The 69772-nt window shown below is 38.3% G+C and overlaps 7 protein-coding genes across 7 annotated transcripts; 1 reads left to right on the top strand and 6 right to left on the bottom strand.

Annotated features, from left to right (window-relative positions):
• Nucleotides 1–6463: 6463 nt before the first annotated feature.
• On the bottom strand, nucleotides 6464–10199 carry LOC125382676 (proactivator polypeptide-like 1). The gene is made up of 10 exons (XM_048400828.1): nucleotides 10140–10199; nucleotides 9841–9932; nucleotides 9347–9409; nucleotides 9071–9127; nucleotides 8618–8695; nucleotides 8297–8371; nucleotides 8050–8115; nucleotides 7689–7745; nucleotides 7410–7464; nucleotides 6464–6547 (listed from the first exon to the last, which is right to left on the bottom strand). Exons 1-9 carry the CDS (start codon nucleotides 10183–10185, stop codon nucleotides 7417–7419), a joined length of 582 nt encoding a protein of 193 aa, XP_048256785.1. The 5' UTR covers nucleotides 10186–10199; the 3' UTR covers nucleotides 6464–6547; nucleotides 7410–7416.
• A 6358-nt stretch (nucleotides 10200–16557) lies between these two features.
• Nucleotides 16558–20254, bottom strand: LOC124131155 (proactivator polypeptide-like 1). The gene is made up of 10 exons (XM_046494259.2): nucleotides 20184–20254; nucleotides 19885–19976; nucleotides 19406–19468; nucleotides 19130–19186; nucleotides 18677–18754; nucleotides 18356–18430; nucleotides 18109–18174; nucleotides 17748–17804; nucleotides 17469–17523; nucleotides 16558–16636 (listed from the first exon to the last, which is right to left on the bottom strand). The coding sequence occupies exons 1-9, from the start codon at nucleotides 20227–20229 to the stop codon at nucleotides 17476–17478; spliced, it is 582 nt and encodes a 193-aa protein (XP_046350215.2). The 5' UTR covers nucleotides 20230–20254; the 3' UTR covers nucleotides 16558–16636; nucleotides 17469–17475.
• A 6516-nt stretch (nucleotides 20255–26770) lies between these two features.
• LOC124131165 (proactivator polypeptide-like 1) lies at nucleotides 26771–30513 on the bottom strand. Its single transcript, XM_046494269.2, has 10 exons — nucleotides 30446–30513; nucleotides 30147–30238; nucleotides 29653–29715; nucleotides 29377–29433; nucleotides 28924–29001; nucleotides 28603–28677; nucleotides 28356–28421; nucleotides 27995–28051; nucleotides 27717–27771; nucleotides 26771–26855 (listed from the first exon to the last, which is right to left on the bottom strand). Exons 1-9 carry the CDS (start codon nucleotides 30489–30491, stop codon nucleotides 27724–27726), a joined length of 582 nt encoding a protein of 193 aa, XP_046350225.2. The 5' UTR covers nucleotides 30492–30513; the 3' UTR covers nucleotides 26771–26855; nucleotides 27717–27723.
• Nucleotides 30514–33203: 2690 nt separating this feature from the next.
• On the bottom strand, nucleotides 33204–40558 carry LOC124131215. The gene is made up of 10 exons (XM_048401007.1): nucleotides 40488–40558; nucleotides 40189–40280; nucleotides 39710–39772; nucleotides 39434–39490; nucleotides 38981–39058; nucleotides 38660–38734; nucleotides 38413–38478; nucleotides 38052–38108; nucleotides 36889–36940; nucleotides 33204–33409 (listed from the first exon to the last, which is right to left on the bottom strand). The coding sequence occupies exons 1-10, from the start codon at nucleotides 40531–40533 to the stop codon at nucleotides 33204–33206; spliced, it is 792 nt and encodes a 263-aa protein (XP_048256964.1). The 5' UTR covers nucleotides 40534–40558.
• A 7226-nt stretch (nucleotides 40559–47784) lies between these two features.
• On the bottom strand, nucleotides 47785–50565 carry LOC125382677 (proactivator polypeptide-like 1). The gene is made up of 9 exons (XM_048400829.1): nucleotides 50514–50565; nucleotides 50215–50306; nucleotides 49721–49783; nucleotides 49445–49501; nucleotides 48992–49069; nucleotides 48671–48745; nucleotides 48424–48489; nucleotides 48063–48119; nucleotides 47785–47839 (listed from the first exon to the last, which is right to left on the bottom strand). Exons 1-9 carry the CDS (start codon nucleotides 50557–50559, stop codon nucleotides 47792–47794), a joined length of 582 nt encoding a protein of 193 aa, XP_048256786.1. The 5' UTR covers nucleotides 50560–50565; the 3' UTR covers nucleotides 47785–47791.
• A 6519-nt stretch (nucleotides 50566–57084) lies between these two features.
• Nucleotides 57085–60925, bottom strand: LOC124131182 (proactivator polypeptide-like 1). Its single transcript, XM_046494287.2, has 10 exons — nucleotides 60860–60925; nucleotides 60571–60662; nucleotides 60086–60148; nucleotides 59762–59818; nucleotides 59324–59401; nucleotides 59003–59077; nucleotides 58756–58821; nucleotides 58397–58453; nucleotides 58120–58174; nucleotides 57085–57169 (listed from the first exon to the last, which is right to left on the bottom strand). Exons 1-9 carry the CDS (start codon nucleotides 60903–60905, stop codon nucleotides 58127–58129), a joined length of 582 nt encoding a protein of 193 aa, XP_046350243.2. The 5' UTR covers nucleotides 60906–60925; the 3' UTR covers nucleotides 57085–57169; nucleotides 58120–58126.
• Nucleotides 60926–65839: 4914 nt separating this feature from the next.
• On the top strand, nucleotides 65840–69603 carry LOC124131200 (prosaposin-like). The gene is made up of 10 exons (XM_046494307.2): nucleotides 65840–65904; nucleotides 66096–66187; nucleotides 66635–66697; nucleotides 67048–67104; nucleotides 67417–67494; nucleotides 67720–67794; nucleotides 67974–68039; nucleotides 68577–68633; nucleotides 68826–68880; nucleotides 69520–69603. The coding sequence occupies exons 1-9, from the start codon at nucleotides 65859–65861 to the stop codon at nucleotides 68871–68873; spliced, it is 582 nt and encodes a 193-aa protein (XP_046350263.2). The 5' UTR covers nucleotides 65840–65858; the 3' UTR covers nucleotides 68874–68880; nucleotides 69520–69603.
• The last annotated feature ends 169 nt before the right edge of the window (nucleotides 69604–69772 follow it).

The raw sequence follows: 69772 nt of genomic DNA, 5'->3' as shown, positions 1-69772 counted from the left end.
GTTGACCATGGTGATACACCCTACAATCAACTGACATGATGAAAGAACTCAAGAGTCGTAACTAGTCAACAGCTGACTGAATTTGTTTTGCATCTACATGATTACTAAACTATGTCAATTAGCTGACATTGCCAATTCTACAAAAGTCAGTTGGGCGGTGAGGTAGCCTAGTTGATAAAGCATTCGCTCGTCACGCCGAAGACCCGGGTTCCATTCTTCACATTGATGAAGTCCATTTCTGGTGTCCCCCGCCGTGATATTGCTTGAATATTGCTAAAAGCGGCGTAAAACCAAATTCACCCACTCTCTCACTCACTCTCCAAAAGTCAGGTGATAAACAGAAACGTCTTTCCTAGCGTAAACACATTTCTTATTGTTGCTAAAATTGAAACAAACAAAAAATGATTCTTCGATGGTGATGTATTTCATAGATTTATACCTTAAGTTTTGCAGTTTTTCGGCGACTGTTTTCAGCTTGGTAACCTTTTGACAACGTTTGTCAAAATCCCTTGTCAAATGTATACTCTCTTTATCCGGCAGTTTATACAAATACAGTCAATACAAAGGTGGTCGTTCTTAATTTCTGTAAGATTATAAATTTCTGTAATATATGACATGGAGGGAGATATGGGTGCAGTCGCCTATTGTTCCGTAATTGGCAGTCAAGAGTTACGCCCCTTAGGGAAGCCAGCATCCGATGATCATGAGTACGAACGTTTTCATTTTGATAATTTTGTCTTCAGATTTGTATTTGAACCAAACAAAGAATATGTAGTAATTATACTCATGCGATATGCAAGATTTTATCAAACAGCATAATGTACGCACACTGCATGCAAAAGAGTGCTCTTATTTATTCAACCGATAACTCATTGTGTGGTGAACCTATTATTCTGGATGGGTAGATAACGAGAACCGAGTTGATTAGATTGTAAATGATATGTGAAACACGTCAAACTGATGTATGGAAGGCGTTTGAATTGTTCATTTATCAACTTTACTTTCCAGTTTCACACCTGATTAATTACCACATAAGTGAGTGTTTAGTTTCCATTGCCTTAACAATTCAGTTGCATGTAATCATTTGTGTTTTAATTAATTCGAAATAGACATGGCATTTTGTGTATTATGGTTTGATGTGTTTCATCTAGGTGGGTTCTGTATTTGTTGTTTCTGAATTGATTATGCCAGTACATTTTTAGTAGATTTTATTTTATTTTATTGATTAGGAAGCAATCGGCAACATTCGAACTATATCCTGGTGACATACACATAATAGTTTCGCCTGGGAACGGCGTCTTATACCTTCTTTGTATAATCAAAGTCTTACGCCGTCCAAGTGCAGTGACACGCAATTTATCGCCGCTACTGCAATCGACGGTTTATGGAACGTACAGTTCATGGTGTCCGGTGTGTTTACGACATGTTGATGGAGAGGCAGATGTGTTTACCTGTGAACCATCCCCTCAACATGGAGATACAGATGTATCAACCTCTTAACCATCCCTTAAAATGACAAGGATTGTTCTTAGATCCAAAATAACTCAGGACAAAAAGTATGAAGGCGATCAAATCATATACTTCCTGAGGAGTGTGTCATCATTAAAAAGACTAAAGTTATTGTTGATGAAACATCCTTGAAGACAAAACAAGAGGCCCTTATCAGATGTGATACAAATGCTGACAAATCTTTACAGGATGCACGACTGAAAGGAGATGACCAGATTTTATTACAGATTGGGAACTCGGACCCAGCATGTACAGAAGCGCGGTACCATGCGTCATGTTATAAAACAGTACTCTAAATGTGTATATAATCTGAATTCCTCGCATGAAAGCCTCCAAGAAACTTTGTGCAGAGGTAATTAAAAGTATTAAAAGAAAGGGAGAAGTACTTTTATATATACTTTTATTCCTCCATAGGAGAGTTACAAGGTATAATATTAAAGATAATTACATGAAAATTATTACATTGTCAGAGAATACCACCATATACCACTGTGGTAACGTATTTTGTTAGTAAATTCCGTCCATATAATGAAAGCGGTATAGTCCTCGAATTTCACTTCGTGAGTAAGAGCCACTGGTATCTGGATCAGTATCCAAAGGTGGCTTACAGGACAGCAAACATAACCTGATTTGTTGTGGAGTTCAACGCTGATGTCAACGGGACCTATACACACAATGTCACACTATAAGTTCTCTCTTATTGTTCTCTTACTCACACAGTGGCACCGTACGTGAGTCAGTAAGTCATGGTAGTTAATACCACACTGTGAACAGATACCATGTAATTTCCCCGGTCTCCACATCGCACAAATGTGGACAGCAAAACAGGCAGCTGCCTTTAGCTCAGGACACTCTCGAGCTATCCTCCTCGCCACGTGTGAATACTCTCAAAGTGCACAGTGTCAGTTTCTGATGAAAGTCTTTCCCGCCATGCTGGTACTTCAAAAGTATTCACGGCTTCTTTGACTGTCCTTTTCCATATCTTCCGCTCCAGGGATGTACTGGAACTAAGAAATGCTTCCAGGTGACAGTATAATGAATACTTATGGAGGATGCGACATATGTCTGGGACAAAGCCCATACTTATGGATGAACACTTATGTATATAGACATGGAGATACGAGTCATAAAAACCTTCTTAGAAAGCAGATGATTAGAACAATTACAGAGGTGGCCAAGAAAGAATAGTTTCCTGATGTTGATAAGTGATTCTATGGGGAGCCAGCCGGGAAGAGCATTAACTATGTCAGACCTAGTATGACGTGGAAGTCCCTGTGCCATTTTGAGAATGGACCTCTGTGCTCCTTCTATAGCCAGAATTTCTGCCTTGGAAATCATCGACCATAACACCCAAACATAGCCTTTGGGATACAAATTGCCGTAATAAGTTTTGAGCTTGTCATGGGGTTTAGAGCGCGTTCATGCAGTCCCGATTTGACGAGTGCCATGGCTGATGCTTTCATCTTTGAGCAGCTCTCCAGAGTTCTCTACCATGAGTTAAATTCAGTGTTCAATATAACCAACGTGCTTAAGCTCATTTGTCACTGGGATATCACGTCCATAGAGTACAACACTAGAAGTAGCTGCTTTTCTGTCACTATATCTGACTATCTGGCTCTTGGAAGGAGATAAAAAGAGAACCGCCAGTCTGAACCATATCTTTCACATATGGTCATCATCTTCTGCAGATTTGCTGATACTGGACTAACAATTGCTATATCGTCCGCTTGAGTGGGTGCCATTACATGGATATCCAAGATCACTGCACCAAGTTTGCTGGTGGACAGTTTCTCTCACAGTTCATCTATGTATAGCAGGTAGAGTTTTGCCGACAGGACGCTTCCTTGCCGAACACCTCTTGATAACGGAAACCAGTATGATCTTGTGTTATTAACAAGGACGCTGCTCTCGATGAACTTGTATCTATTGTCAAATATCCCCCACAGTGCATCTGGGATTCCAAGATGATACAGCTTGTATAAAAGTCCTTGGTGTCATACTGCGTCAAACGCTTTTGAACTGTCTAAGAAGGCTAAGTTGATGGCGTCCGATCGTTCTTTATGAAGTATTGATTCTTGTACAATTAAGGAGGTGTCACTGGAGGAAAGGCCTTTCTAGAAACCACGTTGTTGTATACATGGAAAGGATTCACTGTTGGTGAGCTGTTAGATTCTACTACTTACAATGACTTCAAATACCTTGTATATAACCGGCAATAGGGTTACCCCTCGATAGGAATCCGGTAACACGCGAGACATGTTGCCTCCTTTGAATATCGGTATGATAGTGCCTCTTTTCCATTAGACAGGAATGTATCCAGATGTAATGACGAGGTTAAAGAGTTCTGACAAGCACTTTGTAAGGTATTTTCCACCATATCGAAGATGTTCAAAAACATGTTGTCCATACCAGCAGCCTTGTTGCGTTTTGGGGTTTTGCAAATTGATGTTTTTTTCCCTGGACTTGTTAGAAGATCAACTGATGACTGGTCAGTGCCCTGTATGTCCAAACGTATCCTTTCCACGTGTGCCTCAATGTGCTTCCTAAACTCTTGATCAAAGTGAAGCTCATCTTGGTCGCTTGATACCTGTTTCATATGGTTTGGCATGATGGTACAGATTTCTTGGGCATTTCTTGTTTGCACACCTTCTGCTTCAAGGCATGCAATTGGTTCCCACGTCGAATTAAAGTCCAAAACATCTTCTGATCTAGGTCACAAAATGGACAGGACAAAATGTATGAAGGCGATCAAAACAAAAATTGATCCTTGAAGAGAAAACAAGAGACCCGTATTTGGTACTCGGACCCAGTATGTACAGAAATGCGGTACCATGCGTCATGTTATAAACAGTACACTAAATGTGTATATAATCTGAACACCTCGCATTAAAGCCTACAAGAAATTTTCGTACTGAGGTAATTGAGAAAAGTATTAAAAGAACGGCAGTTGGTGGAAATAAAAGGAAATAACAACCAGAAAAATACTTTCTCTTTCACAAGACATAATTCGTCTTTTCTCTGTGGTGGAAAGCTGATGCGAAAACACTTTGCTTTAGGTGTGGCCCTAAAGACACATTAAAGGGTCTACCAAATTACAGCAGCTACTCAACTCGTTAGGACACGGCGTTTCCTACTCGGTGACTCTTGATACGGCTTTGACGACAAAACAAAATTACAGCATGAAACCGATGTTCCCTATGGATTTCGCGGCAATGTGTTCACCACCCTGATGTGGAATAACATCTATTTGGGTGATAACGCATTATGACATCAACTTCAGGTAATGTCAATACTCCAAACAATTAATGTCAGTGATATTTTACGATATTTTATGATTAATATATAATTATATTCCAGATGAACATTCAAATAAAGTAAGTGAATTAAATATAAACAAAACAAATATACTGTAGTACTGCACATCACAGGGACGATGAGGTAGCCTAGTTGTAAAAGTGTTAGTTCGTCACGGCAAACACCCGGGTTTTATTCCCACCTGAGTACAATGCATGAAGCCCATGTTCCGGTGTCCCTGCCGTGATATTGTTGAAATATAGAAGTGGCGTAAAACCATACTCATTCCTTACTCACTCATATGTGGGAGGAACTACTAGGTCGGCAGAGACCGTGACTGTAAGTGAGATTCGGTAATGTCCAGCAACAAGACAACTGAGCAGTGCAAGCCAGATGACCATCAAGACACTACGAGTACATCATTATCAGTGCTTGACAAGATGAATACCAGACCAACTGTACTACAGCAGGAATGTGAAGAGACTGAAAGGAGATGTTCCAAGAGTGTCACCAGACCACTAGTTAGACTGAATCTCTTACCTTGTGAGACAAGAGCACTTTGTGCCCCGTGAAAGGTCATGCTCATTGCAGAGACTTTAAAATTAAAGTTTATTCAAATATTTCAAGTTGATTAGTTCTGAGTTAAAAGTTTGTAACGTTGGTGAAGCTTTAACCATTCAAATGAAGGATAGGTCTGGTATCCATCTGATAATAGTTCTAAGGAATGTAATGTTTCCTTCACTTATTGTCCAATGCTAGGCAACCATGCACTACCACATCATATCCCGTGCGACACTAGGTCACGATTACCCGTCACTTGTACCATGCAATGAAATGGTTGAACCTTACATGTCTCCTTATTGTCTTTGTCACTGTACATTTACATGCTCCCCGGTAAAGTGCCCGTGGGTGAAGCGGATATATATGACTGAGCCGTGGAGCAGTGAATATAATTTCAATTAATCAAAAGAGAGTATCAATATTCAAGAGCACCCATGTGTGACATAGCATTATAGCACCCGTCACGAGTGCTGATGAAACTGACGTACTGTTCAAAGAGGCGTTAACCTAAACGCACTCACTCTTTGCTGTACAAGCGATAGCTTCGTTCTGTTTATCTTCTTAGGAAATGTGTGGAAAATAGTAATCGTAATGGGTTCATTTGCCAATAACCGTTTTATTTCAATTTGTTTCAGGAATTAACTGGTGACAACTTATTATGTCCATTTGTCTTGATCCTGTATACATGTGTTTCCTCATTTAATCGTATAATGTCTGGTTCTGAGTATTTAGTTCACCGCATAATGGTCTATCCTCAAGGATGAGGATGCGAGTGGTTCAGTCGTCTGAGGCGCCGCTATTCGCCGTGCAGAGTTCCGTTCCTTGGACAAACCAAACCCAACTCCCTTCCTCTATCCTCAAAATAGAACGATAATAGAAAAACGTGTTAAAGTAGTTTCATTTGATCATCAGTTGACCAGCCTGGACCAATTTCTTTGCGTTCTTGACTGTCGAGAGTCTATGTTATGTATGGTGTGATAAATGGCGTTCCACTAGGATTCGATTGCTAAATAATGTTCACGTGCCTATTATATGACACAGGTTCAACAAATGATCTCCATATCTCACATAAACCGTCCAAGCAACAACAGTACTCTGGTCAAATGCAAAGTTTTATTGACAATGTTTTACACGTGACGTTGTTCGTGGGCGATGAAGGATCGAGAGGCAGCATTGTCAGCATCTGCAATATCAAAAATACACACTGAAGTTAACCGTGTCATGTGTAAGAAATGTTAGAATATTTCATATCATGACTAGTCATCAGGAAAGTGGACAGAGCATCCGTCCGGGGAGCAGAAGACCATTGGTCCAGAGTAAGTATTTCTCCCAATCCACCTATGCTGGTCGTTAGAGGCGACTTAATGGGTCGAGTGGTCAGACTCGGTAATTTGGCTGATTGCGTGTCTGGTTCAGACAGGCCTTCATATAGCTGGAATAGTGCTGATTGTGGCGTTGAAGTAAACGAAACAAACAGTCAATAGTTCCAACCGAAACTTGTTCCTCAGACAGCGGTGTAACTATTGCGTAGACAGAAGGAAAACCTCCGCGGTGTATTGGACAGGGCGTCTGCCCGAGGCGCCATTGTAATTACTGTGGAGTAATTTGTCCTGATTTGTAAACCCAGTTAATTTTTGTAATTCATTTGTTGATTGTATACAACATGCTGGTTGTTTGTTGGTTTCACACGAAGTTCTTTTACGTTCAGACTTCTGGATTAACATACTATTTCAATTTGGGAATCAACACGAAACAGTACATAATTTCAATTTGTAAAAGGAGAGTAGCAATGTTCAAAAGCACCCGTGTGTGCTTTAGCGCAACATCAACCATCAACAAGCACTGGCCGGCTCGGTGTCTGAGTATAATGTGTCAGAGTGGGGTTTCGATGTGAAACTGCGACATGGCATCTCAGTGAGCAAGCACTATAAAGTCCGGACAAGAACAAGCCGCCACATGGAGTGCAATAATCTTGAACGCGATGTTAAAACTCATCCCGCCTCACTTCACCTTACCTCGCCTATATCACGTTCAATACAACTCACCTTACAACTAGTTGGCACCACACATACCAAGTAGTTTGCATGACGTTTTAACATTCTGTAATAAACAAAAAGTTCCATTCTTTTACATATTTTTAATTAAATAAACAGTAGTCTTTTAACTCTTACTATCCAGGTCTGATACTTCATTCCGATCATACATATTGATAAGTGTCCTTAATGGATATGTCTTAAGAAATCGACATATATGGCTGTAAAGTGTAAGTTTATGTATATATCAAAACAATGAGTATCTCACTTATACATCCAACATTTACTTACCACCAAATCTAGTAGCTCGATTTCCATTTCGATTGCTGCATCTAGAAAGTCAGCACACTGAAACAGAGTACACAGAATGCTCAAACATAATTAGATGAACGTGAAATTGTATACATACACACATTATATAATGAAATAAGAATATATATCATGACTGATTATGAAATTAACTGTAACACAATATGAGGGGCGACCTACGGGATCAGATGGTCAGGCTAGCTGACTTGAATGGTGCACGTCATTGTATCCGATATTCATAGTGTCAAACACATGGATTGTCTAGGACTACAATAAGGAAAGAACTACTGAATTTATATCATAATCAGAAAACTGAACAATGATTGGATAACTATATACACACCTGTTCCTGACGGTCTTCGCTGAGCTTTTCACAGAACATGGTTTCGATCAGTTCCTTTACAGAGGCCTGTAAAAGAAACGTTTTTAACTACACGTTGTCATGATTTTATGATTGCATTACATCAACGTGTACGATTAGTTATTTTACTTAAAACAAGATGGTACATGTTTTATGTAGTTTGGGAAATAATGTAAATGTGCCAGACCAACATAGGAGTGATTAAACCTTCTCAATATTTGTCACTCACAACAGTGACCATTTGCCTTTCTTTGACGTCTTTTAGAAAGTTCTTGCAGTCCTTGCATCGCCGTCTCCCTTGAACCTACGAAACATGAAATGACAAATTGAATGCATCATTATGCCTACAGTTTTTAAACTTTCGATTGTAACCAATGTAACAATAATATTGCAGCACAATAAGTGTGACGAAAGACGAACCTACTTTCGAACCCAGTAAATTGTACAAATCATGAACACGTTAAGACATTCATTTGATTGTGTGTAAGTTTGATGAGTTATACTCACTAAACCTGTTGACTAGAGGACTGGTACTAGGTATTAATCTTGCCTTGTTTGTAGGTGTGTTCATGTTGGCGGTATCAAGCGACGGACAGTACTTGGTGGCTTTACAGATGGCTTCTGGGCTCTGTGAAGGTGAACACAATTACATGATATGTTGTAAAACAAAATCCTTTTGCTTACTCGCAGTGTACAATAATAATTATAGAGTTAAAGGGTAAAATCATAGTCCAATCCTCAGCATTTTGTGTAACTCAGTGAAAACATGGTAAAGGTTATTATTCTGATAAAGGAAATGTAAGCTGAAATGCTGATATAGAGTTTTCCATCTCCTTCCCCGGGTATCTAAATTCCATCTGATTGGTACATTCCTGAACTTTTTGCATCAGTCACCTTTTTCATGATGTCAGTATATGCAAGTGTAAGCTGACGCAATCTTGTGCTTCATGATAAGTCCATTGATTGGAGCAGGATTTCTGATGATGTAAAAATTAACAGTTACCTGACTGTTGACTTTGTCCTTCTTCTTCTGGCATATTTTCTGCACTTTTGTCTTACACTGCAAATACGCGTTTTTATAATATTAGCCTCAAGAATATTAGTTTATCTAATTCACAGCGTTAAGGATCAACACAGTTTGCTATGAATATAGATTATTGTACCTTTTTAATTATCTACCTTGTGATATATTCAGTACATTGCTCTTTGCAATGAAACATCTGATCTTGTTGTTTATGAAATGCGTTTGTTTACTATTGAGAACTATTATTTATCTCACCTCTTCCACCTTGCTGGGTTCCATTGAAGAACAGACGTTGTTCATTTTTGCTTCCTGTTCTTCCTGAAACACATGTTATATAAAAACTCAGTACAATAGATCTGGAGAAGAGACATGAGTGTATTTGTGACATGTTTACCTCCTTACGTTCTGGGGTAAACTTATCTTTAAATATATGTAGTAATAGATCTATGTGTAGTAGATAGAATACTGATAAATATATGAGAGTAGGGTTCAGTACAATATTCTACCAAAGACTGGACAGATCCCATTTATTTTGGGAAATTGGAAAATTCAGAAGTAGATTCCGAAACGAACACTTGGTTGACTGGTCCCATTACTTTAAGTATTATATTGAGGGTAGGGGTATAAACCATTAGTGTATAATCAAAAAGATAATGTTCTAAACATGTACGTATATGTTAGTGGGCACGTTTGGAAATAGCACGATTTTTACGAACCATCATGGGATACAGTCAGTATTATTTACGTACAATCGATTCGAGTTCCATCTCCTGGCGATCAGTAATGAAAGTGGTGCAATCAGCGCACTCATCATTTCCATCCTGTATCGGCAGGGCCATAGCTGAAAACATGTAAATATAAAACGTCAACGCGTCAACTTTAGTCAAAAAATAATTAATGTAAATATGTTTAGATTCGAACACATCAGAAAAAGAATTAATGCACATAATTGGATTTCCGTAAATATCATATTGCTGCGCCTTAGCCACGACCATCGTATCTACTGAGAAGTGGATAGTTAGAAGGCATGGCCATTTAAAACACTCACCTTGGCTTGCTACAACAGCGACTACAAATGCGAAAAAAGTCTTCATTGTCCTTGAAGCTGAGAAATTCAACTGTTGTGATGTGTTTAAATGAAAAGCTTTATATATGTTCCAATCCTTCATGGTTGGTGACTTAGTCAATCACAGCGCACAGTAGGATGGCTCTAATTAACAGCAAACTAATTCAATTAGACGATTCAGAGAGATGTCCTGTTCTTAACGAATATTCTCTGTTTGAAACCTACACATGTTGAGACAATAATTGTCGCGTTCCTAATAAAATAACCTGTTTTTGATATCTCTCTCGATTAGATCTCTTTGCCACCTACTGTTGACCATGGTGATACACCCTACAATCAACTGACATGATGAAAGAACTCAAGAGTCGTAACTAGTCAACAGCTGACTGAATTTGTTTTGCATCTACATGATTACTAAACTATGTCAATTAGCTGACATTGCCAATTCTACAAAAGTCAGTTGGGCGGTGAGGTAGCCTAGTTGATAAAGCATTCGCTCGTCACGCCGAAGACCCGGGTTCCATTCTTCACATTGATGAAGTCCATTTCTGGTGTCCCCCGCCGTGATATTGCTTGAATATTGCTAAAAGCGGCGTAAAACCAAATTCACCCACTCTCTCACTCACTCTCCAAAAGTCAGGTGATAAACAGAAACGTCTTTCCTATAACGCTTGCATGTATTCTTCTTGAGAATGTGTCAAGAGATGTAAACTTTCGGGCAAAAGAAAGCGTAAACACATTTCTTATTGTTGCTAAAATTGAAACAAGCAAAAAATGATTATTCGATGGTGATGTATTTCATAGATTTATACCTTAAGTTTTGCAGTGTTTCGGCGACTGTTTTCAGCTTGGTAACCTTTTGACAACGGTTGTCAAAATCCCTTGTAAAGTGTATACTTTCTTTATCCGGCAAGTTTATACAAATACAGTCAATACAAAGGTGGTCGTTCTTAGTATCTGTAAGATTATAAATTTCTGTAATATATGACATGGAGGGAGATATGGGTGCAGTCGCCTATTGTTCCGTAATTGGCAGTCAAGAGTTACGCCCCTTAGGGAAGCCAGCATCCGATGATCATGAGTACGAACGTTTTCATTTTGATAATTTTGTCTTCAGATTTGTATTTGAACCAAACAAAGAATATGTAGTAATTATACTCATGCGATATACAAGATTTTATCAAACAGCATAATGTACGCACACTGCATGCAAAAGAGTGCTCTTATTTATTCAACCGATAACTCATTGTGTGGTGAACCTATTATTCTGGATGGGTAGATAACGAGAACCGAGTTGATTAGATTGTAAATGATATGTGAAACACGTCAAACTGATGTATGGAAGGCGTTTGAATTGTTCATTTATCAACTTTACTTTCCAGTTTCACACCTGATTAATTACCACATTAGTGAGTGTTTAGTTTCCATTGCCTTAACAATTCAGTTGCATGTAATCATTTGTGTTTTAATTAATTCCAAATAGACATGGCATTTTGTGTATTATGGTTTGATGTGTTTCATCTAGGTGGGTTCTGTATTTGTTGTTTCTGAATTGTTTATGCCAGTACATTTTTAGTAGATTTTATTTTATTTTATTGATTAGGAAGCAATCGGCAACATTCGAACTATATCCTGGTGACATACACATTATAGTTTCGCCTGGGAACGGCGTCTTATACCTTCTTTGTATAATCAAAGTCTTACGCCGTCCAAGTGCAGTGACACGCAATTTATCGCCGCTACTGCAATCGACGGTTTATGGAACGTACAGTTCATGGTGTCCGGTGTGTTTACGACATGTTGATGGAGAGGCAGATGTGTTTACCTGTGAACCATCCCCTCAACATGGAGATACAGATGTATCAACCTCTTAACCATCCCTTAAAATGACAAGGATTGTTCTTAGATCCAAAATAACTCAGGACAAAAAGTATGAAGGCGATCAAATCATATACTTCCTGAGGAGTGTGTCATCATTAAAAAGACTAAAGTTATTGTTGATGAAACATCCTTGAAGACAAAACAAGAGACCCTTATCAGATGTGATACAAATGCTGACAAATCTTTACAGGATGCAAGACTGAAAGGAGATGACCAGATTTTATTACAGATTGGGAACTCGGACCCAGCATGTACAGAAGCGCGGTACCATGCGTCATGTTATAAAACAGTACTCTAAATGTGTATATAATCTGAATTCCTCGCATGAAAGCCTCCAAGAAACTTTGTGCAGAGGTTATTAAAAGTATTAAAAGAAAGGGAGAAGTACTTTTATATACACTTTTATTCCTCCATAGGAGAGTTACAAGGTATGATATTAAAGATAATTACATGAAAATTATTACATTGTCAGAGAATACCACCATATACCACTGTGGTAACGTATTTTGTTAGTAAATTCCGTCCATATAATGAAAGCGGTATAGTCCTCGAATTTCACTTCGTGAGTAAGAGCCACTGGTATCTGGATCAGTATCCAAAGGTGGCTTACAGGACAGCAAACATAACCTGATTTGTTGTGGAGTTCAACGCTGATGTCAACGGGTCCTATACACACAATGTCACACCATAAGTTCTCTCTTATTGTTCTCCTACTCACACAGTGGCACCGTACGTGAGTCAGTAAGTCATGGTAGTTAATACCACACTGTGAACAGATACCATGTAATTTCCCCGGTCTCCACATCGCACAAATGTGGACAGCAAAACAGGCAGCTGCCTTTAGCTCAGGACACTCTCGAGCTATCCTCCTCGCCACGTGTGAATACTCTCAAAGTGCACAGTGTCAGTTTCTGATGAAAGTCTTTCCCGCCATGCTGGTACTTCAAAAGTATTCACGGCTTCTTTGACTGTCCTTTTCCATATCTTCCGCTCCAGGGATGTACTGGAACTAAGAAATGCCTCCAGGTGACAGTATAATGAATACTTGTGGAGGATGCGACATATGTCTGGGACAAAGCCCATACTTGTGGATGAACACTTATGTATATACATGGAGATACGAGTACAACACTAGAAGCAGCTGCTTTTCTGTCACTATATCTGACTATCTGGCTCTTGGAAGGAGTTAAAAAGAGAACCGCCAGTCTGAACTATATCTTTCACATATGGTCATCATCTTCTGCAGATTTGCTGATACTGGACTAATAATTGCTATATCGTCCGCTTGAGTGGGTGCCATTACATGGATATCCAAGATCACTGCACCAAGTTTGCTGGTGGACAGTTTCTCTCACAGTTCATCTATGTATAGCAGGTAGAGTTTTGCCGACAGGACGCTTCCTTGCCGAACACCTCTTGATAACGGAAACCAGTATGATCTTGTGTTATTAACAAGGACGCTGCTCTCGATGAACTTGTATCTTTTGTCAAATATCCCCCACAGTGCATCTGGGATTCCAAGATGATACAGCTTGTATAAAAGTCTTTGGTGTAATACTGCGTCAAACGCTTTTGAACTGTCTAAGAAGGCTAAGTTGATGGCGTCCGATCGTTCTTTATGAAGTATTGATTCTTGTACAATTAAGGAGGTGTCACTGGAGAAAAGGCCTTTCTAGAAACCACGTTGTTGTATACATGGAAAGGATTCACTGTTGGTGAGCTGTTGGATTCTACTACTTACAATGACTTCAAATACCTTGTATATAACCGGCAATAGGGTTACCCCTCGATAGGAATCCGGTAACACGCGAGACATGTTGCCTCCTTTGAATATCGGTATGATAGTGCCTCTTTTCCATTGGGCAGGAATGTATCCAGATGTAATAACGAGGTTAAAGAGTTCTGACAAGCACTTTGTAAGGTATTTTCCACCATATCGAAGATGTTCAAAAACATGTTGTCCATACCAGCAGCCTTGTTTGCGTTTTGGGGTTTTGCAAATTGATGTTTTTTTCCCTGGACTTGTTAGAAGATCAACTGATGACTGGTCAGTGCCCTGTATGTCCAAACGTATCCTTTCCACGTGTCCCTCAATGTGCTTCCTAACCTCTTGATCAAAGTGAAGCTCATCTTGGTCGCTTGATACCTGTTTCATATGGTTTGGCATTATGGTACAGATTTCTTGGGCATTTCTTGTTTGCACACCTTCTGCTTCAAGGCATGCAATTAGTTCCCACGTCGATTTAAAGTCCAAAACATCTTCTGATCTAGGTCACAAAATGGACAGGACAAAATGTATGAAGGCGATCAAAACAAAAATGGATCCTTGAAGAGAAAACAAGAGACCCGTATTTGGTACTCGGACCCAGTATGTACAGAAATGCGGTACCATGCGTCATGTTATAAACAGTACTCTAAATGTGTATATAATCTGAACACCTCGCATTAAAGCCTACAAGAAATTTTCGTACTGAGATAATTGAGAAAAGTATTAAAAGAACGGCAGTTGGTGGAAATAAAAGGAAATAACAACCAGAAAAATACTTTCTCTTTCACAAGACATAATTCGTCTTTTCTCTGTGGTGGAAAGCTGATGCGAAAACACTTTGCTTTAGGTGTGGCCCTAAAGACACATTAAAGGGTCTACCAAATTACAGCAGCTACTCAACTCGTTAGGACACGGCGTTTCCTACTCGGTGACTCTTGATACGGCTTTGACGACAAAACAAAATTACAGCATGAAACCGATGTTCCCTATGGATTTCGCGGCAATGTGTTCACCACCCTGGTGTGGGATAACATCTATTTGGGTGATAACGCATTATGACATCAACTTCAGGTAATGTCAATTCTCCAAACATTTAATGTCAGTGATATTTTACGATATTTTATGATTAATATATAATTATATTCCAGATGAACATTCAAATAAAGTAAGTGAATTAAATATAAACAAAACAAATATACTGTAGTAATGCACATCACAGGGACGATGAGGTAGCCTAGTTGTAAAAGTGTTAGTTCGTCACGGCAAACACCCGGGTTTTATTCCCACCTGAGTACAATGCATGAAGCCCATGTTCCGGTGTCCCTTTCGTGATATTGTTGCAATATAGAAGTGGCGTAAAACCATACTCATTCCTCACTCACTCATATGTGGGAGGAAACTACTAGGACGGCAGATACCGTGACTGTAAGTGAGATTCAGTAATGTCCAGCAACAAGACAACTGAGCAGTGGAAGCCAGATGACCATCAAGACACTACGAGTACATCATTATCAGTGCCTGACGAGATGAATACCAGACCTACTGTACTACAGCAGGAATGTGAAGAGACTGAAAGGAGATGTTCCAAGAGAGTCACCAGACCACTAGTTAGACTGAATCTCTTACCTTGTGAGACAAGAGCACTTTGTGCCCCGTGAAAGGTCATGCTCATTGCAGAGACTTTAAAATTAAAGTTTATTCAAATATTTCAAGTTGATAAGTTCTGAGTTAAAAGTTTGTAACGTTGGTGAAGCTTTAACCATTCAAATGAAGGATAGGTCTGGTATCCATCTGATAATAGTTCTAAGGAATGTAATGTTTCCTTCACTTATTGTCCAATGCTAGGCAACCATGCACTACCACATCATATCCCGTGCGACACTAGGTCACGATTACCCGTCACTTGTACCATGCAATGAAATGGTTGAACCTTACATGTCTCCTTATTGTCTTTGTCACTGTACATTTACATGCTCCCCGGTAAAGTGCCCGTGGGTGAAGCGGATATATATGACTGAGCCGTGGAGCAGTGAATATAATTTCAATTAATCAAAAGAGAGTATTAATATTCAAGAGCACCCATGTGTGACATAGCATTATAGCACCCATCACGAGTGCTGATGAAACTGACGTACTGTTCAAAGAGGCGTTAACCTAAACTCACTCACTCTTTGCTGTACACGCGATAGCTTCGTTCTGTTTATCTTCTTAGGATATCTGTTGAAAATAGTAATCGTAATGGGTTCATTTGCCAATAACCGTTTTATTTCAATTTGTTTCAGGAATTAACTGGTGACAACTTATTATGTCCATTTGTCTTGATCCTGTATACATGTGTCTCCTCATTTAATCGTATAATGTCTGATTCTGAGTATTTAGTTCACCGCATAATGGTCTATCCTCAAGGATGAGGATGCGATTGGTTCAGTCGTCTGAGGCGCCGCTATTCGCCGTGCAGAGTTCCGTTCCTTGGACAAACCAAACCCAACTCCCTTCCTCTATCCTCAAAATAGAACGATAATAGAAAAACGTGTTAAAGTAGTTTCATTTGATCATCAGTTGACCAGCCTGGACCAATTTCTTTGCGTTCTTGACTGTCGAGAGTCTATGTTATGTATGGTGTGATAAATGGCGTTCCACTAGGATTCGATTGCTAAATAATTTTCACGTGCCTATTATATGACACAGGTTCAACAAATGATCTCCATATCTCACATAAACCGTCCAAGCAACAACAGTACTCTGGTCAAATGCAAAGTTTTATTGACAATGTTTTACACGTGACGTTGTTCGTGTGCGATGAAGGATCGAGAGGCAGCATTGTCAGCATCTGCAATACCAAAAATACACACTGAAGTTAACCGTGTCATGTGTAATAATGTAAGAATATTTCATATCAGAGTGGACAGAGCATCCGTCCGGGGAGCAGAAGACCATTGGTCCAGAGTAAGTATTTCTCCCAATCAACCTATGCTGGTCGTTAGAGGCGACTTAATGGGTCGAGTGGCCAGACTCGGTAATTTGGCTGATTGCGTGTCTGGTTCAGACAGGCCTTCATATAGCTGGAATAGTGCTGATTGTGGCGTTGAAGTAAACGAAACAAACAGTCAATAGTTCCAACCGAAACTTGTTCCTCAGACAGCGGTGTAACTATTGCGTAGACAGAAGGAAAACCTCCATGGTGTATTGCCCGAGGCGCCATTGTAATTAATGTGGAGTAATTTGTCCTGATTTGTAAACCCAGTTAATTTTTGTAATTCATTTGTTGATTGTATACAACATGCTGGTTGTTTGTTGGTTTCACACGAAGTTCTTTTACGTTCAGACTTCTGGATTAACATACTATTTCAATTTGGGAATCAACACGAAACAGTACATAATTTCAATTTGTAAAAGGAGAGTAGCAATGTTCAAAAGCACCCGTGTGTGCTTTAGCGCAACATCAACCATCAACAAGCAATGGCCGGCTCGGTGTCTGAGTATAATGTGTCAGAGTGGGGTTTCTATGTGAAACTGCGACATGGCATCTCAGTGAGCAAGCACTATAAAGTCCGGACGAGAACAAGCCGCCACATGGAGTGCAATAATCTTGAACGCGATGTTAAAACTCATCCCGCCTCACTTCACCTTACCTCGCCTATATCACGTTCAATACAACTCACCTTACAACTAGTTGGCACCACACATACCAAGTAGTTTGCATGACGTTTTAACATTCTGTAATAAACAAAAAGTTCCATTCTTTTACATATTTTTAATTAAATAAACAGTAGTCTTTTAACTCTTACTATCCAGGTTTTATACTTCATTCCGATCATACATATTGATAAGTGTCCTTAATGGATATGTCTTAAGAAATCGACATATATAGCTGTAAAGTGTAAGTTTATGTAAATATCAAAACAATGAGTATCTCACTTATACATCCAACATTTACTTACCACCAAATCTAGTAGCTCGATTTCGATTTCGATTGCTGCATCTAGAAAGTCAGCACACTGAAACAGAGTACACAGAATGCTCAAACATAATAAGATGAACGTGAAATTGTATACATACACACATTATATAATGAAATAAGAATATGTATCATGACTGATTATGAAATTACCTGTAACACAATATTAGGGGCGACCTACGGGATCAGATGGTCAGGCTAGCTGACTTGAATGGTGCACGTCATTGTATCCGATATTCATGGTGTCAAACACATAGATTGTCTAGGACTATAATAAGGAAAGAACTACTGAATTTATATCATAATCAGAAAACTGAACAATGATTGGATAACTATATACACACCTGTTCCTGACGGTCTTCGCTGAGCTTTTCACAGAACATGGTTTCGATCAGTTCCTTTACAGAGGCCTGTAAAAGAAACGTTTTTAACTACACGTTGTCATGATGTTATGATTGCATTACATCAACGTGTACGATTAGTTATTTTACTTAAAACAAGATGGTACATGTTTTATGTAGTTTGGGAAATAATGTAAATGTGCCAGACCAACATAGGAGTGATTAAACCTTCTCAATATTTGTCACTCACAACAGTGACCATTTGCCTTTCTTTGACGTCTTTTAGAAAGTTCTTGCAGTCCTTGCATCGCCGTCTCCCTTGAACCTACGAAACATGAAATGACAAATTGAATGCATCATTATGCCTACAGTTTTTAAACTTTAGATTGTAACCAATGTAACAATAATATTGCAGCACAATAAGTGTGACGAAAGACGAACCTACTTTCGAACCCAGTAAATTGTACAAATCATGAACACGTTAAGACATTCATTTGATTGTGTGTAAGTTTGATGAGTTATACTCACTAAACCTGTTGACTAGAGGACTGGTACTAGGTATTAATCTTGCCTTGTTTGTAGGTGTGTTCATGTTGGCGGTATCAAGCGACGAACAGTACTTGGTGGCTTTACAGATGGCTTCAGGGCTCTATGAAGGTGAACACAATTACATGATATGTTGTAAAACCAAATCCTTTTGCTTACTCGCAGTGTACAATAATAATTATAGAGTTAAAGGGTAAAATCATAGTCCAATTCTCAGCATTTTGTGTAACTCAGTGAAATCATGGTAAAGGTTATTATTCTGATAAAGGAAATGTAAGCTGAAATGCTGATATAGAGTTTTCCATCTCCTTCCCCGGGTATCTAAATTCCATCTGATTGGTACATTCCTGAACTTTTTGCATCAATCACCTTTTTCATGATGTCAGTATATGCAAGTGTAAGCTGACGCAATCTTGTGCTTCATGATAAGTCCATTGATTGGAGCAGGATTTCTGATGATGTAAAAATTAACAGTTACCTGACTGTTGACTTTGTCCTTCTTCTTCTGGCATATTTTCTGCACTTTTGTCTTACACTGCAAATACGCGTTTTTATAATATTAGCTTCAAGAATATTAGTTTATCTAATTCACAGCGTTAAGGATCAACACAGTTTGCTATGAATATAGATTATTGTACCTTTTTAATTATCTACCTTGTGATATATTCAGTACATTGCTCTTTGCAATGAAACATCTGATCTTGTTGTTTATGAAATGCGTTTGTTTACTATTGAGAACTATTATTTATCTCACCTCTTCCACCTTGCTGGGTTCCATTGAAGAACAGACGTTGTTCATTTTTGCTTCCTGTTCTTCCTGAAACACATGTTATATAAAAACTCAGTACAATAGATCTGGAGAAGAGACATGAGTGTATTTGTGACATGTTTACCTCCTTACGTTCTGGGGTAAACTTATCTTTAAATATATGTAGTAATAGATCCATTTGTAGTAGATAGAATACTGATAAATATATGAGAGTAGGGTTCAGTACAATATTCTACCAAAGACTGGACAGATCCCATTTATTTTGGGAAATTGGAAAATTCAGATGTAGATTCCGAAACGAACACTTGGTTGACTGGTCCCATTACTTTAAGTATTATGTTGAGGTTAGGGGTATAAACCATTAGTGTATAATCAAAAAGATAATGTTCTAAACATGTACGTATATGTTAGTGGGTACGATTTTTACGAACCATCATGGGTTATAGTCGGTATTACTTACGTACAATCGATTCGAGTTCCATCTCCTGGCGATCAGTAATGAAAGCGATGCAATCAGCGCACTCATCATTTCCATCCTGTATCGACAGGGCCATAGCTGAAAACATGTAAATATAAAGCGTCAACGCGTCAACTTTAGTCAAAAAATAATTAATGTAAATATGTTTAGATTCGAACACATCAGAAAAAGAATTAATGCATATAATTGGATTTCCGTAAATATCATATTGCTGCGCCTTAGCCACGACCATCGTATCTACTGAGAAGTGGATAGTAAGAAGGCATGGCCATTTAAAACACTCACCTTGACTTGCTACAACAGCGACTACAAATGCGAAAAAAGTCTTCATTGTCCTTGAAGCTGAGAAATTCAACTGTTGTGATGTGTTTAAATGTAAAGCTTTATATATGTTCCGATTCTTCATAGTTGGTGACTTAGTCAATCACAGCGCACAGTAGGATGGCTTTAATTAACAGCAAACTAATTCAACTAGACGATTCAGACAGATGTCCTGTTCTTAACGAATATTCTCTGTTTGAAACCTACACATGTTGAGACAATAATTGTCGCGTTCTTAATAAAATAACCTGTTTTTGATATCTCTCTCGATTAGATCTCTTTGCCACCTACTGTTGACCATGGTGATACACCCTACAATCAATTGACATGATGAAAGAACTCAAGAGTCGTAACTAGTCAACAGCTGACTGAATTTGTTTTGCATCTACATGATTACTAAACTATGTCAATTATCTGACATTGCCAATGCTACAAGAGTCAGTTGGGCGGTGAGGTAGCCTAGTTGATAAAGCGTTCGCTCGTCACGCCGAAGACCCGGGTTCCATTCTTCACATGGATGAAGTCCATTTCTGGTGTCCCCCGCCGTGATATTGCTTGAATATTGCTAAAAGCGGCGTAAAACCAAATTCACCCACTCTCTCACTCACTCTCCAAAAGTCAGGTGATAAACAGAAACGTCTTTCCTAAAACGCTTGCATGTATTCTTCTTGAGAATTTGTCAAGAGATCTAAACTTTCGGGCAAAAGAAAGTGTAAACACATTTCTTATTGTTGCTAAAATTGAAACAAACAAAAATGATTATTCGATTGTGATGTATTTCATAGATTTATACCTTAAGTTTTGCAGTGTTTCGGCGACTGTTTTCAGCTTGGTAACCTTTTGACAACGGTTGTCAAAATCCCTTGTCAAGTGTATACTTTCTTTATCCGGCAAGTTATACAAATACAGTCAATACAATGGTGGTCGTTCTTAGTATCTGTAAGATTATAAATTTCTGTAATATATGACATGGAGGGAGATATGGGTGCAGTCGCCTATTGTTCCGTAATTGGCAGTCAAGAGTTACGCCCCTTAGGGAAGCCAGCATCCGATGATCATGAGTACGAACGTTTTCATTTTGATAATTTTGTCTTCAGATTTGTATTTGAACCAAACAAAGAATATGTAGTAATTATACTCATGTTCATTTATCAACTTTACTTTCCAGTTTCACACCTGATTAATTACCACATAAGTGAGTGTTTAGTTTCCATTGCCTTAACAATTCAGTTGCATGTAATCATTTGTGTTTTAATTAATTCCAAATAGACATGGCATTTTGTGTATTATGGTTTGATGTGTTTCATCTAGGTGGGTTCTGTATTTGTTGTTTCTGAATTGTTTATGCCAGTACATTTTTAGTAGATTTTATTTTATTTTATTGATTAGGAAGCAATCGGCAACATTCGAACTATATCCTGGTGACATACACATTATAGTTTCGCCTGGGAACGGCGTCTTATACCTTCTTGTATAATCAAAGTCTTACGCCGTCCAAGTGCAGTGACACGCAATTTATCGCCGCTACTGCAATCGACGGTTTATGGAACGTACAGTTCATGGTGTCCGGTGTGTTTACGACATGTTGATGGAGAGGCAGATGTGTTTACCTGTGAACCTTCCCCTCAACATGGAGATACAGATGTATCAACCTCTTAACCATCCCTTAAAATGACAAGGATTGTTCTTAGATCCAAAATAACTCAGGACAAAAAGTATGAAGGCGATCAAATCATATACTTCCTGAGGAGTGTGTCATCATTAAAAAGACTAAAGTTATTGTTGATGAAACATCCTTGAAGACAAAACAAGAGACCCTTATCAGATGTGATACAAATGCTGACAAATCTTTACAGGATGCACGACTGAAAGGAGATGACCAGATTTTATTACAGATTGGGAACTCGGACCCAGCATGTACAGAAGCGCGGTACCATGCGTCATGTTATAAAACAGTACTCTAAATGTGTATATAATCTGAATTCCTCGCATGAAAGCCTCCAAGAAACTTTGTGCAGAGGTAATTAAAAGTATTAAAAGAAAGGGAGAAGTACACTTTTATTCCTCAATAGGAGAGTTACAAGGTATAATATTAAAGATAAGTACATGAAAATTATTACATTGTCAGAGTATACCACCATATACCACTGTGGTAACGTATTTTGTTAGTAAATTCCGTCCATATAATGAAAGCGGTATAGTCCTCGAATTTCACTTCGTGAGTAAGAGCCACTGGTATCTGGATCAGTATCCAAAGGTGGCTTACAGGACAGCAAACATAACCTGATTTGTTGTGGAGTTCAACGCTGATGTCAACGGGACCTATACACACAATGTCACACCATAAGTTCTCTCTTATTGTTCTCTTACTCACACAGTGGCACCGTACGTGAGTCAGTAAGTCATGGTAGTTAATACTACACTGTGAACAGATACCATGTAATTTCCCCGGTCTCCACATCGCACAAATGTGGACAGCAAAACAGGCAGCTGCCTTTAGCTCAGGACACTCTCGAGCTATCCTCCTCGCCACGTGTGAATACTCTCAAAGTGCACAGTGTCAGTTTCTGATGAAAGTCTTTCCCGCCATGCTGGTACTTCAAAAGTATTCACGGCTTCTTTGACTGTCCTTTTCCATATCTTCCGCTCCAGGGATGTACTGGAACTAAGAAATGCCTCCAGGTGACAGTATAATGAATACTTGTGGAGGATGCGACATATGTCTGGGACAAAGCCCATACTTGTGGATGAACACTTATGTATATACATGGAGATACGAGTCATAAAAACCTTCTTAGAAAGCAGATGATTAGAACAATTACAGAGGTGGCCAAGAAAGAATAGTTTCCTGATGTTGAAAAGTGATTCTATGGGGAGCCAGCCGGGAAGAGCATTAACTATGTCAGACCTAGTATGACGTGGAAGTCCCTGTGCCATTTTGAGAATGGACCTCTGTGCTCCTTCTATAGCCAGAATTTCTGCCTTGGAAATCATCGACCATAACACCCAAACATAGCCTTTGGGATACAAATTGCCGTAATAAGTTTTGAGCTTGTCATGGGGTTTAGAGCGCGTTCATGCAGTCCCGATTTGACGAGTGCCATGGCTGATGCTTTCATCTTTGAGCAGCTCTCCAGAGTTCTCTACCATGAGTTAAATTCAGTGTTCAATATAACCAACGTGCTTAAGCTCATTTGTCACTGGGATATCACGTCCATAGAGTACAACACTAGAAGCAGCTGCTTTTCTGTCACTATATCTGACTATCTGGCTCTTGGAAGGAGATAAAAAGAGAACCGCCAGTCTGAACTATATCTTTCACATATGGTCATCATCTTCTGCAGATTTGCTGATACTGGACTAACAATTGCTATATCGTCCGCTTGAGTGGGTGCCATTACATGGATATCCAAGATCACTGCACCAAGTTTGCTGGTGGACAGTTTCTCTCACAGTTCATCTATGTATAGCAGGTAGAGTTTTGCCGACAGGACGCTTCCTTGCCGAACACCTCTTGATAACGGAAACCAGTATGATCTTGTGTTATTAACAAGGACGCTGCTCTCGATGAACTTGTATCTATTGTCAAATATCCCCCACAGTGCATCTGGGATTCCAAGATGATACAGCTTGTATAAAAGTCCTTGGTGTCATACTGCGTCAAACGCTTTTGAACTGTCTAAGAAGGCTAAGTTGATGGCGTCCGATCGTTCTTTATGAAGTATTGATTCTTGTACAATTAAGGAGGTGTCACTGGAGGAAAGGCCTTTCTAGAAACCACGTTGTTGTATACATGGAAAGGATTCACTGTTGGTGAGCTGTTGGATTCTACTACTTACAATGACTTCAAATACCTTGTATATAACCGGCAATAGGGTTACCCCTCGATAGGAATCCGGTAACACGCGAGACATGTTGCCTCCTTTGAATATCGGTATGATAGTGCCTCTTTTCCATTGGGCAGGAATGTATCCAGATGTAATAACGAGGTTAAAGAGTTCTGACAAGCACTTTGTAAGGTATTTTCCACCATATCAAAGATGTTCAAAAACATGTTGTCCATACCAGCAGCCTTGTTTGCGTTTTGGGGTTTTGCAAATTTTTTTTTTTTTCCCTGGACTTGTTAGAAGATCAACTGATGACTGGTCAGTGCCCTGTATGTCCAAACGTATCCTTTCCACGTGTCCCTCAATGTGCTTCCTAACCTCTTGATCAAAGTGAAGCTCATCTTGGTCGCTTGATACCTGTTTCATATGGTTTGGCATGATGGTACAGATTTCTTGGGCATTTCTTGTTTGCACACCTTCTGCTTCAAGGCATGCAATTAGTTCCCACGTCGATTTAAAGTCCAAAACATCTTCTGATCTAGGTCACAAAATGGACAGGACAAAATGTATGAAGGCGATCAAAACAAAAATTGATCCTTGAAGAGAAAACAAGAGACCCGTATTTGGTACTCGGACCCAGTATGTACAGAAATGCGGTACCATGCGTCATGTTATAAACAGTACACTAAATGTGTATATAATCTGAACACCTCGCATTAAAGCCTTCAAGAAATTTTCGTATTTAGATAATTGAGAAAAGTATTAAAAGAACGGCAGTTGGTGGAAATAAAAGGAAATAACAACCAGAAAAATACTTTCTCTTTCACAAGACATAATTCGTCTTTTCTCTGTGGTGGAAAGCTGATGCGAAAACACTTTGCTTTAGGTGTGGCCCTAAAGACACATTAAAGGGTCTACCAAATTACAGCAGCTACTCAACTCGTTAGGACACGGCGTTTCCTACTCGGTGACTCTTGATACGGCTTTGACGACAAAACAAAATTACAGCATGAAACCGATGTTCCCTATGGATTTCGCGGCAATGTGTTCACCACCCTGGTGTGGGATAACATCTATTTGGGTGATAACGCATTATGACATCAACTTCAGGTAATGTCAATTCTCCAAACATTTAATGTCAGTGATATTTTACGATATTTTATGATTAATATATAATTATATTCCAGATGAACATTCAAATAAAGTAAGTGAATTAAATATAAACAAAACAAATATACTGTAGTACTGCACATCACAGGGACGATGAGGTAGCCTAGTTGTAAAAGTGTTAGTTCGTCACGGCAAACACCCGGGGTTTTTTCCCACCTGAGTACAATGCATGAAGCCCATGTTCCGATGTCCCTTTCGTGATATTGTTGCAATATAGAAGTGGCGTAAAACCATACTCATTCCTCACTCACTCATATGTGGGAGGAAACTACTAGGACGGCAGAAACCGTGACTGTAAGTGAGATTCAGTAATGTCCAGCAACAAGACAACTGAGCAGTGGAAGCCAGATGACCATCAAGACACTACGAGTACATCATTATCAGTGCCTGACGAGATGAATACCAGACCTACTGTACTACAGCAGGAATGTGAAGAGACTGAAAGGAGATGTTCCAAGAGAGTCACCAGACCACTAGTTAGACTGAATCTCTTACCTTGTGAGACAAGAGCACTTTGTGCCCCGTGAAAGGTCATGCTCATTGCAGAGACTTTAAAATTAAAGTTTATTCAAATATTTTAAGTTGATAAGTTCTGAGTTAAAAGTTTGTAACGTTGGTGAAGCTTTAACCATTCAAATGAAGGATAGGTCTGGTATCCATCTGATAAAAGTTCTAAGGAATGTAATGTTTCCTTCACTTATTGTCCAATGCTAGGCAACCATGCACTACCACATCATATCCCGTGCGACACTAGGTCACGATTACCCGTCACATGTACCATGCTCCCCGGTAAAGTGCCCGTGGGTGAAGCGGATATATATGACTGAGCCGTGGAGCAGTGAATATAATTTCAATTAATCAAAAGAGAGTATTAATATTCAAGAGCACCCATGTGTGACATAGCATTATAGCACCCGTCACGAGTGCTGATGAAACTGACGTACTGTTCAAAGAGGCGTTAACCTAAACTCACTCACTCTTTGCTGTACACGCGATAGCTTCGTTCTGTTTATTTTCTTAGGATATCTGTTGAAAATAGTAATCGTAATGGGTTCATTTGCCAATAACCGTTTTATTTCAATTTGTTTCAGGAATTAACTGGTGACAACTTATTATGTCCATTTGTCTTGATCCTGTATACATGTGTCTCCTCATTTAATCGTATAATGTCTGGTTCTGAGTATTTAGTTCACCGCATAATGGTCTATCCTCAAGGATGAGGATGCGATTGGTTCAGTCGTCTGAGGCGCCGCTATTCGCCGTGCAGAGTTCCGTTCCTTGGACAAACCAAACCCAACTCACTTCCTCTATCCTCAAAATAGAACGATAATAGAAAAACGTGTTAAAGTAGTTTCATTTGATCATCAGTTGACCAGCCTGGACCAATTTCTTTGCGTTCTTGACTGTCGAGAGTCTATGTTATGTATGGTGTGATAAATGGCGTTCCACTAGGATTCGATTGCTAAATAATTTTCACGTGCCTATTATATGACACAGGTTCAACAAATGATCTCCATATCTCAAATAAACCGTCCAAGCAACAACAGTACTCTGGTCAAATGCAAAGTTTTATTGACAATAAATTACACGTGACGTTGTTCGTGGGCGATGAAGGATCGAGAGGCAGCATTGTCAGCATCTGCAATACCAAAAATACACACTGAAGTTAACCGTGTCATGTGTAATAATGTAAGAATATTTCATATCATGACTAGTCATCAGTAAAGTGGACAGAGCATCCGTCCGGGGAGCAGAAGACAGTTGGTCCAGAGTAAGTATTTCTCCCAATCAACCTATGCTGGTCGTTAGAGGCGACTTAATGGGTCGAGTGGCCAGACTCGGTAATTTGGCTGATTGCGTGTCTGGTTCAGACAGGCCTTCATATAGCTGGAATAGTGCTGATTGTGGCGTTGAAGTAAACGAAACAAACAGTCAATAGTTCCAACCGAAACTTGTTCCTCAGACAGCGGTGTAACTATTGCGTAGACAGAAGGAAAACCTCCATGGTGTATTGGACAGGGCGTCTGCCCGAGGCGCCATTGTAATTAATGTGGAGTAATTTGTCCTGATTTGTAAACCCAGTTAATTTTTGTAATTCATTTGTTGATTGTATACAACATGCTGGTTGTTTGTTGGTTTCACACGAAGTTCTTTTACGTTCAGACTTCTGGATTAACATACTATTTCAATTTGGGAATCAACACGAAACAGTATATAATTTCAATTTGTAAAAGGAGAGTAGCAATGTTCAAAAGCATCCGTGTGTGCTTTAGCGCAACATCAACCATCAACAAGCACTGGCCGGCTCGGTGTCTGAGTATAATGTGTCAGAGTGGGGTTTCTATGTGAAACTGCGACATGGCATCTCAGTGAGCAAGCACTATAAAGTCCGGACGAGAACAAGCCGCCACATGGAGTGCAATAATCTTGAACGCGATGTTAAAACTCATCCCGCCTCACTTCACCTTACCTCGCCTATATCACGTTCAATACAACTCACCTTACAACTAGTTGGCACCACACATACCAAGTAGTTTGCATGACGTTTTAACATTCTGTAATAAACAAAAGTTCCATTCTTTTACATAGTTTTAATTAAATAAACAGTAGTCTTTTAACTCTTACTATCCAGGTTTTATACTTCATTCCGATCATACATATTGATAAGTGTCCTTAATGGATATGTCTTAAGAAATCGACATATATGGCTGTAAAGTGTAAGTTTATGTAAATATCAAAACAATGAGTATCTCACTTATACATCCAACATTTACTTACCACCAAATCTAGTAGCTCGATTTCCATTTCGATTGCTGCATCTAGAAAGTCAGCACACTGAAACAGAGTACACAGAATGCTCAAACATAATTAGATGAACGTGAAATTGTATACATACACACATTATATAATGAAATAAGAATATATATCATGACTGATTATGAAATTAACTGTAACACAATATTAGGGGCGACCTACGGGATCAGATGGTCAGGCTAGCTGACTTGAATGGTGCACGTCATTGTATCCGATACTCATGGTGTCAAACACATGGATTGTCTAGGACTACAATAAGGAAAGAACTACTGAATTTATATCATAATCAGAAAACTGAACAATGATTGGATAACTATATACACACCTGTTCCTGGCGGTCTTCGCTGAGCTTTTCACAGAACATGGTTTCGATCAGTTCCTTTACAGAGGCCTGTAAAAGAAACGTTTTTAACTACACGTTGTCATGATGTTATGATTGCATTACATCAACGTGTACGATTAGTTATTTTACTTAAAACAAGATGGTACATGTTTTATGTAGTTTGGGAAATAATGTAAATGTGCCAGACCAACATAGGAGTGATTAAACCTTCTAAATATTTGTCACTCACAACAGTGACCATTTGCCTTTCTTTGACGTCTTTTAGAAAGTTCTTGCAGTCCTTGCATCGCCCTCTCCCTTGAACCTACGAAACATGAAATGACAAATTGAATGCATCATTATGCCTACAGTTTTTAAACTTTCGTTTGTAACCAATGTAACACTAATATTGCAGCACAATAAGTGTGACGAAAGTAGAACCTACTTTCTAACCCAGTAAATTGTACAAATCATGAACACGTTAAGACATTCATTTGATTGTGTGTAAGTTTGATGAGTTATACTCACTAAACCTGTTGACTAGAGGACTGGTACTAGGTATTAATCTTGCCTTGTTTGTAGGTGTGTTCATGTTGGCGGTATCAAGCGACGGGCAGTACTTGGTGGCTTTACAGATGGCTTCTGGGCTCTGTGAAGGTGAACACAATTACATGATATGTTGTAAAACCAAATCCTTTTGCTTACTTGCAGTGTACAATAATAATTATAGAGTTAAAGGGTAAAATCATAGTCCAATCCTGAGCATTTTGTGTAACTCAGTGAAAACATGGTAAAGGTTATAATTCTGATAAAGGAAACGTAAGCTGAAATGCTGATATAGAGTTTTCCATCTCTTTCCCCGGGTATCTAAATTCCATCTGATTGGTACATTCCTGAACTTTTTGCATCAATCACCTTTTTCATGATGTCAGTATATGCAAGTGTAAGCTGACGCAATCTTGTGCTTCATGATAAGTCCATTGATTGGAGCAGGATTTCTGATGATGTAAAAATTAACAGTTACCTGACTGTTGACTTTGTCCTTCTTCTTCTGGCATATTTTCTGCACTTTTGTCTTACACTGCAAATACGCGTTTTTATAATATTAGCCTCAAGAATATTAGTTTATCTAATTCACAGCGTTAAGGATCAACACAGTTTGCTATGAATATAGATTATTGTACCTTTTTAATTATCTACCTTGTGATATATTCAGTACATTGCTCTTTGCAATGAAACATCTGATCTTGTTGTTTATGAAATCCGTTTGTTTACTATTGAGAACTATTATTTATCTCACCTCTTCCACCTTGCTGGGTTCCATTGAAGAACAGACGTTGTTCATTTTTGCTTCCTGTTCTTCCTGAAACACATGTTATATAAAAACTCAGTACAATAGATCTGGAGAAGAGACATGAGTGTATTTGTGACATGTTTACCTCCTTACGTTCTGGGGTAAACTTATCTTTAAATATATGTAGTAATAGATCTATGTGTAGTAGATAGAATACTGATAAATATATGAGAGTAGGGTTCAGTACAATATTCTACCAAAGACTGGACAGATCCCATTTATTTTGGGAAATTGGAAAATTCAGAAGTAGATTCCGAAACGAACACTTGGTTGACTGGTCCCATTACTTTAAGTATTATATTGAGGGTAGGGGTATAAACCATTAGTGTATAATCAAAAAGATAATGTTCTAAACATGTACGTATATGTTAGTGGGCACGTTTGGAAATAGGACGATTTTTACGAACCATCATGGGATACAGTCAGTATTATTTACGTACAATCGATTCGAGTTCCATCTCCTGGCGATCAGTAATGAAAGCGATGCAATGAGCGCACTCATCATTTCCATCCTGTATCGACAGGGCCATAGCTGAAAACATGTAAATATAAAACGTCAACGCGTCAACTTTAGTCAAAAAATAATTAATGTAAATATGTTTACATTCGAACACATCAGAAAAAAAATTAATGCATATAATTGGATTTCCGTAAATATCATATTGCTGCGCCTTAGCCACGTCCATCGTATCTACTGAGAAGTGGATAGTAAGAAGGCATGGTCATTTAAAACACTCACCTTGGCTTGCTACAACAGCGACTACAAATGCGAAAAAAGTCTTCATTGTCTTGAAGCTGAGAAATTCAACTGTTGTGATGTGTTTAAATGTAAAGCTTTATATATGTTCCGACTCTTCATAGTTGGTGACTTAGTCAATCACAGCGCACAGTAGGATGGCTTTAATTAACAGCAAACTAATTCAACTAGACGATTCAGACAGATGTCCTGTTCTTAACGAATATTCTCTGTTTGAAACCTACACATGTTGAAACAATAATTGTCGCGTTCTTAATAAAATAACCTGTTTTTGATATCTCTCTCGATTAGATCTCTTTGCCACCTACTGTTGACCATGGTGATACACCCTACAATCAACTGACATGATGAAAGAACTCAAGAGTCGTAACTAGTCAACAACTGACTGAATTTGTTTTGCATCTACATGATTACAAAACTATGTCAATTATCTGACATTGCCAATTCTACAAGAGTCAGTTGGGCGGTGAGGTAGCCTAGTTGATAAAGCGTTCGCTCGTCACGCCGAAGACCCGGGTTCCATTCTTCACATGGATGAAGTCCATTTCTGGTGTCCCCCGCCGTGATATTGCTTGAATATTGCTAAAAGCGGCGTAAAACCAAATTCACCCACTCTCTCACTCACTCTCCAAAAGTCAGGTGATAAACAGAAACGTCTTTCCTATAACGCTTGCATGTATTCTTCTTGAGAATTTGTCAAGAGATGTAAACTTTCGGGCAAAAGAAAGCGTAAACACATTTCTTATTGTTGCTAAAATTGAAACAAGCAAAAAATGATTATTCGATGGTGATGTATTTCATAGATTTATACCTTAAGTTTTGCAGTGTTTCGGCGACTGTTTTCAGCTTGGTAACCTTTTGACAACGGTTGTCAAAATCCCTTGTCAAGTGTATACTTTCTTTATCCGGCAGTTTATACAAATACAGTCAATACAAAGGTGGTCGTTCTTAGTATCTGTAAGATTATAAATTTCTGTAATATATGACATGGAGGGAGATATGGGTGCAGTCGCCTATTGTTCCGTAATTGGCAGTCAAGAGTTACGCCCCTTAGGGAAGCCAGCATCCGATGATCATGAGTACGAACGTTTTCATTTTGATAATTTTGTCTTCAGATTTGTATTTGAACCAAACAAAGAATATGTAGTAATTATACTCATGCGATATACAAGATTTTATCAAACAGCATAATGTACGCACACTGCATGCAAAAGAGTGCTCTTATTTATTCAACCGATAACTCATTGTGTGGTGAACCTATTATTCTGGATGGGTAGATAACGAGAACCGAGTTGATTAGATTGTAAATGATATGTGAAACACGTCAAACTGATGTATGGAAGGCGTTTGAATTGTTCATTTATCAACTTTACTTTCCAGTTTCACACCTGATTAATTACCACATAAGTGAGTGTTTAGTTTCCATTGCCTTAACAATTCAGTTGCATGTAATCATTTGTGTTTTAATTAATTCCAAATAGACATGGCATTTTGTGTATTATGGTTTGATGTGTTTCATCTAGGTGGGTTCTGTATTTGTTGTTTCTGAATTGTTTATGCCAGTACATTTTTAGTAGATTTTATTTTATTTTATTGATTAGGAAGCAATCGGCAACATTCGAACTATATCCTGGTGACATACACATTATAGTTTCGCCTGGGAACGGCGTCTTATACCTTCTTTGTATAATCAAAGTCTTACGCCGTCCAAGTGCAGTGACACGCAATTTATCGCCGCTACTGCAATCGACGGTTTATGGAACGTACAGTTCATGGTGTCCGGTGTGTTTACGACATGTTGATGGAGAGGCAGATGTGTTTACCTGTGAACCATCCCCTCAACATGGAGATACAGATGTATCAACCTCTTAACCATCCCTTAAAATGACAAGGATTGTTCTTAGATCCAAAATAACTCAGGACAAAAAGTATGAAGGCGATCAAATCATATACTTCCTGAGGAGTGTGTCATCATTAAAAAGACTAAAGTTATTGTTGATGAAACATCCTTGAAGACAAAACAAGAGACCCTTATCAGATGTGATACAAATGCTGACAAATCTTTACAGGATGCACGACTGAAAGGAGATGACCAGATTTTATTACAGATTGGGAACTCGGACCCAGCATGTACAGAAGCGCGGTACCATGCGTCATGTTATAAAACAGTACTCTAAATGTGTATATAATCTGAATTCCTCGCATGAAAGCCTCCAAGAAACTTTGTGCAGAGGTTATTAAAAGTATTAAAAGAAAGGGAGAAGTACTTTTATATACACTTTTATTCCTCCATAGGAGAGTAACAAGGTATAATATTAAAGATAATTACATGAAAATTATTACATTGTCAGAGAATACCACCATATACCACTGTGGTAACGTATTTTGTTAGTAAATTCCGTCCATATAATGAAAGCGGTATAGTCCTCGAATTTCACTTCGTGAGTAAGAGCCACTGGTATCTGGATCAGTATCCAAAGGTGGCTTACAGGACAGCAAACATAACCTGATTTGTTGTGGAGTTCAACGCTGATGTCAACGGGTCCTATACACACAATGTCACACCATAAGTTCTCTCTTATTGTTCTCTTACTCACACAGTGGCACCGTACGTGAGTCAGTAAGTCATGGTAGTTAATACCACACTGTGAACAGATACCATGTAATTTCCCCGGTCTCCACATCGCACAAATGTGGACAGCAAAACAGGCAGCTGACTTTAGCTCAGGACACTCTCGAGCTATCCTCCTCGCCACGTGTGAATACTCTCAAAGTGCACAGTGTCAGTTTCTGATGAAAGTCTTTCCCGCCATGCTGGTACTTCAAAAGTATTCACGGCTTCTTTGACTGTCCTTTTCCATATCTTCCGCTCCAGGGATGTACTGGAACTAAGAAATGCCTCCAGGTGACAGTATAATGAATACTTGTGGAGGATGCGACATATGTCTGGGACAAAGCCCATACTTGTGAATGAACACTTATGTATATACATGGAGATACGAGTACAACACTAGAAGCAGCTGCTTTTCTGTCACTATATCTGACTATCTGGCTCTTGGAAGGAGATAAAAAGAGAACCGCCAGTCTGAACTATATCTTTCACATATGGTCATCATCTTCTGCAGATTTGCTGATACTGGACTAATAATTGCTATATCGTCCGCTTGAGTGGGTGCCATTACATGGATATTCAAGATCACTGCACCAAGTTTGCTGGTGGACAGTTTCTCTCACAGTTCATCTATGTATAGCAGGTAGAGTTTTGCCGACAGGACGCTTCCTTGCCGAACACCTCTTGATAACGGAAACCAGTATGATCTTGTGTTATTAACAAGGACGCTGCTCTCGATGAACTTGTATCTTTTGTCAAATATCCCCCACAGTGCATCTGGGATTCCAAGATGATACAGCTTGTATAAAAGTCTTTGGTGTAATACTGCGTCAAACGCTTTTGAACTGTCTAAGAAGGCTAAGTTGATGGCGTCCGATCGTTCTTTATGAAGTATTGATTCTTGTACAATTAAGGAGGTGTCACTGGAGAAAAGGCCTTTCTAGAAACCACGTTGTTGTATACATGGAAAGGATTCACTGTTGGTGAGCTGTTGGATTCTACTACTTACAATGACTTCAAATACCTTGTATATAACCGGCAATAGGGTTACCCCTCGATAGGAATCCGGTAACACGCGAGACATGTTGCCTCCTTTGAATATCGGTATGATAGTGCCTCTTTTCCATTGGGCAGGAATGTATCCAGATGTAATAACGAGGTTAAAGAGTTCTGACAAGCACTTTGTAAGGTATTTTCCACCATATCGAAGATGTTCAAAAACATGTTGTCCATACCAGCAGCCTTGTTTGCGTTTTGGGGTTTTGCAAATTGATGTTTTTTTCCCTGGACTTGTTAGAAGATCAACTGATGACTGGTCAGTGCCCTGTATGTCCAAACGTATCCTTTCCACGTGTCCCTCAATGTGCTTCCTAACCTCTTGATCAAAGTGAAGCTCATCTTGGTCGCTTGATACCTGTTTCATATGGTTTGGCATTATGGTACAGATTTCTTGGGCATTTCTTGTTTGCACACCTTCTGCTTCAAGGCATGCAATTGGTTCCCACGTCGATTTAAAGTCCAAAACATCTTCTGATCTAGGTCACAAAATGGACAGGACAAAATGTATGAAGGCGATCAAAACAAAAATTGATCCTTGAAGAGAAAACAAGAGACCCGTATTTGGTACTCGGACCCAGTATGTACAGAAATGCGGTACCATGCGTCATGTTATAAACAGTACTCTAAATGTGTATATAATCTGAACATCTCGCATTAAAGCCTTCAAGAAATTTTCGTATTTAGATAATTGAGAAAAGTATTAAAAGAACGGCAGTTGGTGGAAATAAAAGGAAATAACAACCAGAAAAATACTTTCTCTTTCACAAGACATAATTCGTCTTTTCTCTGTGGTGGAAAGCTGATGCGAAAACACTTTGCTTTAGGTGTGGCCCTAAAGACACATTAAAGGGTCTACCAAATTACAGCAGCTACTCAACTCGTTAGGACACGGCGTTTCCTACTCGGTGACTCTTGATACGGCTTTGACGACAAAACAAAATTACAGCATGAAACCGATGTTCCCTATGGATTTCGCGGCAATGTGTTCACCACCCTGGTGTGGGATAACATCTATTTGGGTGATAACGCATTATGACATCAACTTCAGGTATTGTCAATTCTCCAAACATTTAATGTCAGTGATATTTTACGATATTTTATGATTAATATATAATTATATTCCAGATGAACATTCAAATAAAGTAAGTGAATTAAATATAAACAAAACAAATATACTGTAGTACTGCACATCACAGGGACGATGAGGTAGCCTAGTTGTAAAAGTGTTAGTTCGTCACGGCAAACACCCGGGTTTTATTCCCACCTGAGTACAATGCATGAAGCCCATGTTCCGGTGTCCCTTTCGTGATATTGTTGCAATGTAGAAGTGGCGTAAAACCATACTCATTCCTCACTCACTCATATGTGGGAGGAAACTACTAGGACGGCAGATACCGTGACTGTAAGTGAGATTCAGTAATGTCCAGCAACAAGACAACTGAGCAGTGGAAGCCAGATGACCATCAAGACACTACGAGTACATCATTATCAGTGCCTGACGAGATGAATACCAGACCTACTGTACTACAGCAGGAATGTGAAGAGACTGAAAGGAGATGTTCCAAGAGAGTCACCAGACCACTAGTTAGACTGAATCTCTTACCTTGTGAGACAAGAGCACTTTGTGCCCCGTGAAAGGTCATGCTCATTGCAGAGACTTTAAAATTAAAGTTTATTCAAATATTTCAAGTTGATAAGTTCTGAGTTAAAAGTTTGTAACGTTGGTGAAGCTTTAACCATTCAAATGAAGGATAGGTCTGGTATCCATCTGATAATAGTTCTAAGGAATGTAATGTTTCCTTCACTTATTGTCCAATGCTAGGCAACCATGCACTACCACATCATATCCCGTGCGACACTAGGTCACGATTACCCGTCACTTGTACCATGCAATGAAATGGTTGAACCTTACATGTCTCCTTATTGTCTTTGTCACTGTACATTTACATGATCCCCGGTAAAGTGCCCGTGGGTGAAGCGGATATATATGACTGAGCCGTGGAGCAGTGAATATAATTTCAATTAATCAAAAGAGAGTATTAATATTCAAGAGCACCCATGTGTGACATAGCATTATAGCACCCGTCACGAGTGCTGATGAAACTGACGTACTGTTCAAAGAGGCGTTAACCTAAACTCACTCACTCTTTGCTGTACACGCGATAGCTTCGTTCTGTTTATCTTCTTAGGATATCTGTTGAAAATAGTAATCGTAATGGGTTCATTTGCCAATAACCGTTTTATTTCAATTTGTTTCAGGAATTAACTGGTGACAACTTATTATGTCCATTTGTCTTGATCCTGTATACATGTGTCTCCTCATTTAATCGTATAATGTCTGATTCTGAGTATTTAGTTCACCGCATAATGGTCTATCCTCAAGGATGAGGATGCGATTGGTTCAGTCGTCTGAGGCGCCGCTATTCGCCGTGCAGAGTTCCGTTCCTTGGACAAACCAAACCCAACTCCCTTCCTCTATCCTCAAAATAGAACGATAATAGAAAAACGTGTTAAAGTAGTTTCATTTGATCATCAGTTGACCAGCCTGGACCAATTTCTTTGCGTTCTTGACTGTCGAGAGTCTATGTTATGTATGGTGTGATAAATGGCGTTCCACTAGGATTCGATTGCTAAATAATTTTCACGTGCCTATTATATGACACAGGTTCAACAAATGATCTCCATATCTCACATAAACCGTCCAAGAAACAACAGTACTCTGGTCAAATGCAAAGTTTTATTGACAATGTTTTACACGTGACGTTGTTCGTGTGCGCTGAAGGATCGAGAGGCAGCATTGTCAGCATCTGCAATACCAAAAATACACACTGAAGTTAACCGTGTCATGTGTAATAATGTAAGAATATTTCATATCAGAGTGGACAGAGCATCCGTCTGGGGAGCAGAAGACAGTTGGTCCAGAGTAAGTATTTCTCCCAATCAACCTATGCTGGTCGTTAGAGGCGACTTAATGGGTCGAGTGGCCAGACTCGGTAATTTGGCTGATTGCGTGTCTGGTTCAGACAGGCCTTCATATAGCTGGAATAGTGCTGATTGTGGCGTTGAAGTAAACGAAACAAACAGTCAATAGTTCCAACCGAAACTTGTTCCTCAGACAGCGGTGTAACTATTGCGTAGACAGAAGGAAAACCTCCGTGGTGTATTGCCCGAGGCGCCATTGTAATTAATGTGGAGTAATTTGTCCTGATTTGTAAACCCAGTTAATTTTTGTAATTCATTTGTTGATTGTATACAACATGCTGGTTGTTTGTTGGTTTCACACGAAGTTCTTTTACGTTCAGACTTCTGGATTAACATACTATTTCAATTTGGGAATCAACACGAAACAGTACATAATTTCAGTTTGTAAAAGGAGAGTAGCAATGTTCAAAAGCACCCGTGTGTGCTTTAGCGCAACATCAACCATCAACAAGCACTGGCCGGCTCGGTGTCTGAGTATAATGTGTCAGAGTGGGGTTTCTATGTGAAACTGCGACATGGCATCTCAGTGAGCAAGCACTATAAAGTCCGGACGAGAACAAGCCGCCACATGGAGTGCAATAATCTTGAACGCGATGTTAAAACTCATCCCGCCTCACTTCACCTTACCTCGCCTATATCACGTTCAATACAACTCACCTTACAACTAGTTGGCACCACACATACCAAGTAGTTTGCATGACGTTTTAACATTCTGTAATAAACAAAAAGTTCCATTCTTTTACATAGTTTTAATTAAATAAACAGTAGTCTTTTAACTCTTACTATCCAGGTTTTATACTTCATTCCGATCATACATATTGATAAGTGTCCTTAATGGATATGTCTTAAGAAATCGACATATATAGCTGTAAAGTGTAAGTTTATGTAGATATCAAAACAATGAGTATCTCACTTATACATCCAACATTTACTTACCACCAAATCTAGTAGCTCGATTTCGATTTCGATTGCTGCATCTAGAAAGTCAGCACACTGAAACAGAGTACACAGAATGCTCAAACATAATAAGATGAACGTGAAATTGTATACATACACACATTATATAATGAAATAAGAATATGTATCATGACTGATTATGAAATTACCTGTAACACAATATGAGGGGCGACCTACGGGATCAGATGGTCAGGCTAGCTGACTTGAATGGTGCACGTCATTGTATCCGATATTCATGGTGTCAAACACATGGATTGTCTAGGACTATAATAAGGAAAGAACTACTGAATTTATATCATAATCAGAAAACTGAACAATGATTGGATAACTATATACACACCTGTTCCTGGCGGTCTTCGCTGAGCTTTTCACAGAACATGGTTTCGATCAGTTCCTTTACAGAGGCCTGTAAAAGAAACGTTTTTAACTACACGTTGTCATGATGTTATGATTGCATTACATCAACGTGTACGATTAGTTATTTTACTTAAAACAAGATGGTACATGTTTTATGTAGTTTGGGAAATAATGTAAATGTGCCAGACCAACATAGGAGTGATTAAACCTTCTCAATATTTGTCACTCACAACAGTGACCATTTGCCTTTCTTTGACGTCTTTTAGAAAGTTCTTGCAGTCCTTGCATCGCCGTCTCCCTTGAACCTACGAAACATGAAATGACAAATTGAATGCATCATTATGCCTACAGTTTTTAAACTTTAGATTGTAACCAATGTAACAATAATATTGCAGCACAATAAGTGTGACGAAAGACGAACCTACTTTCGAACCCAGTAAATTGTACAAATCATGAACACGTTAAGACATTCATTTGATTGTGTGTAAGTTTGATGAGTTATACTCACTAAACCTGTTGACTAGAGGACTGGTACTAGGTATTAATCTTGCCTTGTTTGTAGGTGTGTTCATGTTGGCGGTATCAAGCGACGGGCAGTACTTGGTGGCTTTGCAGATGGCTTCAGGGCTCTATGAAGGTGAACACAATTACATGATATGTTGTAAAACCAAATCCTTTTGCTTACTCGCAGTGTACAATAATAATTATAGAGTTAAAGGGTAAAATCATAGTCCAATTCTCAGCATTTTGTGTAACTCAGTGAAATCATGGTAAAGGTTATTATTCTGATAAAGGAAATGTAAGCTGAAATGCTGATATAGAGTTTTCCATCTCCTTCCCCGGGTATCTAAATTCCATCTGATTGGTACTTTCCTGAACTTTTTGCATCAATCACCTTTTTCATGATGTCAGTATATGCAAATGTAAGCTGACGCAATCTTGTGCTTCATGATAAGTCCATTGATTGGAGCAGGATTTCTGATGATGTAAAAATTAACAGTTACCTGACTGTTGACTTTGTCCTTCTTCTTCTGGCATATTTTCTGCACTTTTGTCTTACACTGCAAATACGCGTTTTTATAATATTAACTTCAAGAATATTAGTTTATCTAATTCACAGCGTTAAGGATCAACACAGTTTGCTATGAATATAGATTATTGTACCTTTTTAATTATCTACCTTGTGATATATTCAGTACATTGCTCTTTGCAATGAAACATCTGATCTTGTTGTTTATGAAATCCGTTTGTTTACTATTGAGAACTATTATTTATCTCACCTCTTCCACCTTGCTGGGTTCCATTGAAGAACAGACGTTGTTCATTTTTGCTTCCTGTTCTTCCTGAAACACATGTTATATAAAAACTCAGTACAATAGATCTGGAGAAGAGACATGAGTGTATTTGTGACATGTTTACCTCCTTACGTTCTGGGGTAAACTTATCTTTAAATATATGTAGTAATAGATCCATTTGTAGTAGATAGAATAGTGATAAATATATGAGAGTAGGGTTCAGTACAATATTCTACCAAAGACTGGACAGATCCCATTTATTTTGGGAAATTGGAAAATTCAGATGTAGATTCCGAAACGAACACTTGGTTGACTGGTCCCATTACTTTAAGTATTATGTTGAGGTTAGGGGTATAAACCATTAGTGTATAATCAAAAAGATAATGTTCTAAACATGTACGTATATGTTAGTGGGTACGATTTTTACGAACCATCATGGGTTATAGTCGGTATTATTTACGTACAATCGATTCGAGTTCCATCTCCTGGCGATCAGTAATGAAAGCGATGCAATCAGCGCACTCATCATTTCCATCCTGTATCGACAGGGCCATAGCTGAAAACATGTAAATATAAAACGTCAACGCGTCAACTTTAGTCAAAAAATAATTAATGTAAATATGTTTAGATTCGAACACATCAGAAAAAGAATTAATGCATATAATTGGATTTCCGTAAATATCATATTGCTGCGCCTTAGCCACGACCATCGTATCTACTGAGAAGTGGATAGTAAGAAGGCATGGCCATTTAAAACACTCACCTTGACTTGCTACAACAGCGACTACAAATGCGAAAAAAGTCTTCATTGTCCTTGAAGCTGAGAAATTCAACTGTTGTGATGTGTTTAAATGTAAAGCTTTATATATGTTCCGATTCTTCATAGTTGGTGACTTAGTCAATCACAGCGCACAGTAGGATGGCTTTAATTAACAGCAAACTAATTCAACTAGACGATTCAGACAGATGTCCTGTTCTTAACGAATATTCTCTGTTTGAAACCTACACATGTTGAGACAATAATTGTCGCGTTCTTAATAAAATAACCTGTTTTTGATATCTCTCTCGATTAGATCTCTTTGCCACCTACTGTTGACCATGGTGATACACCCTACAATCAATTGACATGATGAAAGAACTCAAGAGTCGTAACTAGTCAACAGCTGACTGAATTTGTTTTGCATCTACATGATTACTAAACTATGTCAATTATCTGACATTGCCAATGCTACAAGAGTCAGTTGGGCGGTGAGGTAGCCTAGTTGATAAAGCGTTCGCTCGTCACGCCGAAGACCCGGGTTCCATTCTTCACATGGATGAAGTCCATTTCTGGTGTCCCCCGCCGTGATATTGCTTGAATATTGCTAAAAGCGGCGTAAAACCAAATTCACCCACTCTCTCACTCACTCTCCAAAAGTCAGGTGATAAACAGAAACGTCTTTCCTAAAACGCTTGCATGTATTCTTCTTGAGAATTTGTCAAGAGATGTAAACTTTCGGGCAAAAGAAAGTGTAAACACATTTCTTATTGTTGCTAAAATTGAAACAAACAAACATGATTATTCGATGGTGATGTATTTCATAGATTTATACCTTAAGTTTTGCAGTGTTTCGGCGACTGTTTTCAGCTTGGTAACCTTTTGACAACGTTTGTCAAAATCCCTTGTCAAATGTATACTTTCTTTATCCGGCAGTTTATACAAATACAGTCAATACAATGGTGGTCGTTCTTAGTATCTGTTAGATTATAAATTTCTGTAATATATGACATGGAGGGAGATAAGGGTGCAGTCGCCTATTGTTCCGTAATTGGCAGTCAAGAGTTACGCCCCTTAGGGAAGCCAGCATCCGATGATCATGAGTACGAACGTTTTCATTTTGACAATTTTGTCTTCAGATTTGTATTTGAACCAAACAAAGAATATGTAGTAATTATACTCATGTTCATTTATCAACTTTACTTTCCAGTTTCACACCTGATTAATTACCACATAAGTGAGTGTTTAGTTTCCATTGCCTTAACAATTCAGTTGCATGTAATCATTTGTGTTTTAATTAATTCCAAATAGACATGGCATTTTGTGTATTATGGTTTGATGTGTTTCATCTAGGTGGGTTCTGTATTTGTTGTTTCTGAATTGTTTATGCCAGTACATTTTTAGTAGATTTTATTTTATTTTATTGATTAGGAAGCAATCGGCAACATTCGAACTATATCCTGGTGACATACACATTATAGTTTCGCCTGGGAACGGCGTCTTATACCTTCTTTGTATAATCAAAGTCTTACGCCGTCCAAGTGCAGTGACACGCAATTTATCGCCGCTACTGCAATCGACGGTTTATGGAACGTACAGTTCATGGTGTCCGGTGTGTTTACGACATGTTGATGGAGAGGCAGATGTGTTTACCTGTGAACCTTCCCCTCAACATGGAGATACAGATGTATCAACCTCTTAACCATCCCTTAAAATGACAAGGATTGTTCTTAGATCCAAAATAACTCAGGACAAAAAGTATGAAGGCGATCAAATCATATACTTCCTAAGGAGTGTGTCATCATTAAAAAGACTAAAGTTATTGTTGATGAAACATCCTTGAAGACAAAACAAGAGACCCTTATCAGATGTGATCCAAATGCTGACAAATCTTTACAGGATGCACGACTGAAAGGAGATGACCAGATTTTATTACAGATTGGGAACTCGGACCCAGCATGTACAGAAGCGCGGTACCATGCGTCATGTTATAAAACAGTACTCTAAATGTGTATATAATCTGAATTCCTCGCATGAAAGCCTCCAAGAAACTTTGTGCAGAGGTAATTAAAAGTATTAAAAGAAAGGGAGAAGTACACTTTTATTCCTCAATAGGAGAGTTACAAGGTATAATATTAAAGATAAGTACATGAAAATTATTACATTGTCAGAGTATACCACCATATACCACTGTGGTAACGTATTTTGTTAGTAAATTCCGTCCATATAATGAAAGCGGTATAGTCCTCGAATTTCACTTCGTGAGTAAGAGCCACTGGTATCTGGATCAGTATCCAAAGGTGGCTTACAGGACAGCAAACATAACCTGATTTGTTGTGGAGTTCAACGCTGATGTCAACGGGACCTATACACACAATGTCACACCATAAGTTCTCTCTTATTGTTCTCTTACTCACACAGTGGCACCGTACGTGAGTCAGTAAGTCATGGTAGTTAATACTACACTGTGAACAGATACCATGTAATTTCCCCGGTCTCCACATCGCACAAATGTTGACAGCAAAACAGGCAGCTGACTTTAGCTCAGGACACTCTCGAGCTATCCTCCTCGCCACGTGTGAATACTCTCAAAGTGCACAGTGTCAGTTTCTGATGAAAGTCTTTCCCGACATGCTGGTACTTCAAAAGTATTCACGGCTTCTTTGACTGTCCTTTTCCATATCTTCCGCTCCAGGGATGTACTGGAACTAAGAAATGCCTCCAGGTGACAGTATAATGAATACTTGTGGAGGATGCGACATTTGTCTGGGACAAAGCCCATACTTGTGAATGAACACTTATGTATATACATGGAGATACGAGTCATAAAAACCTTCTTAGAAAGCAGATGATTAGAACAATTACAGAGGTGGCCAAGAAAGAATAGTTTCCTGATGTTGAAAAGTCATGGCTGATGCTTTCATCTTTGAGCAGCTCTCCAGAGTTCTCTACCATGAGTTAAATTCAGTGTTCAATATAACCAACGTGCTTAAGCTCAATTGTCACTGGGATATCACGTCCATAGAGTACAACACTAGAAGCAGCTGCTTTTCTGTCACTATATCTGACTATCTGGCTCTTGGAAGGAGATAAAAAGAGAACCGCCAGTCTGAACCATATCTTTCACATATGGTCATCATCTTCTGCAGATTTGCTGATACTGGACTAACAATTGCTATATCGTCCGCTTGAGTGGGTGCCATTACATGGATATCCAAGATCACTGCACCAAGTTTGCTGGTGGACAGTTTCTCTCACAGTTCATCTATGTATAGCAGGTAGAGTTTTGCCGACAGGACGCTTCCTTGCCGAACACCTCTTGATAACGGAAACCAGTATGATCTTGTGTTATTAACAAGGACGCTGCTCTCGATGAACTTGTATCTATTGTCAAATATCCCCCACAGTGCATCTGGGATTCCAAGATGATACAGCTTGTATAAAAGTCCTTGGTGTCATACTGCGTCAAACGCTTTTGAACTGTCTAAGAAGGCTAAGTTGATGGCGTCCGATCGTTCTTTATGAAGTATTGATTCTTGTACAATTAAGGAGGTGTCACTGGAGGAAAGGCCTTTCTAGAAACCACGTTGTTGTATACATGGAAAGGATTCACTGTTGGTGAGCTGTTGGATTCTACTACTTACAATGACTTCAAATACCTTGTATATAACCGGCAATAGGGTTACCCCTCGATAGGAATCCGGTAACACGCGAGACATGTTGCCTCCTTTGAATATCGGTATGATAGTGCCTCTTTTCCATTGGGCAGGAATGTATCCAGATGTAATAACGAGGTTAAAGTGTTCTGACAAGCACTTTGTAAGGTATTTTCCACCATATCAAAGATGTTCAAAAAACATGTTGTCCATACCAGCAGCCTTGTTTGCGTTTTGGGGTTTTGCAAATTTTTTTTTTTTCCCCTGGACTTGTTAGAAGATCAACTGATGACTGGTCAGTGCCCTGTATGTCCAAACGTATCCTTTCCACGTGTCCCTCAATGTGCTTCCTAACCTCTTGATCAAAGTGAAGCTCATCTTGGTCGCTTGATACCTGTTTCATATGGTTTGGCATTATGGTACAGATTTCTTGGGCATTTCTTGTTTGCACACCTTCTGCTTCAAGGCATGCAATTGGTTCCCACGTCGATTTAAAGTCCAAAACATCTTCTGATCTAGGTCACAAAATGGACAGGACAAAATGTATGAAGGCGATCAAAACAAAAATTGATCCTTGAAGAGAAAACAAGAGACCCGTATTTGGTACTCGGACCCAGTATGTACAGAAATGCGGTACCATGCGTCATGTTATAAACAGTACTCTAAATGTGTATATAATCTGAACATCTCGCATTAAAGCCTTCAAGAAATTTTCGTATTTAGATAATTGAGAAAAGTATTAAAAGAACGGCAGTTGGTGGAAATAAAAGGAAATAACAACCAGAAAAATACTTTCTCTTTCACAAGACATAATTCGTCTTTTCTCTGTGGTGGAAAGCTGATGCGAAAACACTTTGCTTTAGGTGTGGCCCTAAAGACACATTAAAGGGTCTACCAAATTACAGCAGCTACTCAACTCGTTAGGACACGGCGTTTCCTACTCGGTGACTCTTGATACGGCTTTGACGACAAAACAAAATTACAGCATGAAACCGATGTTCCCTATGGATTTCGCGGCAATGTGTTCACCACCCTGGTGTGGGATAACATCTATTTGGGTGATAACGCATTATGACATCAACTTCAGGTAATGTCAATTCTCCAAACATTTAATGTCAGTGATATTTTACGATATTTTATGATTAATATATAATTATATTCCAGATGAACATTCAAATAAAGTAAGTGAATTAAATATAAACAAAACAAATATACTGTAGTACTGCACATCACAGGGACGATGAGGTAGCCTAGTTGTAAAAGTGTTAGTTCGTCACGGCAAACACCCGGGTTTTATTCCCACCTGAGTACAATGCATGAAGCCCATGTTCCGGTGTCCCTTTCGTGATATTGTTGCAATGTAGAAGTGGCGTAAAACCATACTCATTCCTCACTCACTCATATGTGGGAGGAAACTACTAGGACGGCAGATACCGTGACTGTAAGTGAGATTCAGTAATGTCCAGCAACAAGACAACTGAGCAGTGGAAGCCAGATGACCATCAAGACACTACGAGTACATCATTATCAGTGCCTGACGAGATGAATACCAGACCTACTGTACTACAGCAGGAATGTGAAGAGACTGAAAGGAGATGTTCCAAGAGAGTCACCAGACCACTAGTTAGACTGAATCTCTTACCTTGTGAGACAAGAGCACTTTGTGCCCCGTGAAAGGTCATGCTCATTGCAGAGACTTTAAAATTAAAGTTTATTCAAATATTTCAAGTTGATAAGTTCTGAGTTAAAAGTTTGTAACGTTGGTGAAGCTTTAACCATTCAAATGAAGGATAGGTCTGGTATCCATCTGATAATAGTTCTAAGGAATGTAATGTTTCCTTCACTTATTGTCCAATGCTAGGCAACCATGCACTACCACATCATATCCCGTGCGACACTAGGTCACGATTACCCGTCACATGTACCATGATCCCCGGTAAAGTGCCCGTGGGTGAAGCGGATATATATGACTGAGCCGTGGAGCAGTGAATATAATTTCAATTAATCAAAAGAGAGTATTAATATTCAAGAGCACCCATGTGTGACATAGCATTATAGCACCCATCACGAGTGCTGATGAAACTGACGTACTGTTCAAAGAGGCGTTAACCTAAACTCACTCACTCTTTGCTGTACACGCGATAGCTTCGTTCTGTTTATTTTCTTAGGATATCTGTTGAAAATAGTAATCGTAATGGGTTCATTTGCCAATAACCGTTTTATTTCAATTTGTTTCAGGAATTAACTGGTGACAACTTATTATGTCCATTTGTCTTGATCCTGTATACATGTGTCTCCTCATTTAATCGTATAATGTCTGGTTCTGAGTATTTAGTTCACCGCATAATGGTCTATCCTCAAGGATGAGGATGCGATTGGTTCAGTCGTCTGAGGCGCCGCTATTCGCCGTGCAGAGTTCCGTTCCTTGGACAAACCAAACCCAACTCATTTCCTCTATCCTCAAAATAGAACGATAATAGAAAAACGTGTTAAAGTAGTTTCATTTGATCATCAGTTGACCAGCCTGGACCAATTTCTTTGCGTTCTTGACTGTGGAGAGTCTATGTTATGTATGGTGTGATAAATGGCGTTCCACTAGGATTCGATTGCTAAATAATTTTCACGTGCCTATTATATGACACAGGTTCAACAAATGATCTCCATATCTCAAATAAACCGTCCAAGCAACAACAGTACTCTGGTCAAATGCAAAGTTTTATTGACAATGTTTTACACGTGACGTTGTTCGTGTGCGCTGAAGGATCGAGAGGCAGCATTGTCAGCATCTGCAATACCAAAAATACACACTGAAGTTAACCGTGTCATGTGTAATAATGTAAGAATATTTCATATCATGACTAGTCATCAGTAGAGTGGACAGAGCATCCGTCCGGGGAGCAGAAGACAGTTGGTCCAGAGTAAGTATTTCTCCCAATCAACCTATGCTGGTCGTTAGAGGCGACTTAATGGGTCGAGTGGCCAGACTCGGTAATTTGGCTGATTGCGTGTCTGGTTCAGACAGGCCTTCATATAGCTGGAATAGTGCTGATTGTGGCGTTGAAGTAAACGAAACAAACAGTCAATAGTTCCAACCGAAACTTGTTCCTCAGACAGCGGTGTAACTATTGCGTAGACAGAAGGAAAACCTCCGTGGTGTATTGGACAGGGCGTCTGCCCGAGGCGCCATTGTAATTAATGTGGAGTAATTTGTCCTGATTTGTAAACCCAGTTAATTTTTGTAATTCATTTGTTGATTGTATACAACATGCTGGTTGTTTGTTGGTTTCACACGAAGTTCTTTTACGTTCAGACTTCTGGATTAACATACTATTACAATTTGGGAATCAACACGAAACAGTATATAATTTCAATTTGTAAAAGGAGAGTAGCAATGTTCAAAAGCATCCGTGTGTGCTTTAGCGCAACATCAACCATCAACAAGCACTGGCCGGCTCGGTGTCTGAGTATAATGTGTCAGAGTGGGGTTTCTATGTGAAACTGCGACATGGCATCTCAGTGAGCAAGCACTATAAAGTCCGGACGAGAACAAGCCGCCACATGGAGTGCAATAATCTTGAACGCGATGTTAAAACTCATCCCGCCTCACGTCACCTTACCTCGCCTATATCACGTTCAATACAACTCACCTTACAACTAGTTGGCACCACACATACCAAGTAGTTTGCATGACGTTTTAACATTCTGTAATAAAAAAAAGTTCCATTCTTTTACATAGTTTTAATTAAATAAACAGTAGTCTTTTAACTCTTACGATCCAGGTTTTATACTTCATTCCGATCATACATATTGATAAGTGTCCTTAATGGATATGTCTTAAGAAATCGACATATATGGCTGTAAAGTGTAAGTTTATGTAAATATCAAAACAATGAGTATCTCACTTATACATCCAACATTTACTTACCACCAAATCTAGTAGCTCGATTTCGATTTCGATTGCTGCATCTAGAAAGTAAGCACACTGAAACAGAGTACACAGAATGCTCAAACATAATTAGATGAACGTGAAATTGTATACATACACACATTATATAATGAAATAAGAATATGTATCATGACTGATTATGAAATTAACTGTAACACAATATGAGGGGCGACCTACGGGATCAGATGGTCAGGCTAGCTGACTTGAATGGTGCACGTCATTGTATCCGATACTCATGGTGTCAAACACATGGATTGTCTAGGACTACAATAAGGAAAGAACTACTGAATTTATATCATAATCAGAAAACTGAACAATGATTGGATAACTATATACACACCTGTTCCTGGCGGTCTTCGCTGAGCTTTTCACAGAACATGGTTTCGATCAGTTCCTTTACAGAGGCCTGTAAAAGAAACGTTTTTAACTACACGTTGTCATGATGTTATGATTGCATTACATCAACGTGTACGATTAGTTATTTTACTTAAAACAAGATGGTACATGTTTTATGTAGTTTGGGAAATAATGTAAATGTGCCAGACCAACATAGGAGTGATTAAACCTTCTCAATATTTGTCACTCACAACAGTGACCATTTGCCTTTCTTTGACGTCTTTTAGAAAGTTCTTGCAGTCCTTGCATCGCCGTCTCCCTTGGACCTACGAAACATGAAATGACAAATTGAATGCATCATTATGCCTACAGTTTTTAAACTTTCGTTTGTAACCAATGTAACAATAATATTGCAGCACAATAAGTGTGACGAAAGTAGAACCTACTTTCTAACCCAGTAAATTGTACAAATCATGAACACGTTAAGACATTCATTTGATTGTGTGTAAGTTTGATGAGTTATACTCACTAAACCTGTTGACTAGAGGACTGGTACTAGGTATTAATCTTGCCTTGTTTGTAGGTGTGTTCATGTTGGCGGTATCAAGCGACGGGCAGTACTTGGTGGCTTTACAGATGGCTTCAGGGCTCTGTGAAGGTGAACACAATTACATGATATGTTGTAAAACCAAATCCTTTTGCTTACTTGCAGTGTACAATAATAATTAAAGAGTTAAAGGGTAAAATCATAGTCCAATCCTCAGCATTTTGTGTAACTCAGTGAAAACATGGTAAAGGTTATAATTCTGATAAAGGAAATGTAAGCTGAAATGCTGATATAGAGTTTTTCATCTCCTTCCCCGGGTATCTAAATTCCATCTGATTGGTACATTCCTGAACTTTTTGCATCAATCACCTTTTTCATGATGTCAGTATATGCAAGTGTAAGCTGACGCAATCTTGTGCTTCATGATAAGTCCATTGATTGGAGCAGGATTTCGGATGATGTAAAAATTAACAGTTACCTGACTGTTGACTTTGTCCTTCTTCTTCTGGCATATTTTCTGCACTTTTGTCTTACACTGCAAATACGCGTTTTTATAATATTAACTTCAAGAATATTAGTTTATCTAATTCACAGCGTTAAGGATCAACACAGTTTGCTATGAATATAGATTATTGTACCTTTTTAATTATCTACCTTGTGATATATTCAGTACATTGCTCTTTGCAATGAAACATCTGATCTTGTTGTTTATGAAATCCGTTTGTTTACTATTGAGAACTATTATTTATCTCACCTCTTCCACCTTGCTGGGTTCCATTGAAGAACAGACGTTGTTCATTTTTGCTTCCTGTTCTTCCTGAAACACATGTTATATAAAAACTCAGTACAATAGATCTGGAGAAGAGACATGAGTGTATTTGTGACATGTTTACCTCCTTACGTTCTGGGGTAAACTTATCTTTAAATATATGTAGTAATAGATCCATTTGTAGTAGATAGAATAGTGATAAATATATGAGAGTAGGGTTCAGTACAATATTCTACCAAAGACTGGACAGATCCCATTTATTTTGGGAAATTGGAAAATTCAGATGTAGATTCCGAAACGAACACTTGGTTGACTGGTCCCATTACTTTAAGTATTATGTTGAGGGTAGGGGTATAAACCATTAGTGTATAATCAAAAAGATAGTGTTCTAAACATGTACGTATATGTTAGTGGGCACGTTTGGAAATAGCACGATTTTTACGAACAATCATGGGTTATAGTCGGTATTATTTACGTACAATCGATTCGAGTTCCATCTCCTGGCGATCAGTAATGAAAGTGATGCAATCAGCGCACTCATCATTTCCATCCTGTATCGACAGGGCCATAGCTGAAAATATGTAAATATAAAACGTCAACGCCTCAACATTAGTCAAAAAATGATTAATGTAAATATGTTTACATTCGAACACATAAGAAAAAGACTGAATGCATATAATTGGATATCTGTAAATATGATATTGCTGCGCCTTAGCCACGACCATCGTATCTGCTGAGAAGTGGATAGTAAGAAGGCATGGCCATTTAAAACACTCACCCTGGCTTGCTACAACAGCGACAACAAATGCGAAAAGGGTCTTCATTTTCCTTGAAGCTGAGAAATTCAACTGTTGTGATGTGTTTAAAAGCTTTATATATGTTCCAATCCTTCATGGTTGGTGACTTAGTCAATCACAGCGCACAGTAGGATGGCTCTAATTAAGAGCAAACTAATTCAATTAGACGACTGAGACTGACAGATGTTCTGTTCTTAACGAATATTCTCTGTTTGAAACCTACACATGTTGGGGCAATAATTGTCGCGTTCTTAATAAAATAACTGTTTTGATATCTCTCTTGATTAGACCTCTTTGCCACCTACTGTTGACCATGGTGATACACACGCCAATCAATTGACATGATGAAAGAACTCGTAACTAGTCAACAGTTGATTGAATTGTTTTGCATCCACATGGTTACTAAACTATAGCTGACATTGCTTATTCTACAAAAGTCAGTTGGGCGGTGAGGTCGCCTAGTGGATAAAGCGTTCGCTCGTCACGCCGAAGACCCGGGATCCATTCCTTACATTGGTGAAGTCCATTTCTGGTGTCCCCCGCCGTGATATTGCTTGAATATTGCTAAAAGCGGCGTAAAACCAAACTCACTCACTCTCTCACTCACTCTACAAAAGTCAGGTGATAAACAGAAACGTCTTTCCCAAATTAAGCGTACACACATTTTTGATTGTTGCTAAAATTGAAACAAACAAAAATGAGTATTCGATGGTGATGTATTTGATAGGGGAATCGCAGTGGTGATTTAGACCTTAAGTTTTGCAGTGTTTCGGCGACTGCTTTCAGCTTAGTAACGTTTTGTGAAAATCTCTTATACTTTCTTTGTCCGGCAGTTTATATCTAAACGTGAATACAAAGGTGGTCGTTCTTAGTGTCTGTAAGATTATCAATTTCTGTATTATATGATATGGAGGGAGATATGGGTTCAGTCGTCTATGGTTTCGTAGTTCGCAGACAAGAGTTACGCCCCTTAGGCAAGCCAGTATCTGATAATCATGGATTCGAACGTTTTAGACTTGTATTTAAACCAATCAAAGAATATGTAGTAATTATACTCATGCAATATACAAGGTTTTATCAAGCAGTAACTCCAAAGAGTGCTCTTATTTATTCAACCGCTAATCCATTGGGTGGTAAAACTATTATTCTGGATGGGTACATAACGAGAACCGAGTTGATTAGATTGTAAATGCTATGTGAAACGCGTCATACTGATGTATGGAAGGCGTTTTAATTGCTCATTTCTCAACTATTTACTTTCCAGTTTCACACCAGATTAATTAAGACATAAGTGAGTTTTTATTTTCCATTGCCTTAACAATTCAGCTGCATGTAATCATTTGTGTTTTAATTAATTCCAAATAGATATACACATGGCAGTTTGACGTGTTTTATCAAGGAGGGTTCTGTATTTGTTGTTTCTGAATTTTTGATGCCAGTAAATTTTTAGTAGATTCCCAATGCATCTCTTTTTGTTATGCGCCTGAATTTGCACTTTTGAAGGTAATTGATTAAGGGTAAAGGCGGTTTATGAAAATTTTCTTGTAGTTGAATGAATGAATGAATGAATGAATGAATGAATGAATGAATGAATGAATGAATGAATGAAATCAGATCAATATTACTGTTTGTGATTTTATTAATTGGGTAGCAACTGGCAACATTTTAACTATATCCTGGTGCCATACACATAATAGATCCGTCTGGGAACGGCGTCTTATACCTTCTTTGCATAATTAAAGTCTTACGCCGTCCAAGTGCAGTGACACGCAATCGGTAAAGTTACAGGACCTGAGTACCCGATACCTAATTTTGTCAGAGATTTTAATCAACATAGGAATCTGTTCTGTCAAGAATAAGTTGTTATAAGAATAAATTATATCTAAAAAAATGTTTACCTGAATATATATGTTTCTTCATTATGAAATTGCATTTATACACACAACCATTATCCTAGATGGAATAGAGAAAGAAATAGCTGCCAATTGACATAATCGTGACACTGCATGTTATCGCCGCTACTGCAATCCACGGTTTATGAAACGTACATTTCATGGTGTCAGGCGTGTTTACGACATGTTGATGGAGAGGCATGTGTGTGTACATGTGAAAAAAATGTTTACCTGAAAATATATGTTTCTTCATTAAGCAACTGCATTTATACACACAACCATTGTTGTGCTAGTTACAATGGATATGATATGATATTGACCAATCAGAAGTAAGACCCTCCCTTAGCCTGGTTCCTACAAAGATCGCCATGCACATACAACAATGTATGCGTGAGCCTAATATAGCATTTTCTGATGTGTCTTGGCAAAGCCTTTGTGGTGGCATGAATATATAATTTAGATTATCCTAGATGGAATAGAGAATAGAAATAGCTGCCAATTGACATAACAGCTCATGACACTGCATGTTATCGCCGCTTCTACAATCGACGGTTTATGGAACGTACAGTTCATATTGAAGGAGAGGCAGATGTGTTTACCTTTGAACCATCCCCTCAACATGGAGATACTGATGTGCTAACCTCTTAACTATCCCTTAAAATGACAAGAATTATTCTTAGATCCTAAATAACTCAGGACAAAATGTATGAAGGCGACCAAAGCATATACTTCCCGAGGAGTGTATCATCACTTAAAAGACTAAAGTTATTGTGAGACAAATGCTGACAAATCTTTACAGGATGCATGACTGAAAGGAGATGACCAGATTTTATAACGGATTAGGAACTCGGACCCAGAATGTACAGAAATGCGGTACTATGCCTCATGTTATGAACAGTACTCTTAATGTGTATATAATCTGAATTCCTAGCATGAAAGCCTCCAAGAAATGTTGTTCAGAGATAATTGAGAAAAGTATTGAAAGAAAGGGAGAAGTACTGGGAATGAACTTGGCTCACAAAACTGTTTGTAACATTTGTACAAGTTGTAGACAATGCTGATTTTACTTAATGTCGGAATGATCAGGTAAAGTTAAGAACTGATATAGTCTGGTTCAAAATTATTTTGAATTTTAATGTCATATTCAAGGAAGCATACACAAAATATCAATATTGAAACTTGTTTAAAATTGGGGTATAGTCAAAGGGAAGCAACTCCGCTTCAATTTTAGAAGTTGCAAATTAGAGTTATCTCCCTTGATTATGGAGCAGACGACTTTTCCTGATATATGTCAGAAATGAATGCAGAGGAGAAAAGAAGGTTGATTCTACAGCTCCATGATGAAGGCATCACTGATGCTGCTACATTAGCAAAGAGCACAGATACTCCTCTTTCTACAGTGTATAGAGTTAAGAAGAATATTGAGAATCGTTCAGGAATTGAGCACAGAAAAGGAGCGGGGAGACCTCGAAAACTGGTGTTTGGTGATCGTGTGAGACTGGGTATTTTGGCTTCTAAAAACAGAAGGGAGAGTATCTCAAATATCCAACATTAAATGGTAAATAGAGGGACAGTAAATGTATCCAAATCTACAGTAAGAAGACATCTGATTGAACTTGAATGGGAAAAAGAAAGGAATTGCCTCTTCGCTCTTGAAACAAGAACACAAGGATAGACGTGTAGAGTAGTGTTTGGCGCATGAAATCTTTGAGTGGAACAGTGTTATTTTCACAGATGAGAGCTCTGTATGGGTGTATCCTAACAATGTTAAAATGTGGACAAAATGTCATTCCGTTCCATTGTACCAGAGACCAAAGGACAGTCCGAAGTTTCATGTTTGGGGAGGGATATCTTCACTTGGGACGACGGCAATGTGTGTCTTTGAGGTTAATTTAACCAGTGAAAGGCATAGAGACATTTTGAGAGCTCACCTGATCCCAAATGCAGATGTTTTTTTTAATGGAAATATATGGATTTTGCAACAGGATAATGACCCCAAACACACCGCAAGACATGCGCGGCAGTGGTTTGTGGAAAACAATGTGACCGTTTCGGACTGGCCCAGCTACAGCCCGGACTTAAATCCTATAGAAAATTTATGGGGACTCATGAAGGAGTCGGTGAACCAAAAGGGATTGACAAAAGTTGATGATATGAAGCGCGAGGTGGTGCGATTTTGGGACTCTCTCACCCATGAGACTCTAACCTCTCTCATAGGGAGTATGCCCAATCGTATAAAACTGAGTTAGGGAGCAAATGGAGGTCTGATAAAATATTGATGTTACTGTGATTAAAGAAGGTTTGTGCTCACTTAAAATATGTTATATTTTATCGGGGGAAATATTCATATTTACAATTTTAAAGATTTTTCAATTCTCAATAATTATGATTCATACTGTAAACAGATACCCACATCTGAAGTGTGTTCAGCATGATGCAACTACATATGATTTAGTCTTTCTTTCATCAAGCTCATAATGACGACACTTATTTTCAGTTCAGTGAACCAGAATTCGCACAGTTGTATCGAGCTGCTTTCATCATTCGAACAGCTGTTGCCTCTTCACCAAGTGTTTCTGTGTGGCCTCTCGATACAGGGAATGTTTCGTTACATGAGTGACAGAAAGTGGTTTCGCCTGTTCCCCTATTTTCCTGGCATGGCATAGGAGAAAGCTGATGCGAAAACACTTTCCTATAGGTGTGGCCTAAAGACACATTAAAGGTTCTGCCAAATTACAGCAGCTATTCAACTCGTTTGGACACTGCTTTTCCTAATCGGTGACTCTTGATACCGCTTTGACGACAATGCAAAATTACAGTGTGAAACTGATGTTCCCACTGGATTTTGCAACAATGTGTTTACCACCCTGGTGTGGAATAACATCGATTTGGGTGATATCGCATTATGGCATCAACTTTAAGTTATGTCAATTCTCAAAAAATTGAATTCCAGTCACACTTTAATTTTTTTTTCACTTAATATATAATTATATTCCAGAGGAACATTCAAATAAAGTAAGTGAATTACATAATCACAAAAACAAACAATGTGATGAAGTGTAATAAGATGCAATATTTATTTTTATACATGGTTCATTGAAGTTGTTCAGGCATTTCAAGTACTTTTGAGAGCCATGATCCCTTCAGTCCGTTTACTTTTTTGAACACTATATCATGCTTCTCATGGTGTCACTGCTTTCTGCTTTTCATGTTAATACATAATGTCTCGTTCTATATTCTAGACCATACTATACTATAATAGTCTCCAGTATGCTCACTCTTTACGCAGGCAGCCAGTGTTCGAATGCCGTTTCGGCACTTTAAGTACTTTATGTTTGGTGTCCTCATTTGGTTGTGATCGCAAGTTTGGTATACGACCGAAGATCTAATACACAACCACCACCACTTATCTATAATAATACTGTCTTATGGACTTATGGATGTTTCTGGTCTCTATTTTAACCAAATGTTCCTTATTTATATTGATACCTAGTACTGCACATCACAGGGACGATGGAATAGCCTAGTTGTTTAAGTGTTAGTTCGTCACGACGAATACCCGGGTTTTATTCACACCTGAGTACAATGCATGAAGCCCATGTTCCGGTGTCCCTTTCATGATATTGTTGAAATATAGAAGTGGCGTAAAGCTATACTCACTCCTCACTCACTCATATGCGAGTAGGAAACTACTAGGTCGGCAGAAAGAAACCGTGACTGTAAGTAAGATTCAGTGAGCAGTGCAAGCCATGCGAACCAGATGACCATCAAGACACTACGAGTACATCATTATTAGAGCTTGACAAGATGTATACCAGACCAACTTTACTACAGCAGGAATGTGAAGAGACTGAAAGGAGGTGTTCCAAGAGAGTCACCAGACCACCAGTTAGAGTGAATCTCTTACCTTGTGATACAAGAGAAATTTGTGCCCCATCAAAGGTCATGCTTATTGCTGGGGCTTTAAAGTTAAAGTTTATTCATATATTTCAAGTTGATTAGTTCTGAGTTAAAATTTTGTAACGTTGGTGAAACTTCAACCATTCAAATGAAGGAGAGGTCTGGTTTCAATCTGATAATAGTTCTAAGGAATGTAATGTTTCCTTCACTTATTGTCCAATGCTAGGCGTTAACTCACTCACTCTTTGCTGTACAAGTCGCTAATTAGGCGATAGCTTCGTTCTTTTTATATTCTTTAGATATTTGTTGAAATAGTGATCGTAATGGGTTCATTAGCCAATAACCGTTTTATTTCAATTTGTTTCAGGAATTAACTTCTGAGAACTTATTATGTACATTTGTCTTGATCCTGTATACATGTGTCTCCTTCTTTAATCGTATAATGTCTGGTTCTGGGTATTTAGTTCACCCCATAATGGTCTATCCTTAAGCGTGAGGATACGGCTGGTTCAGTCGCCTGAGGCGCTACTATTTGCTGTGCAGAGTTGCGTTCCTTGGACAATCCAAACCAAACTCACTTCCTCTATCCTCAAAATTTTGACTGTCGAGAGTCTATGTTTTACAAAAGTTTAACAAGTCTTGTATGGCGTTCGACTAGGATCCCCTTGCTAAATAATTGTCACGTGCCTATTACATGAGCAAAGTTCAACACATGATCTCCATATCTCACATAAACCGTCTAAGCAACAACAGTACTCTGGTTAAATGCAAAGTTTTATTGACCATGGTTTACATGTGACGTTGTCCGTGGGCGATGAAAGATCGAGAGGCAGCATTTTCAGCATCTGCAATGCCGAAAGTTCAAGATGAAGTTAACCGTGTCATGTTTGATAATGTAATAGTAGTTTATATCATGACTAGTCATCAGGAAAGCGTACTATTTGCACAACGCATGAGGACCATCTCCCGATAAACCGCCTTCGTGTAGAAGTGGTTAGAACGTCTGTCCGGGGAGCAGAAGACAGTTGGCCCAGAGTAGGTATTTCTCCCAATCAACCTATGCTGGTCGATAGAGGCGACTTAATGGGTCGAGTGGTCAGGCTCGGTAATTTTGCCGTTTGCGTGTAATCGTGTACCAAAGGTGTGCACAGTTTCTGGCTTGTCTGGCTCAGACAGGCCTTCATATAGCTGAAATATTGTTGATTTCGGCGTTGAAGTGTACTAAACAAACAGTCAATAGTTCCAACCGAAACTTGTTCCTCAGACAGTGGTGAAACCAGACAGAAGGAGAAACTCCATGGTGAATTGGACAGAGCGTCTGCCCGAGGAGCTATTGTAATTAATGTGGAGTATTTTTTCCTGATTTGTAAACCTAGTTAATTTTTGTTATTCATTTGTTGATTGTATACATCATGCTGCTTGTTTGTTGGTTTCACACAAAGTTCTTTAACGCTCAGATTTCTGGATTAACATGCTATTTCAATTTGGGAATCAACACGAAACAGTATATAATTTCAATTTGTAAAAGGAGAGTAGCAATGTTCAAAAGCACCCGTTTGTGCTTTAGCGCAACATCAACCATCAACAAACACTGGCCGGCTCGTTGTCTGAGTATTATGTGTCATAGTGGGGTTTCCATGTGACACTGCAACATGTCATCTCAGTGAGCAAGCACTATAAAGTCCGGACAAGAACAAGCCGCCACATGGAGTGCAGTAATCTTGAACACGATCTTAAAAAATCATTTCGGATCACTTCACCCTCCCTCGCCAATATCACGTTCAATACGACTCACCTTACAACTAGTTGGCACCACACATACCAAGTAGTTTGCATGACGTTTTAACATTCTGTAATAAAAAATGTTCCAATCTTTTACATATGTTTAATTGAATAAACAGTAGTCTTTTAACTCTAACTAGCCAGGTTTTATACTTCAGTCGGATCATACATATTGATAAGTGGCCTTAATGGATATGTGTAAAAACATCGGTATATATGCCTGTAAAGTGTAAGTTTATGTATGTCTTAAAACAATGAGTATCTCACTTACACATCCAAAATTTACTTACCACCAAATCTAGTAGAGCGATTTCCATTTCGATTGCTGCATTTAAAAAGTCAGCACACTGAAACAGAGTACACAGAATGCTCAAAAATAATTAGAAAAATTTGAAATTGTACACACACACATTATAAAAGGATATCAGAATATATGTGATGACTGATTATGAAATTAACAGTAACATTATATGAGAGGCTACTAACGGGATCAGATGGTCAAGCACGCTGACTTGGAAGGTACATGATATTGTATCCAATACTCATGGTGTCAAACACATGGATTGTCTAGGACTACAATAAGGAAAGAACTCCTGAATTTATATCATAATAAGAAAACTGAACAATAATTGGATAACTATATACACACCTGTTCCTCGCGGTCTTCGCTGAGCTTTTCACAGAACATGGTTTCGATCAGTTCATTTACAGAGGCCTGTAAAAGAAAAGTTTTAACTGCACGTAGTCATGATTTTATGATTGCATTACATCAACGTGTACGATTTGTTAATTTAACTTAAAACAAGATGGTACATACTTTATGTATTTTCTGGAAATAATGCAAATATGCCAAACCAACATAGGAGTGATAAACCTTCTCAACATTTGTCACTCACAACAGTGTCCATTTGCCTTTCTTTGACGTCTTTGAGAAAGTTCTTGCAGTCCTTGCATCGCCGTTTCCCTCCAACCTACGGAAACATCAAATGACAAATTGAATACATCATTATACCTACAGTTTTTAGACTTTCGCTTGTAACCAATGTAACACTAATATTGCAGCACAATAAGTGTGACGAAAGAAGAACCTACTTTCGAACCCAGTAGATTGTACAAACCAAGAACACGTTAATACAATCATTTGATTATGTGTAAGTTTGATAAGTTAAACTGTTAAACCTGTTGACTAGTGGACTAGTACTAGGTATTAATCTTGCCTTGTTTGTGGGTGTGTTCATGTTGACGGTATCAAGCGACGGACAGTACTTGGTGGCTTTACAGATGGCTTCTGGGGTCTGTGAAGGTGAACACAATTACATGATATGTTGTAAAACCAAATCCTTTTGCTTACTCGCAGTGTACAATAATAATTATAGAGTTAAAGGGAAAAAACGTAGTCCAATCCTCAGCATTTTGTGTAACTCAGTGAAAACATGATAAAGGTTATAATTCTGAAAAAGGATGCTGATATAGAGTTTTCAATCTCCTTCCCCGGTATCTAAATTCCATCTGATTGGTATATTCCTGAACTTTTTGGATCAATCACCTTTTTCATGATGTCAGTATATGCAAATGTAAGCTGACGCAATCTTGTGCTTCGTGATTAGTCCATTGATTGGAGCCGGATTTCGGATGATGTAAAAATTAACAGTTACCTGACTGTTGACTTTGTCCTTCTTCTTCTGGCATATTTTCTGCACTTTTGTCTTACACTGCAAATACGCGTTTATAAGGATCAACACAGTTTGCAATGAATATAGATTATTGTTCCTTTTTAATTATCTATCTTGTTAATACCATATAAATATTAGTTTATCTCATTCACAGCGTTAAGGATCCACACAGTTTGCATTGAATATATATTATTTTAATTATCTACCTTGTGGTATATTCAGAACATTGCTCTTTGCAATGAAACATCTGATCTTGTTGTTTATGAAATCCGTTTGTTTACTTTTGAGAACTATTACTTGTCTGACCTCTTCCACCTTGCTGGGTTCCATTGAAGAACAGACGTTGTTCATTTTTGCTTCCTGTTCCTCCTGAAACACGTTATATAAAAACTCAGTACATTAGATCTGGAGAAGAGACAAGAGTGTATTTGTGACATGTTTACCTCCTTACGTTTAGGGGTAGACTTATTTTCAATTATATGTAGTAATAGATCTATTTGTAGTAGATAGAATACTGATAAATATATGAGAGTAGGGTTCAGTGACATATTCTACCAACGACTGGAAAGTTGCCATTTATTTGGGGAAATTGGAAAATTCAGATGTAGATTCCGAAACGAATACTTGGTTGAGTATTACTCTATCTATTATATTGAGGGTAAGGATATAAACCATAGTGTATAATTAAAAAGATAGTGTTCTAAAGATGTACGTATATGTTAGTGGGTACGTTTGGAAATAACACGATTTTTACGAACTATCATGGGATATAGTCGGTATTATTTACGTACAATCGATTCGAGTTCCATCTCCTGGCGATCAGTAATGAAAGCGATGCAATCAGCGCACTCATCATTTCCACCCTGTTTCGACAGGGCCATAGCTGAAAACATGTAAATATAAAACGTCAACGCGTCAACTTTAGTCATAAATGATCAATGTAAACATTTTCAGAAAACAATTCCTGATTAATGCATATAATTGGATATCTTCAAATATTATATTGCTGCGCCTTAGCCACTACCGTCGTATCTGCTGAGAAGGGGATAGTAAGAAGGCATGGCCATTTAAAACACTCACCCTGGCTTGCTACAACAGCGACAACAAATGCGAAAAAGGTCTTCATTGTCCTTGAAACTGAGAAATTCAACTGTTGTGATGTGTTTAAATGTAAAGCTTTATATATTTTCCAATTCTTCATAGTTGATGAGTTTGTCGATCACAGCGCACAGCGGGATTACTCTTATCAAACTGATTCTATTGGATGACTCGGGAGAAAATATCCTATTCATAATGAATATTCTCTGTTTGATACCTACACATATTGAGACGAAAATGGCGGCGTTCTTAATAATATAACCAGTATTTGACATTAGTCTAGAGTAGACATCTTTGCCACCTACTGTTGACCATGGTAATACACATTAAAATAAATTGATATGTCGACAGTTGATTAAATTTGTTTTGCAGTTACATGTATACTAAAATATGTCAATTACTTGACATTGCTATTAAGGAAACATCAGGTGATAAACATAAACTTATTTCCTATAACCCCTTTCACCTCGTCAAAAGATGGGTAAAAGAATGTATACACACATGTTGAATGATGTCTGAAAATGAAACAAACAAGAAATGATGATTCGATAGTCATGTATTTGATAGGGGTATGGTAGTTGTGATTTGGTCCTTAAGTGTGCAGTGTTTCAGCGACTGTTTTTAAACTAATAACGTTTTCTCTCAATTTTTTTTCAAAATCCTTTTTCAAGTGTGTACATTCTTTAGCCCGCCAGTTTATTTGATCCCAGTGTCTTCAAGATTATCAGTTGTTGTAATATATATTATTGTGTGAGATAAGGTGTCATGAATCGTACCCCAGCATCCAATGGTCATGGGTTTTGAACCATCATTTGGGACATTTTTGTCTTTTGTCTGGCATATCAACCTAACAATTGATATGTAGTAATTATACTAATGCAATATACATGAATTTTTTCAAGCAAAATAATTTAAGCACACGGCAACTCAAAAGGCTGTCCTTATGGATTCTACCGAGAACTGTGGTAGTGAACTTTATATTGTAGATTGGCACATAACGAGAAATGAGTTGATCAGATAACAAATGTTATGTGAATCACGTCATATTGAGTGAGTATGGCTTAACACCGCTTTTAGCAATATTCCAGCAATATCATGGCGGGGGACATCAGAAATGGGCTTCACACATTGTACCAATGTCGGGAATCGAACCCGGGTCTTCGGTGTGACGAGCGAACGCTTTAACCACTAGGCTACCCGACCGCCCCGGCGTCATATTGATGTTTCGAAGGAGATTGTACTGATTAATCAACACATGAGTTTTTAGTTCCATGCCATTAACATTCAGTATCATGTAATCTTGCTATCATTTGTGTTTGAATTAATTCCAAATATGTGCACACATGCCAATATTCTGGTTTGACACGTTGGGCTCTGTATTGTTTCTGAAGTTTTATGACAGTTCAATTTAAATCATTTTTGGATTTCCCGGTAGGCATGCTGTTTCACAGGCACAGCGTCACCTACATCTTTACGGCCAGGTACATCCGTGAACAAGTGAGCAAACTCTTGAATTAACCCTGACACATGAGCCTTTAGCTCAGATGACAAATGACTTAACTTAGCATCCAAGTAAGCAAATACTTGTTGTTTAGCTTTCTCATCAGTATCACAATCTAATACATTATCCACAGGAGAAACAGTGGCAAGACACTGAGAAGGTACATTGTCATTCTTCATGATACTTTCAAATCATGCTAACAAGGCAAAGCTGTGTCGTTTTACGACAGCCTGGTGTTTGTACATTGTCTGTATCACTGACTTTTCTGTAAATAACATAGGAGTGGAACCTAGTACGTAATGGTTGACCAGGGATTGGCAAACACACTAAGATTCTATCACCAGAACTGTAATTTCTCTCTTGAGACTTTTTGTCATATTGTACTTTCATTTTGTCTTGGGATTTCTGAGTTATCCCTGTTAACTGGCCCGAAATGATTAAGCCAAAGTTCTTTTAAAGGTCCACGAACAGTATGGCCTAAGACAAGTCAAAAGGACTAAAACCTAGGGACCCCTGAACTGACCCACAGCAAACAACAACACATCAATGCCTTCACCCCAATCTTTCTCAGTCTTTTGTCATATTCTGTAGAGTTCTCTAAAAAGGTTCTTCAAAAGCTGGATTTGGTTTCAGAGGTGCGGCTGGGACTTTCTGATAAGGTTTGCCAACCATTTGAGACACATGACATGTTTTGCAAAATTCAGCCACATCATACCGTAAATTGGGCCAAAAGAAATGGGACAAGATTTTGTCACAAGTTTTGTTTGCACCCAAATGGCCCGCCAAAAGGTGTTTCATGTACCACACTTAAAACATGCTTTCGATATGAATTTGCAAGAACAGTTTGATGGAAAAATCGAAACGCTGTCCTTTAAATGATAGTTCTGGGTCTCCCCACGAAACGTAACTTACAGCTCCCTACTGGTTCCTCAACAGCCAATCTGACAGAATTGTCGGTACTCTCTCTCGAGAACTTAGACAGGTCAAGAGATTGATCCATAATTATTTTGTTGCCAAGGCCGTATCAAGAGTCACCGACTGGGAAACGCAGTGTCCAAACGAGTTGAATAGCTGCTGTAATGTTGCAGAACCTGTAAGGTCATATGGTCATACCTAAAGCTAAGTGGTTTGACATGAGCTTTCTCCCCATAAAGGATAGACGAATTATATCTTTGCAACAAAAAGTATTTTGATGATACTCTCCTGAGGAAGCACATGCATTGATCGCCTTAAAAACTGTTATCCTGTGTTTTCTTTTGGATCTAAGAACATGTAGGCACATCTGTCTCTCCATGTTGAGGGGGTAGACAGCAGTACCGGTGATAACCTACAATGTTAAGAGTTGTTATGTCAAACTTGGCAGCTATTAATTTCTCTATTCAATCTTGGGTAATCCGTATATCCATGTAATCACAACGTTTGTACCAAGACACATCAGAAACACATATATATAACAGACTTTGTACAAAAATACAGTTTGAAGACAGACTTTTTGACCTATCAAGGAGTAAAACTATCAAAAGACTGGTATTTACAGAATGAAAATATAATACATTGTGCTAAAGTTTGCCAAAGACCAGTACTGCCATATAATATATAAAAAAAAATAAAAAGGGAAGCAAGGTATTTTATGAAGCCCTATTAAACCCTAAATTTATAAAACATAAGTGTTACAGTAAATGGGAAGATTTTCTTGAAAAACAGTTTTATGATACAGAGTGGACAAACTTTAACCTTATGGCAAAAAGATGAACACAAAGTTCTGTATTAAGACGGTTTCAGTTTAAAGTTATACATAATATTTTAAGTACTAACTGTTATTTATTATTTATTTAAAATTGGATATGTTGAATTGACAGTTTGTTCATTATGTAATAAACCATTTGAAACAATTACTCATGTATTATGTAATTGTCACTATGCTGCTGATATGTGGACGAAACTTTCAGATTGGCTTGGAAACTATACAGAAGGCAGAGTTAATTTTAGTAATGAACACATAATGGATTTAAAGAGAATTATAACAATTCACTCAATGCAGTGAATATGGTAACAAAAGCTATGCTGTACACATGTAATAGAAAAAAAGTCAAACCAATCTTATTACTTATTCAAAAAGAAATACGACGATATTATGAAATTACAAAATGTATTGCATATTCAAATTGTAATTAGGCAAGTTATGCCTTCTGGTAATCTCTACATGTAATATTTAGATACTCTGTATAACTATGATATCTGATCTGTCCATGCTACAAACATGCCAAAAATGATAAATCCATGCACCCTCTGTGTATGATATTGAAATGTAAAATATGGTGGGAAAAAAAAGAAAAACATGTTTTGCTTGGGAAAAAATAAAATAAAATAAAACTTCATCAATAAAAAATACAGTACCTATCATGATTAACTGAGTTAAATCAGAATATTGCCATGTGTATGCGCAAATAATTAAAACACAAATGATAGCACGATTACATGAAACTGAATTGATAAGGCCATGGGACTAAAAACCAACTCATGTGCTAATTAATCGGTTGTGTAACTGGAACGTAAATTTGTGAAATGAACGATTCAAACTCATTCGATAAATCAATGAATCGCGTTTCACATAACATTAGAAATCAGATCAACTCGTGTCTCGTTATTTACCATAAAATTTAAGGTTCACCACAAAATGAGTTCTCGGCTTAATAAACCAGAGCATGCTTTCGAGTTGCAGTGTGCTTCAATAAGCACAAAATATAATATCATGTATATTGCATTAGTATAATTACTCCATAGTTTTCGTTAGGTGCAAGATAAAAGACAAAAATGACTAAAATCAAAACGTTCGAACCCATGATGATACGATGCTGGCACCCCTAAGGGGTGTAATTCTCGACTGGGAATTACGGTACCTTAGACGATAGCGCCCGTATCGTCGTATTCGTGTATAGACATAATCTCCGGGGCAAAGGAAAGAAAACGCCGAAGAATACATTTCTTGTTTATTTCATTTAAGTCACCATAAGAAATGTGTGTAAACATTCTTTTACTCGGAAGTTTACATCTCTTGAAAAATTCTTAAGAAGAATACGGAAGAGGTGCAAAGTCTGGTAATTGACATATTTCAGTCATCATGTAATTTCAAAACAAATTTGATCAACCGTAGACTAGTTACAAATCATTTAGTGAGTATCACCATGGTCAACAGTAGGTGGGAAAGAATCGAATCGAGACAGATGTCACAAATAGTTTTTTTTATTAAGAAGGCCATCATTATTGTCTCAACATGTGAAGGTATCAAACAGAGAATATTTTGTTAAGGACAGGATATCTTTCTGTCTGAGTCATCCAATTGAATCAGTTTGATATTAATTAGAGTCATCCCACTGTGCGCTGTGATTGACTTTGTCATCAACTATGAAGGATTGGAACATATATAAAGCTTTACATTTAAACACATTTCAACAGTTGAATTTCACAGCCGCAAGTACAATGAAGACCTTTTTCGCATTTGTAGTTGCTGTTGCAGCAGGCCAGGGTGAGTGTGGCCATGATATTTTACTATCCACTTCTCAGTAGATACGATGGTACGTGACTAAGGCGCCGCAATATGATGTGTGAAGATAGCTAGACTTGTAAGGATGCGTTTGTCATGTGTTAGAATCTAAACATATTTACATTAATCATTTTCAGTTGACGCGTTGCCGTTTTATGTTTACATGTTTTCAGCTATGGCCATGTCGATACAGGATGGAAATGATGTGTGCGCTGATTGCATCGCTTTCATTACTGATCGCCAGGAGATGGATCTCGAATCGATTGTACGTAAATAATACCGACTATATCCCATTATAGTTCGTAAAGATGGAGTTATTTCTAAATGTCCACACTTATATATACGTACATGTGTAGAACATTATCCTATTGATTACACACTAATGGTTTATACACTAATCCTCAATATAATACATCAAAATGGGATTTGTTGTCAACCAAGTGTTCATTTTGGAAATAATATGGCAACTGTCAAGTTCTTAGAGGAATAATGTACTGAGTAATGTACTATCGACCATAAATGAATCTATTACTGAAGATATGTCCATATATTAATCAGTTTTTTATCTACCACAAATTAATCTATTACTACATATGTCTCTATATTTTAAAAGAAGCCTATCCATGATATTATGAATGTTAAATGTCACAAATACACTGCTTCTTTCTCTTCTCCAGCTTTAATGTATTGAGTTTTTATACTTTTCTTTCAGGATGATAAGGAAGCAAAAATGAACATTATCTGTTCCACAATGGAACCCAGCAAGGTGGAAGAGGTGAGACAAATAATAGTTCTCAATAGTAGACAAACGGATTTTATGAGCAACAAGATCAGACATTTCATTGCAAAGAGGAATGTATTAAATATATCACACATCCGATAATTGAGGTAATAATTTTGATTATCTTTTGCAAACAATTATCATTGTTCATCACCATGATGAAAAGCGTTCCAGAGCTGCCTGTATATTCTTGTTTAGAATGCATACATAATATCGGATGTGATATAAACAAGGTAGGCAATTAAAAAGGAACATTGTAAATTGTTACCTATAAAATCTTAACGCCGTGATCATAGATAATCTGGTATTATGGAGGCTCACATTGTGAAAACGCGTATTTGCAGTGTAAGACAAAAGTGCAGAAAATATGCCAGAAGAAGAAGGACAAAGTCAACAGTCAGGTAACTGTTAACGTTTACATCATCAAAAATCCTGCTCCAATCAATGGACTTATCATGAAGCACAAGATTGCGTCAGCTTACATTTGCATATACTGACATCATGAAAAAGGTGATTGATGCAAAAAATTCAGGAATGTACCAATCAGATGGAATTTAGATACCCGGGGAAAGAGAGGGAAAACTCCATTTACACAAAACGCTGAGAATTGAACTATGTTTTTCCCTTTAACTCTATAATTATTATTGTAAACTGAGAGTAAGCAAAAGGATTGGGTTTTACAACATATCATGCAATTGTGTTCACCTTCACAGACCCCTGAAGCCATCTGTAAAGCCACCAAGTTCTGTCCGTCGCTTGATACCGTCAACATGAACACACCCACAAACGAGGCAAGATTAATACCTAGTACTAGTCCACTAGTCAACAGGTTTAGTGAGCACAACTCATCAAGCTTACACACAATCAAATGAATGCCTTAACGTGTACATGATTTGTACAATGTACTGGGTTAGAAAGGGGAGGTCTCCATTCGTCACACTTATTGTGCTACAATATTATTGTTACATTTGTTACAAACGAAAGTCTAAAAACTTTGTCATTTCATGTTTCCGTAGGTTCAAGGGAAAGGGCGATGCAAGGACTGCAAGAACTTTCTCAAAGACGTCAAAGAAAAGGAAATGGACAATGTTGTGAGTGACAAATATTGAGAAGGTTTATCACTCCTATGTTGGTCTGGCACATTTGCATTATTTCCCAAAATACATAAAACATGTACCATCTTGTTTTAAGTTAAATAACAAATCTTACACGTTGATGTAATGCAATCATAAAAAAATGACTACATGTAGTTAAAAACTTTTCTTTACCGATCTCTGTGAATAAACTGATCGAAACCATGTTCTGTGAAAAGCTCAGCGAAGACCGCCATGAACAGGTGTGTATAAAGTTATACAAACATTTTTTCAGTCTTCTGTTTTTGATATAAATTCAGTAGTTCTTTTCTTATTTTATATTTTTTGTTTGTTAATAAGCACATCACTTCGCAATTGGCTAGCTTTTTTACGTCAGTCTGTAATGAATAATGTCTGGACCAGACAATTCATTTAATTCACACCGTGAGTATCGGAGTGTGTGTGTATGTGTGTGTGCGCGGGTTAGTGTGTGTGTGTGTTTGTGTGTGTGTGTGTGTGTGTTTGTGTGTGTTTGTGTGTGTGTGTGTGTGTGTGTGTGTGTGTGTGTGTGTGTGTGTGTGTGTGTGTGTGTGTGTGTGTGTGTGTGTGTGTGTGTGAGTGAATGTTTATACTTTCAAATTCACCCTGACCATCTGATCCCGTTAGTCGTCTCTCATATCTTACAGTTAATTTCATTATGAGTCATCATATATATTTTTTTATATCATCTTAAATGTGTGTATGTTTATACTTTTAAATTCATTTAATTATTTTTGAGCATTCTGTGTACTCTGTTTCAGTGTGCTGACTTTCTAGATGCAGCAACTGGATTGGAAATCGAGCTACTAGATTTGGTAGTAAGTAAATGTTGGATGTATGAATGAGATGTTCATTGTTTTAATACATGTATAAACTTACACTTTACAGCCATAGATATACCAAATAAGGACAATTATCAATATGTATAAATAACTGGCTAGTTAGAGATAAAAGACTGAGGTTTATTTAATTAAACATATGTAAAAGAGTGGAACATGTTCTTATTACAGGATGTTAAGAAGTCATGCAATCGGCTTGGTATGTGTGGTGCCAACTAGTTGTAAGGTGAGTTTTTTAAACATGATATGGGCGGGTTGAGGTGAGGTGAGGCAAAATGAGTTTTAACATCGCTTTCAAGATTATTGCAGTTTTATAGCGATATACATGCACGTGTATGTGGCACCTACCTTGTACTGATCCGGACGTTAAAGTGCCAGACTGCCAGCTCACTGAGATACTATGTCGCCGTTTCGCAATGGAAATTCACTCAGACACATTATACTCAGACACCGAGCCGGCCAGTGCTTGTTTTATCCCCTTCAACAAGTACCATATTTTAAGGTCTTTTTGGAATGTCACGGCCGGGGATCGAACAAAACGACCTGCCGCTCCCCGGGCAGATGCTCTATCCACTACAACAGGGAGGTTCTACTTCTGCCTATGTGGCAGTTACACCACTGTCTGAGAAACGTTTTAATGTTGGAACTATATTGAATGGTTGTTTATTTACTGTAACGCTGCAATCAGCAATACTCCAACTTTATGACAGCCTGTCAAAAATCGAGTCTGGTCCAGACAAGCCAGAGATCCATATTGTAAGAAACGATCCACGCCGTCGGGGTACGATGACACGCAATCAATCGACTGTAATAACATTATTAAACAAGACACGGTTAACTTCATCTTGAACTTTCGGCATTGCAGATGCTGACTATGCTGCCTCTCGATCCTTCATCGCCCACGGACAACGTCACATGTAAACCATGGTCAATAAAACTTTTCATTTAACCAGAGTACTGTTGTTGCTTAGCCGGTTTATGTGCGATATGGAGACCATGTGTGGAACTTTGCAAGAACCTGTGTCATATTATAGGTACGTGACAATTATTTAGCAAGGGAATTCTCGTGCAACGCCTGTTTTCACACCATACACAACATAGACTCTCGACAGTTAAGA

The sequence above is a fragment of the Haliotis rufescens genome, unplaced genomic scaffold (genome assembly GCF_023055435.1).
Source record: "Haliotis rufescens isolate VD_foot unplaced genomic scaffold, xgHalRufe1.0.p SCAF_20, whole genome shotgun sequence".
In the NCBI taxonomy this organism is placed as follows: Eukaryota; Metazoa; Mollusca; class Gastropoda; order Lepetellida; family Haliotidae; genus Haliotis; species Haliotis rufescens.
This window is presented reverse-complemented; position numbering and strand designations above follow the sequence as displayed.

Excerpts from the sequence above, each read along its gene's own strand:
- LOC124131155 (XM_046494259.2), bottom strand. The coding sequence starts at position 20,229 with ATGAAGACTTTTTTCGCATTTGTAGTCGCTGTTGTAGCAAGTCAAG. Across the intron at positions 18,431-18,676 it reads TGAACACACCTACAAACAAG|GTTCAAGGGAGACGGCGATG; the intron begins GCAAGATTAATA and ends CATGTTTCGTAG. Across the intron at positions 17,805-18,108 it reads GCGAAGACCGTCAGGAACAG|TGTGCTGACTTTCTAGATGC; the intron begins GTGTGTATATAG and ends ACTCTGTTTCAG.
- LOC124131200 (XM_046494307.2), top strand. The coding sequence starts at position 65,859 with ATGAAGACCTTTTTCGCATTTGTAGTTGCTGTTGCAGCAGGCCAGG. Across the intron at positions 66,698-67,047 it reads AACCCAGCAAGGTGGAAGAG|TGTAAGACAAAAGTGCAGAA; the intron begins GTGAGACAAATA and ends GCGTATTTGCAG. Across the intron at positions 67,105-67,416 it reads AGGACAAAGTCAACAGTCAG|ACCCCTGAAGCCATCTGTAA; the intron begins GTAACTGTTAAC and ends TCACCTTCACAG.
- LOC125382676 (XM_048400828.1), bottom strand. The coding sequence starts at position 10,185 with ATGAAGACTTTTTTCGCATTTGTAGTCGCTGTTGTAGCAAGCCAAG. Across the intron at positions 9,933-10,139 it reads CGCTGTTGTAGCAAGCCAAG|CTATGGCCCTGCCGATACAG; the intron begins GTGAGTGTTTTA and ends ACATGTTTTCAG. Across the intron at positions 7,746-8,049 it reads GCGAAGACCGTCAGGAACAG|TGTGCTGACTTTCTAGATGC; the intron begins GTGTGTATATAG and ends ACTCTGTTTCAG.
- LOC124131165 (XM_046494269.2), bottom strand. The coding sequence starts at position 30,491 with ATGAAGACTTTTTTCGCATTTGTAGTCGCTGTTGTAGCAAGCCAAG. Across the intron at positions 29,716-30,146 it reads AGATGGAACTCGAATCGATT|GAAGAACAGGAAGCAAAAAT; the intron begins GTACGTAAATAA and ends CATGTGTTTCAG. Across the intron at positions 28,052-28,355 it reads GCGAAGACCGCCAGGAACAG|TGTGCTGACTTTCTAGATGC; the intron begins GTGTGTATATAG and ends ACTCTGTTTCAG.
- LOC124131215 (XM_048401007.1), bottom strand. The coding sequence starts at position 40,533 with ATGAAGACTTTTTTCGCATTTGTAGTCGCTGTTGTAGCAAGTCAAG. Across the intron at positions 40,281-40,487 it reads CGCTGTTGTAGCAAGTCAAG|CTATGGCCCTGTCGATACAG; the intron begins GTGAGTGTTTTA and ends ACATGTTTTCAG. Across the intron at positions 39,491-39,709 it reads AACCCAGCAAGGTGGAAGAG|TGTAAGACAAAAGTGCAGAA; the intron begins GTGAGATAAATA and ends GCGTATTTGCAG.
- LOC125382677 (XM_048400829.1), bottom strand. The coding sequence starts at position 50,559 with ATGAAGACCCTTTTCGCATTTGTTGTCGCTGTTGTAGCAAGCCAGG. Across the intron at positions 50,307-50,513 it reads CGCTGTTGTAGCAAGCCAGG|CTATGGCCCTGTCGATACAG; the intron begins GTGAGTGTTTTA and ends ACATATTTTCAG. Across the intron at positions 49,070-49,444 it reads AGGACAAAGTCAACAGTCAG|AGCCCTGAAGCCATCTGTAA; the intron begins GTAACTGTTAAT and ends TCACCTTCACAG.
- LOC124131182 (XM_046494287.2), bottom strand. The coding sequence starts at position 60,905 with ATGAAGACCTTTTTCGCATTTGTTGTCGCTGTTGTAGCAAGCCAGG. Across the intron at positions 59,819-60,085 it reads AACCCAGCAAGGTGGAAGAG|TGTAAGACAAAAGTGCAGAA; the intron begins GTCAGACAAGTA and ends GCGTATTTGCAG. Across the intron at positions 58,822-59,002 it reads AAAGGCAAATGGACACTGTT|GCCTCTGTAAATGAACTGAT; the intron begins GTGAGTGACAAA and ends TTTCTTTTACAG.